The sequence below is a fragment of the Vigna umbellata genome, chromosome 5 (assembly GCF_029865625.1).
Source record: "Vigna umbellata cultivar VRB3 chromosome 5, Vumbellata_1.0, whole genome shotgun sequence".
NCBI lineage: Eukaryota > Viridiplantae > Streptophyta > Magnoliopsida > Fabales > Fabaceae > Vigna > Vigna umbellata.
This window is the reverse complement of record NC_142169.1, coordinates 28,006,031-28,078,119: the sequence shown is the minus strand read 5'-3', so window position 1 is coordinate 28,078,119 and position 72,089 is coordinate 28,006,031. Positions and strand designations below refer to the sequence as shown.

The window sequence follows — 72,089 nt, the reverse complement described above, 5'->3', positions numbered from 1 at the left end:
TGTGATGTGGAGGCAGCATGACCACTGGATACTGCATCAGGAGCTATCTCCAAACCTTAACAAGTGCTTTTAGAGTAGTTAAGGACTTTGGAAATATCTCCAAACCCAATGCTATGCAACATGCTCCTCTGGAACTTTTGTATAAAACCTTTTCATGGTAGATTCTTTAACAGTAAAACCTTAATAAGTGCTAACTAATATGGATATGAAAAATATAATTAAGAGGACAAATTCTATAATTATGTTCTTAACAGAGATTATTGGATATTTTGTACTAAACAAATTTTCAGACATATATCATTGTGTTATAATTTGGAAATTTTCCAAGAGATAAAAAACTATAATTTAGGGTGATAGAGACATTGTTGATTTCAACGGATATATTTGTCATGTGAATGCTCCAATGCAGAGAGAGAAAGAGAGAGATTATTTAGAAAAAATGGAAGTGAAGGAAACTCGTTGCAATAAGATTGTGGGGAGGTGTAGGATATTTTTAGAATAAAAAAGATGGAAAGGTGTTGAGAGCACATGGAGTGGTGGAGGAGCAACACCCAAAAGGATGGTATGTGGATTTGGTGTTTTTTGTTTGGTTGTAAACAATGCAAGTTTTCTAAATGGGCTCACATAAAATTCAGTTCTCATAATTTTTGTATCGGCCTTTTTTGTTTCATTGGTGTATCTGCATTGGACTTTATTCGGCACAATCTTGTACCAGACTCAATAATAGACTTTTTAGGAATTTTAAATGAAACTGATCAAATTGAAAAATGGTATATTTTTCAACAGCAGCGTTTATCTGTTTATAACAGTATATAGTTTCTACACTTCTGTTTCGAATCACCTAAATTTCAGAAGTTTTAATTTAACTGTAAAATTAAGCGTGTATAAATACAATTTACTATTATTTTTCTTATGCTTTTGTGGAATCTTGTAGTTTGCTCGATTAAATTTTGCTTTTATTGGGCTTTCTTTGTTATTTTACATTCAAGAAGATTGTGAAAAAAATGATGTTGTTTGCCGACAAAAAGGTAAAAAGAGCAGAAATTGTTGGGAATATATTGTGAGTGTTGTTGATGATGTAAAAGGAAACAACATTCCTTGATTGACGACATAAGAAAGGTTGAGAGGGAAAAAGAAGGAGAGTGCAGTTAGCGGCAGGAAAGTAAAAAAGGGTGTTTGAAATAGGTCTTCTTTACCACCCACCATTCTCTGACAACTTCTTCCTTCGACTCACACACTCTCCATTATGGAACATTCTCCCTGTCCTCACCATTCCTCCATGCAACACTAACAAATGGGCTTCAGCCAAATTCCACCTCCTTCTCCAAGCCCAGATTCACACAAGAAAAAAAAAATGCTTTAAGTTTTTGTTGAGAAATGTAGGACCGATGAAGGTGATATTTAAGTTGACTAGAAGAAAAAAAATGTAATGATGTGGACACGTAACTTAACTCATTTCATAAAATCAGCTTATTTTTTTATAGGAAAAATATAACAAAGTCTCGTGTTAAACAAAGTCTCGTGTTAGATAAACAAAGTTTGACAGTTGCTGAAGTATAAACAAAGTCTACATTAGGTAAAACAAGAGATGAATATAAGTTTATATTCATATAAGATATTTTCATTGTTAAAAGATTGTTTGAAATAATGTCAAAAATAAATTTGTAATGTTTACACCTATTTACATATAATATATTGAAAAATAGACTTTAAATCTAATTCAGTTTCATAAATTCGATTGAAAATGGATAATTTAGGAGTTAGATGTAGTTGATTTGTAAAGGTAGTATTGAGGTGAGAAGTGGTGTAAAATGATTGTGGCACTTTTCCCCACCCACCTTGAAGATATAGACATGAGATGGTATTAGGCCACATTCCTGTGGTTCAATAATTCAGTTGAGCACATGGCACCTTCTTTTCATTCTCCTTTTTTTCTTTCTTTACCCAATTGGCATACATAGTCCACGCCATGACCCTTAACTTTTCAGCTTTTCAATTCTTGGCCCCGCCAATTAATTCTCAATCCCATCTCACTTTATAACTAACTTGTTCCGATTCACATCTCTGCCTCACAGTATATCCTTCCCCACACCACCAAATTTCAGACACATTTCCGAATAAATACGTTTTATGCTCTCTTTTTTATGGCTAATTACAACAATATCTGCTTTCCTTTTTCTCTTTTCAGCAATTTCATACACAAAATACCCAAATGCTGCTTTTATCATTTTCTTATTTCAGAACAAGAAACAAACATATTACTTACAATGTATTGTTTCTGACAGAGAAAGAAAGATCAAAAAGAAAACTTTCTTATCTTATCCCTTCATGCAGTAACTCCTTATCTACTCTACCAGAAAAATGCCTAACTTCTTTCGTCTCTGACCAACCAAACATGCTATATTTTATGATTCTGATGTAAAAAGAACAGAAAAAAAAATGACCAGGATTTGCCTGATCTGAGATATTGGTGAAACCTAACACGTAAGAATTTGGTAAACAGGCGATTGTTTTGGGTCAAAGCACAGTTCTCCATTTTTCACTTCCCCCAACTAAACTTTAATGCAGTTTTCACATGGTTTGAATCTGTTATGGTTGATTTCGGTTGCCATCAGAAAGTGACTCCGAAACCCAAGTGTGGAGACAAGGGTTTGTGCATCATAAGGATCCTGCAAGGCCGCAACCTTATCAAAAATTTCCCGGTGCTAATAAACACAAAGTACTAGAGTTGTCCATTTGTGCCATCAATTATGTTGTGTGTTTTAAAACATCATTTTCATACGAACCCATGATGAAATATGTATATGTTGAAGGCTGAATTTGATCCTGAGAGATGTGAATCTTAGCCAAATCATGGGTTGTTTGTGGGTGGCACATGTCTACTACCACATTGAAGGGCCACCCTTTGTTTTCTTCATTGAATGATGTAGATAGGTGGCTGGCTAGCTAGTAATGTTACATCTTCCTACCTTTATGTGACCATCTACACTCTTGCTTAAATGCAAGAAAGGAAATGCCACAAACCATGTCATCGTCATTTTCAAGCTACTATGCTATCCTTTATTATGAATCATGCATAAAGTGATTCTATTCAAGTGTATGATCACGACATCACTTCTAAAAGAGATGGAGAATAAATTATATAGGCAACACATTCAAAAGGAACTTCAAACAACATCATATGCTTTCAAACCCTATTTTTTCTAAGTTGATTTCCTGGGATGTAACAGAATGTACAAGAGCTTGTGAGGTAAACTTCTTCACCAATAAATACTAATAATTGACTCCATACAAAATAAAAAATAAACACAATTTTTTTTCTGCCTTTATTTTATGCAACCCTTTTCAAACTTATCGCCTTCACATATTAAGGATTGTGCCTCTAAATATCTCCAATGCGTTATCCCACTGTATAATATATTTCGATTGTGTATAATAATTATATTTAAATTATAAAAATACACGTTTAATAATATTTCAAGACACACATATTTAATGGAATAAAATATTGATTAAAATGTAAAAAATATAATAAATTTAAAAAGTATAAAAATTATTTTAGGTAACGGAACATTATTTTGTGGCTCGCACACTCACACACACAATATATTATATATGCATAGATATTTGTTGTAATGTCCGAATCTAATAATCAACTATTATTTAAACTGAAATTGTTTTTGATTTTCAACTTTTTTTTATAATGCAATGAATAAGAATAATTAGGATGTTACTTCTTCTTTTATAATTGTCCATAAGGTCGAGGTTAACTAACTGTCCAAGGTCTGGTGAGTCGTATAAGGTTTGAAAGTTGTTTTGAAGTCCATATTTTCAGTCTCACAATTCGTCCAAACCGTTTAGAGAGTATCTATAGAAGACTTTTGGGACCAAAATTAGTTTAACGTTAGCACTTGAAAAATTAACGATGTAATAAATGCAAAATCACCTATATTTATAGGTTTTAGGATAGACTTTTAATTATCATTGATCTAATCACGGCCTAATCTTGGGTAATAATATTTTATCTTTAAGTCGATCAACATTAAGATTAATCGATCTGTTCGATGGCTGATCAGTTTGTTTCTTGATCAATCAATCTCCTAAGTAACTCGTTAAATGGGGTCTGAATTAAAATTAACATTTTTGTATATGACTAACGGAATAATCATCCAATACACCAATTCTAATATATGACCATATTTTGGAATTCATATTAATATTTGAATTTCTTTTAAAAAAGTTTAATCTTCTAGTTTTTGAACTATATATTAAAATTAATTCAAACAATAAGTTAAAGAACACAAGAGTTCATGAATCGGTAAGTTACGTTCCTAAAACTCGTCAAAAACACAAAATTCTATCTCAATCCAACTACATCAACAAAATTCCTCATTATAAAAAGCATAACTTTTATACGTTCCATTAATGGTAATTCAAAGAAAGCATTAAAATATCATCATTCGAACTTAAGAATAAACTTTTTCGATAGAAAATAATCTCATAATGTTCACTTATCCATATCCAAAGAACTTCATTCATGTTGGATATTATTGCTTCAAACATCTTTAATGTTGAGACCAACTTTCACAAGTTTTATTTATTTATTTCTAAAAAATAAATAAATTGAAGTAAACATATAATTTACAAAAATTTAAGATGTGAAACAAACTTATACAAATTATTGAATATTTTCCCCAAAGTCTCAATTTATAGATTATTTTTCATTTATATATGTTTTTTACTCAAACACATACTCATAAAAAATAATATTTTACTGATAAAATAAGTTGTTACATTTTAATATGCTTTTAATGTTAAGTGTCTCCCTGATCATGATTTTGTTTTTCTTTTTAATGTTAAGTGTCTCCCTCTAACCATATACTGTATGTTCTAAGTTAAATTTGTTTTAGTAAATTTTCAATTGGTCTACATGGTTAAATAAATACAGGTGTCAAATTAGTTAATGACAACCATTTTTGTAACATTAATTGACATATCATTAATAATAAAAAGATATTTTTAAAATGAAGGTGAATTTTTCAACTACAATTATAAAGGTAGTGTTGTAGAATGTGTATTTTTCTTAGGATAATTATACTAATAATAGTTAATATCTATATATATAAATATATATATATATATATAATTTTTTTTTGTGCTCATTTTTTTAAGTTACCGCTATATTTAAATTTAACTGATTTTTTAAATTTAATTATTTTTCTAAATTTAACCATTTTTCTAAACTAAATAAATCAAAATTATCTAAAAACTAAATAACAATTATTTATAAATTATAAAAATCATTTTTATTTACTTTTGTAGTTATAATTTTATTATATTTTCAGCAAAAACAAAAATAAAAACATATGCACGTAAGACTTGTATTTTCACTAGTGTGTATATACACCGACCGACAATTAAATTGTAAAATGTTATTATAACGTAAAGCTGTTAAAACATGTAATTTGACTCGATCTAGCCCGAGGGTTGGTTACCTAGTGTGTCAGCCTAACTCGGATTACTTAGTGAGTCAACCGCAACCCGGCTCGCTTATTAATGAGTTGAAAAAATTCGAACATGATCCGACCCACTACGGATTGGTGGGTTAAATGGATTGACTCACTCACTCATTTGGTTATAAGTTATTTTTAAAATAAAAAAATTATAATTTTTTTAATTCAAATATAAATAAATGTCTCACTAAAATGATATTAAACTCCAAAGATAATTCAAAATAATGAAAAAAATATCATACAATCCAAGCGTAAGCTAAAAACATGCACAAAAGGTGAATAAATAAGTTTTTAATATTAATAATTTTTCTCTCTTGAAACATCTTACCATCTACCCTATAATATAAAAAATACTAACTAATAATATTGAAACATAAAATAATAAATAACAAAATTAAATTAGGTGGGTTGGTGTGACTCACCGTGTTCACTTATTTTCACATCAACTGTAACGTTATTACGTGTATTTATTATGTTAGTTTATTTTAATAAACATCATTCTATGTCTTTTTTATACAACTTTTGTTGTTTTATTCTCTTCACATTCCTCTTGTGGTATATTTATTTTTTCTTCTTTTTTTCCTCTTTATTCTTATTCTGTATTACCTTATTTACTGGCATATGTGTCATCTGTTATAGTTTTGCTCTTTACGCCATCTTTTATTGTTTATCTCACCAGTGTATTTTTGTGTAGTTATATAATGCATTTGGTTAATTGTAACGTGCCTGTTTAATTTGATTATTGATGAAACAAAACGCAAGTAGGTAGGTTTTATGCAAAACAACTAAAATATTTATGTATTAGAATCTTGAATGAGAAAAATTACTAATAGAGTATAAGAAAAAAAATTGACTTTTTTTTCGTAAAATAAAAATAGGACTAGACAAAAGAATACAAACAAATTTGTCAATGAGTAATAACTAGAAAAAGAATTACTAATAATAGAGTACAAGAAAAAAATTTAAATTCTTGCCAAAAATAAAAATGGGATTGAAAAAATAATATAAACAAAATTATTATTGATCACCAATGACAACGATTAAGGATAATTAAAAAAAAATAGAAAGACACGTATTGTTGTCCAGACCTTAGTGTTTGTTGTATGATTTTATGTAATCATATATAAAATTAATTGAATTGTATTGAATTATTAATTAAGAGTATTATATTATAAAAAAATATAAATTATTTAAATTAAAAATTGAATTGTACATAATTAAGTTTTAAAGAATTAAATCTTTAAAGTTATAATTTAGTAAATTAGTCTGAGATTGTAGTTTAATATGATCATTGCTGGCTTGACCAAATTTTGGTTAGAGCCAATTAAGCCAAATTCAGTAAATTTTTGACAGAAGTCATCGATTGAATTTTTGTTGATACTGACTTAATTGAATTTTGAACGTAAATGTCTCACAAAAATTTGGCTGCGGCCCATTTAATCGAATTTAATTAAATTTTGGTTTAAATTTTAACTTCAAATGACTCATGTCAAACTTAGATCAGGTTGATCCTCGATCTTTGCTCCAACAAAACTCATTTCGACCTTTGACATATTTTGTCCACATCAAAATTGTGTTGTATGTCAAAATAGAAAACAAATTTAGTACAATTTAGTATAGTGCAGTTTAATAGAACAAAAATATAATTCAGTTTAGTTATCTTAACTAATTTTTGTTTATTTCGTTTGAAATCATTTTCAGTTCAATTTATATCTAAATTAATTAAGTTCAGTTCAAACAAATTACATTTTAATTTAGTAGAATTTTTAATAATATAGTTCGTTTTAGTCGCCTAATTTAGTTTAAATGTTAATATGCACAACCAAAATATTAAACACAACAATATCATAATATATCACACTTCTTTATTACTAACAAATAGCAATTGATGCCATGTTATTCTGAACTGTGATTTGTTCACTATTAACACAGAATTTTGTTAGTAAAGCCACTACTACATTCAGGAGGCAAGAAAGAAAATATTTTGTATTTTGATGGAATATTTTATATTAATCATTAATTTGAATTAAGTATTTATGATATTTTTCAAACATGTAATAAAAAAGCTAAGTATTTTATTTGAAGTGCATACAACCAAATGGACACATGAAGACCAAAACCAAGTGGCACTATGAAACAAATAGTTTTTGATGATTAAAACGAACAACAACAGCACACACTATGCCATCTTGGATCACACCCAACTCTTTTCCCTACCTTTTCTCATCTTCAAATTATTTTGTCCCTTTGCCCTCACTTCACCAATCAATGCCACCAATTATATATATACTTTTTAACCTTCTTCAATTCATCTCAATAAGTCTCTTTTTCAACTCCAACTAGCCACCCCTTTCAATATGTCCATCATCTCAACTATCGTACCTCCTTTTTTTATTTTTTTCATTCAAAACTTTACAAGGGAAGATTCTCCTTCCCTCAACCTTTTTTTCCACCAAACATATATAAAGTATATGGGATTTCAAACCAACTCTTTAATTAATTATATTTCCATGCATATATATACTAACTTAATCTGGGTTTTATTTGGTCAACATCTTAAACATCAAAACTTATTCACGTGTCATAAATTTACCTTTTTGCCATGTTGACAGATAAACCGTGAAACTTGCATCTAGCAAAATAGAACTTGTACATTTAGCACCTACAAGTCCAAATTAATTATCATACCATAACTATTCTTTGAAATTAGACAACCTTAAATTAGAAGGACAGACATGTGCAGCAATAAAGCAATTTAAATTTTAAACATCCGTTAAAATCAAACACCTGTACTTGCAGGAATTAAATAAGATACCTGAGGAGCCATGTGGCTTCTCCACTTCTTCTGTCCCAACTCACCTTATGAGAAAAAAAATACACATAAATTAATATGTATATGTATATGTATATGTATATATCGTGGGCAGACCACTTTAGGAAGAATGAAATATCTTAGGTAGGATTTTTCTCAGTATGAGGATACCTGTTACACAAAAAGGAAGACCTTTGTTTGATTCTTAACTATAGGAATCCACAGAAGGGTTTCTGAATTATTTGAAAAAGAGATGAAAAAACCTAATGGGAAGCAAATGATAGAGTGAGATAGAGAACATTATTGTGTTAGCATATGAGGGTATCATAAGCAAGCTGGAAAAATATGTTGTTACAGACACTAAAGGGAAGGTTGAGGTACTTTAAGATGAAGCATTTGCATATGCTGACAAATGGAGGGAATGAGTTGGTAATAATGTTTTTGTAATCAAGTTTCTTTTATCATTGTATCTGCTTTATTGTGTTTTTGGCACCTCTAAGGAATATGTTAGTGAGATGAAGATCTTCAGTTTAAAAATCACTCCTTTTTTCAGTGACCCTTTGCTGGATTTATATCTTTTGATGCAGCTCAGAACAACCTGGAATATTCCTCTGCTTCTTTCATTAATTAATTAATTAATTGTTTCTTGCTTGTGATAGTGAAACCAACTTACATTGCATTACTTTCTTCTTTTTAATACCAAGATTATATTATACATTCATTATTGGTAAAAAATACCTCATTCACCAATGAGTTACTACTACCTTTCTCTTTTTCATCAATATCTACCTTTTCCAATCGGACTAGTTTATGATTTCTGACAGTTCTACTTTTGTATTGTTCGTTTTTTACAACAATATCTTTACGTATTTTTCAAAGGTTCCTTTTATTTTATTATAAATATTTATTTAACTGTAATCTTTGAAAGTCAACGCAATATTAATTATTGATCTATGCACTTACTTTTTACCTAATTTTTAATCAATTTAGGAATATTCAATTATTGTGATATAGAAATTAAAAAAAAAAGCAAAATAAAAAATATTATACACATTTCTTTAAAGGAAAAAAAATTATTATATTTCTTTCTTTCTAAAATGAACCTTATATACGACACTCTAAAAAATATATATAAAGAGAATCCATAATTTCTTTGATTTGGATGAAAAAGCCTATAATAAAAAAGATGAAGTATAAGTAATTAAACGATGAGTTGTTTTTCAAGTAAAAAAATGTAAATAAAATATTTATTTTCACATTAATTAAGAATTCTGTTAAATTTTATATATTTTGTAAGCAATACTTGATCATATTCATTGAAAATAATGCTCAAATTTTAAAATTTTCTTAGAAGGTATTTCACTTTTGTAAGAAATTTAAAGTGCTTAAAGATATTTATATTCTCTCGTATCTCGCATCTATATACCTTCTCTGACATTATATATTTAAAATTAATATAGAGTAGAAATTATATTACCCTGTCCAAATTAAGGCTTTACAATTTAAAACAATTAAATTAATTAATCTAAATAAAGGCGGAAGATATTTCAAATCAATATTTAGTAAAAAAAGAAAATGATAGATGCTTAAAATCTTAGGGAAAACAAAGAAACAAAGATTTTAAAGTTTTTCTTGAAATTGAGCTTTAAAATGACCACTCAACCACTAAGTAAGTGGCCAGAGACAAAGATGTGGACAACCTAGAAGCACTCGTTGAAAGAAAGACTCAAATGTCACCCTATCTCGATTATTTCACCTTCTTAAACACACCAACGTTATATTCTTTAGAAAAGTGTGATCATTCATATGCACGGATCATTTATATCCATACAAGTTTTAAAAATTATCAAGAGAATATTCCAAGTTGTAAAATGACCTCAGTTTCCTACTTGTGTAGCTAGGGAATATATGTACTCATCTTTTTTACAATTATATATATAATATAAGCTATTACAATAAAATATCACTAGTGTATATTTATCACTATCATTAATTTATATAATAAAATTAAGAACAACTAAGATATCAGGTTGTCACAGGGATGTCCATGCATGTCTGTTGGTGGAAATTTTGGCTACAAAATCCAAGTGTTGATGACAAGATTTGGCACTGATAATTGCTGGGATTTTGACATTATTTGCCATTATTAGGTAGCGCTTTAATCAAAGAAAAGGTTGAAAAGGAATTTTAAAGGCAAAAATTGGTTCTGATATGAGAGAAGATATAAATTAGTGAGTAAGTTATCAAAAGGAGGGGTTTCGAAAGTCATGCATGGTTGTTGAGAGTTTGGACAATTCTGCAGTGAGATGGGCAGGTTGGGAACTTGGGATTTTCAGACACCTCTATGCTTGTCAACTCTCGAGAAAATCTTTCATGTCTCTTTGCCAAATTTCAATTCGAACAACAACACATGAGAGGACACCACAAAAAATATTACACCACAAACGAGGTTATTGTCTCGTCTCACTTCAAAATCATAAACAATGTTCTATGGTGGGAACACATTCTTATTAAACACGAATCATCAACCCTCTGTAACCAAATTCGCATTCCTAGGCAGAGAAAAATTATCAGAATTTGGACGATAAACAAAAGCAAATATGTATGTACATATCAGAATTTTGACTTGGTTGCCTGAGTCTATACTCCAATTATATATTAAAATAATAAGTGCCAATTATGGGATGAGTTTTACAATATCTCACACCTTATAATTTATACGTTTTTATAATTTAAATTATAAGATATTTATGTATTTATATCATTTAAAGAATATTATAAATCATATATTTTAGTAATGATAAATAAAAAAGTTTAACTTACCACTTCATTAGTGGGGAAAACCCATATATGTTATACTTCGTTATAAGGAATTGCCAAATTTTATGAAGAAACTTCATTGAAAGAAATGGAACCTCCAAAGCACTAGTTGATAAATATGTTTTCATTTTAACTGTGAATATAAATGTTAAATTTGTAATTTTAAAGATTAAACGGGAAACTTTTTATATGTATATATTTTATTTTCGTTTTAATTGTAACTTCAATGGAGCTGTTACTCAGGAAAAAAAAATATAACATTCCTTTCAACTGGAATTTCAATGGAGTAGTTACGAGAAAAGAATAAGGCTCTTACCATTTTCCAACAGTAAACTTATATATATGTATTACTTTCTTTTTTTCTTTCAAGTATATCGGTTGCTTGTTCATAATCTTAAAATATAAAAAGAATAATCATCAACTTCTAACATGTTATTTTCATGATTTTCTTAATTGAGAGACTATATAGAATGAAACAGAAATCACATTTATTTTAAAATTAGTAGAAACAATTTTCATTTCACTATGAATATTTAATTGATTGAGTTGATGGAGCAGTTTCGAAAGAATAATAGAGACTGAAAATAACCTATTCAAAAAGAGGAGTGAGAAGCACTCAAAGACAATAACTCGCTAATTTTAGTAGTAAACATAAGCATTAAATTTATAAATTATATTTTGCCTTTATTTTTTAAAGACAATAAACAAAAGATATCAATTAAACTACGTACAAGTTCAGTATTCTAACTAAGTTAATATAATTAAATTAAACATATGATTTTTCACAATTGATTCTTGATGTCCATCAGTTACCTTTCTCATAACTTTTCTATCTATTACTTTATTTGTTCCATTGTAAAATTAGAATTATATAGTTTATTTTTAAAATTGTTCTTTAAATCTTCATATCAAAGCATATAATTTTTCTAAATCAAACTATATTTTTTTCTCTCAAGATTTTTGACCAACTTGTTCAACATCAGTGTCCAATCCAATTAGAAATATTTGATCCTCAATCTTTTATTTTATTTTTTATGTCATTTCATATTATTAGTATCTTTCATAACTACTTTGTCACGATGAGTAATAAATGACTTTTGATTCATGATAAATGACCTGTAAATGACCAGTTTCACCATGAAATGTTTTCGACAAAGCATTCATTGGTGTAAAATAGATCAATTACATCACGCGATGTATGCTCAACTATAAAGAATTATATGCTTTGAATATTTTCATTGTGATTCTCTCACATTTTGCATATTGTTGTAATTTATGTTTCATGTATATTAAACAAATTACAATTGATATTTTTTTTTTTTGCATTTTAGGTTATGCTTTTAAGCCAAAACTATCTTTTTTAAATTTATGTTAGGTACTATAAGGATTGACGTAAATTTACTTCGAAAATTTTGTCTAACATAATTTAAATCAATACCAAATTAACATACATAAAAAAAACAAAAAATATCATACTTGAAAAACCTGTTCTATGGTAGTGTAAATATTATAAACAATGATTAAGCAAAAATAACTTTTTATGATTTCTGGTTTCATGAATATCAGTCATCATCTTCTCACTTTTTGGTTATTAACATTGAAAGAAAAAACAAAGGCTTCATTAGTCTGTTGATCTCACTTTAATGAGAAAGTTTTAAATTGCTCACGACTTTGATTTTTCGCGTCCTAAAATTTGTTAAAACGCTTTAATCAAATATTTTATGTTAGATTTTCAGAAACAATATTAAGAAAGCAGTGATATGGTAAAATGTAATAGATATGTGAGAAAGTTTTCTATAATCTTCCCATACTTACTGCCATGTGGTCAACTCTTTCTCTCTTCCTTTTATTTCTTCACTATCTCTACAGTGTTCACTCACCCCCACACACCCCTTCATTGTTCACTCCATCAATTACCCAAAAATCACTCATCATCCCACACCTTCATATCCCCTTAACAGATAATAATAAACATAGTGCTCAAAATAAATAAATAAAATTCCAAATTCATAAAGAACTCTCCAATTTCAGATTTTAGCCAAAAAAAAAAAGGCTTTAGTTGAATAGTGAACATTAAGAGACACCACCAGTAACTCCCTCCATGGGTCTTAGAGGAGAATATGAATAATGTGAGAATGACTAAGGTGTTAAAATGGTAATGGTGGGTAGAAGAATAAAGTGTAGGGAGGTTTGACACACATATACACATAAGTCTTTATGGATTTGTTTTTGATACGATTCTAACAGGTCTCTTATCAATGAGGTATTTTATGTGTATATAAACTTATGTCTATCTTTTATTTTATTCGATGTGAGACTTTGTTTGTACCAAAAAAAAATCAAGAAAAAAATCCAAATTTTATTCACATCAAAATAATTATGTATCATGTATCACTTGTCAAATAATTATGCATAATTACATAATCCTTAAATATTTTAAGGACATTAACGGAAAAAGAACTTATTAAAACGTTTAACAAATTTTAAAATGCAATTGAAACAAAAATCAAATCAACATGCTTCATTGCCTAGTTGTAAAGATATAATTAATTTCATTATTAACATTATAACATTAAATTCAACCTAAAATCTTAATATAACGAGTTTGAAAGTCTTTCTCCTCGTATAGTACTCAATTCAATGATCTCTACTCTTAATTTCATGCTAAAAAATTTCACAATTTCTCTTCTAACTTCATACTAAAAGTTTACACAATCTTTCTTTAAATAAAAATAAAAAATTTGGATTACATATAAAACCAAAATACCCATAGATTTGATTATCTTGAAATTTCAAATTAAAAATATACTAATATCATATATAAATTAGGAAATTTTGAATTAAAAGTTGTTAATTTTATCTATAAATTAAACTCATTTTTACTGATGTTATCTTTTTAAGTTTTTTTCTAGATACTCATCACTCTTTATCTTTAAAATTTAATATGTGAATGAGAGTCTAAAATTGAGATTAAATATTTATTAAAAAGAAATAAATGGTATGGATGATGAAATATATAGAAGCATTGAATAGGGGTGTATGGAAATGTTGATAACTCATACCTAAACTGACAAAACATATAATTGCAAACACATATTACCCCTTTTCAGACATTATGTTAATTTGATCATTGATGAGATTCAACGCGTAATCAAGCCTTCAACTCTGCTTTGCACTGCTCAAGAAATTGAAAAGGCTCTGCTAAAGTTGTTGCCTTATGTTATACTCCTCTTGTTTCTCTACTTGGATGTAATTAATATACTATTCATCAAATAAATAATACATATGACCCTTGCAATAATGATTCCTGTAATTCATAAATCTTAAAAATCTTTCCCAATCAAAATTGTTTTTAATTGACAAAAACAAAAATATTTCAAAAGAATATTACAAATACATAGATATCCAAGAGTAGACCGCTAAGTTGAAAATTCGGTGTGGGACCAGGAACTGCTGTCACTAGTTCAGTGGTTAGGATGCACCTTGTGAGAGAAGTTGTGTATGGAAGGCATGGAATGAACATAACTTAATAATTAAGATCACATGATCTATTTGTGATGGTTTAAATATACACAATTTGTGCAGTGCCAGCCACAAGAAAGACAATGGAATGGCATAATTAGTGTCACAAAACACCACTTTTGAGAGAAGTATTTGAGTGGATACTTGAGTATTTGTTGTATTTGGGTTAACTTTAATGGTCTAATCTATGGCACAAGTATGCAAAAATCAATTATGAACATCACCCTTAGGCCTTCCAGCCATCATAGTTTACCTCTCTCTATTACCCCTTTTTGACCTTTTCAATTCAATGTAATTCTCTCTCCCCAAACATGGCTCATTATGAGAGAATAAAATATCATTGTGGTGTGTTAATAAGTTTACTTTTTTTATGGAAGTTTGATCACCGACCCCTTTTTCTTTTCACCTAATCTTTTAACAAACAATGTGGAAATTTATTTGACTTTTTCCTTTATTTTATCTCATTCTCATTGGATGTTGGACTTCTTGTATGAATGGGAGGGCCATACCTCTATCATCAAACCCTATTTTATTTCTTATGTAACGCTCAAGACAAGGAATTGATTGATCAAATTTTTCTCAAAGTGGAATTCTTCACCATAGTATATTAATATATGTTCCCCTTTCTTTTCTGTGTCCTACAAATCCTACCTCTTAAGAATCTCCATCCTCTCTATTAGTGGGGCCAAATCACATAATCCTCAATTTAAACTTCGAACACCTTATAATATCTTCCATTTTCTGATTTTGGGGCAATCGAATCGTATATTTTATGAACCCTATATAGATTTATGGTGATCATTCAAAATGTAAACTAAAGTATTTTATCCAAAGGCAACGGGAAGAGAAAAGTTATTAGAAATAGAGTACTTTTAAAGCATACATCAAATCCATAGTTTTCGATATTTTTCTTTAAGAGCATTAAGAGTTATTGTTGTTCATGACTAAGAACATCATGTTTTATATAATTTGTTTATGTGCGAGATAAAAATGATAGACTCGCGTATAAGAAAGAAAGAAGATCTCCTATACTATAAATTCTAAAATTTCGCATGAAGATTAAATACTAAAGTTACATTTAATTTGTATATATTATTTTAATTTATCAATGCATCCACATAAAAAAAAGTATTTATAGATAAAATTCCATTCAACCTAAAATTTCAATGCATTATGTTATGATTCTCTCTCACTTTAAGCCATGTATTGATTAATTTCAAAATAAACTACTGAGCTAACTAACTTTCATTCTTCTTTATGATTACCATAATTCGTAGTCAAAACAGAGAACGAGCTATAAAAATGTGGGAGAAAATGGCAGGTGAATCTTATTTAAAACATTGAAGTGTCTGTTTGAAAATTTTCAATCTCATGATTGAGTAAAATATGGAATTGATTATTTGTTATGATCTAAAGCTGTTAAAATTTATTTTGGGAATTGAGGTTACCAACTCAGTGCATAGTACTCTTCCATTCATGAAAGTAAGTATACCATCCAACATCATCCAATTATTAAATTCATTACTTAATTCAATCCAACAGATTGAATTAAATTAAAAGAGAAAATTCAAGTAATTTTGAACTATTAGTTTAAAAGAGGAAGTAAATAAGTTATGCATGCAGTGCATGACGTTGGGAAGAAGTTAAAGAGAGAAAAAAATGCAAAGCAGAAATTCACTTTTTCAGCTTGCATTTTACGACTTTCCGGTTTCTGTTGCAGTCTTCCACATTCCATTTATATACACATAAGCTGTTACATCTACATCTCTCTGTACGTATTCCTACTCCCATTCATACACTTTTTTCAACTCTCACTCTATCACTGTGTCGTTGCCATCTTATCTCAACCGTTCACATTATTTTTTTCTTTTTCATTCTTGTTAAACTGTTAAAACTTATACGTCAATTAATAATAAAGTCCGTTTAAAATATATAATAAATATAAATTTCATTTTATAAATCAATTTTTAAAATTCAATTAAATCTAAAATTTATTTTTTAACGTAATATCAAAATATGAGTTAGAATATATCTTAATTTAAAATTCAATTAACAGATAGATTTATTAAATATATTTAATATTTCAATTCATATAAAAAATTAATATCCAAAATAATAAATTTATTATTTTTTTATTTTATAAAATATTCAACTGTTTTATTATGTCTAATATAGAAGTTACACTAATATTTACATTTGAATGAATTTGGAAGATATTGATAAAATGAATTTGAAAGTAAATTTAACAAATTAAAAATATCATGATGTGAAATTTAATAAAATACTTCAAAAAATTTAATAATAATAATTTATTATTCTCAAGTCTAGTAAATGTCACTATATGTGAATAGATTTAATTATCCATTTAAAAGGTTAAATATCATGTTAGCATATGACTTTTAAAACAATTATTACAAAAGTGAATAAATTTAGTATATTTAAGATCGAATCATAATGTAAAACTCACAATTTGAGTGGGAACTAGTTTTCTCACTACCTTTTAAACTCTTTTTTTTTTAATTCTTTTATATTCTGTCAGTTTTATATTTTAGTCTTTGATTATAAGATTTTTCTCGTACATTAACATAAACTTTAAGTTTGGAAACTTAATTTTATGAATATTTTATTACCGAATAATAGTGTATGATTTTCAATATTATTAATAGTCTTATCTTATGCTTGGGTTTGGTGGGTGTGTGACAAAGAAATATAAAAAATATCATGAAAAAATATATTATATTAATAATATCTAAACTAAAGGTTGACCTTTTTTTTCCTTATTGTTTATTATATTAAATTAAATTTTGTAACGATATTAAGCATCAAAGTAATTTAACCTCTGACTTTTTTTAAATCAATTTCATTTTATATTTTCTGTGTAGTGTAAATTGACATATGACAACGTTATCAGTTACAACTTTTTTGGTGAATTTTAAAAGTGTTAGTAATTAACTTCCCCAATTTACTTAAATTTTAACACAAAATAATTACATATATTTTAAAATGAGAGACAGAATTGAACTATTTATTAATAATTGTCCGAAAGTAAAAAGGCAATAAAGTGTGAAATAAATGTTATTGTTTTATTTGATTAACTGTGAATGTTTTTTCATTACAAAATCTGAATTAAACAAGTGAGATTAATAAATGAGAAGCTTTTCATTAGTACAACCAAAATTAATCGCATAATGCATTAACTACAGAATTGCAGTATAGTATAGTAAACATGCAAACACAAGGGAAAAGGAATTACCATTAATATTTTGTAGAAGGAACTGCAATGGTGAGATGATGCTCTTTACAATTCCTCACTCCTTTTCTGGTTCCACCACAAACATCGCTGTACGGTAAGCGTGAAAAAGAAGAAAACAGAGAAATCCAACGTACCCCTTTCTATTTTTTTCTCTTTTCTTTACAATAATACTAATATGTTCAGCCATTCTTCCTTACTGGTTTGGTTTCCTTCGGTTTCACGTCAATCTTAAAAAAATAGAAAAGAAAATATGTTATTGTGTATATTAATATTATATTGGTTTAATTATTGCCTTGCCAAAATGTCATGTCACTAATTGCAAATGGGAAAAAAAGGAAAAGAGTCTCAAAAGCTAAAAGGAATTTAACAGTGTCAGAAGTTCAGACACGTTATTGTTTTTAAGCTAAAAAGAGGAGCTGACCCTGCTGTTGCTGTTCTAGCTGATCTTAATCAAACTCAGAGCGTGATGTAATTGTAAGATGCTGCTTTACTTTATAGTCTCTGATGGAGTAGACGTTAATTTTGCTATTTGAAGATTCAAAATGTGAAAAATAATAATAATAATAATAATAATAATAATAATAATAATAATAATAATAATGATGATGGTTCTAAATTCCTAATATTTTAATTAAACTATACTAGAAGATATAGTTCCACTTAAAAAATCATTATTTGCTGTCTTTTTCACTATACAATTCTGAAAAATTGGAGGAATCCCCAGATACGTTGAGGATTGCCTGACGAATGTGGTGCAAGTACTTGGCTTTCTTCATCTTCAGTACATAAGATTCCTAAAATGTTTCATGGTTTTAATGTTACTGGAAATATGGGTTTCCACGTTTAGCTTTGCAGCCTAAGAACAAACACGTTTCTGGGTTAACCATTTTAATTATTTTTTGCACATAGATTTCAAAACCGCAACACCCTTTTAAAATTATTTATCTGGGTAGAAAGCATAAAAATAATTGGTGGTAGATCATGTGCATGAATGCTTTATTCTTGAAAAAAAAATGGCTGTTCTTTTATGTGACGTGCTTTCTTTTCTTCTTTTTTTAGGTTTTGTGGGTTGGAATAGAGAAAAGTGGCACACAAAGAGGAAGAGATGTGACAAAGGTGCAAAGCAGAGTCCTGGGTTCTGATTGGGACAAGTAGCTAAAATTTCCCTGTGCCATTTTTTTAGTTTTAATTTTTGTAAATTATTAACTTCAAGAATAAATTCGGCATCCTGCTAATTATTTTTTTTTACCAAGAAATTATTCCATTAAGAAAAGGAACCATGTTAAAGAAAACTACTTTTAAATTAAAAGATATAAACTGTAATGCAGTTTAAAATAGTTAAAAATTAATTGTGGCAGTTTTATTAACTCTAAGCATCAGAGAAATATAAAAGATGATAACATTTTAAATTTACAGATCCAATAAAAAGATTTAAACGGTGAGGGACTTTTTAACGTGTGAAACCTATTGTTATTCTAAAAGTGAAAATGTGAAAAATACGTACAAGAATAATACTATAATCCTGTTCTGTATTGCATATGATAGAGTCAAAAATTGATCTCGAAGTTTAGTGAGAACAGTGTTGTTTGTCGGGTGGAAATTCAAAACTCTCTCTCTCTCTATCTCATCATCTCAATGAATGTCTCCAAACTTTTCTCTGTCTAGGTTCTCACCATGTGTCACTTTCGGTATTTTTTACAGGAAAACTCCACGTTAACCCACTTAACTTAACACTCACTAAACTCAACTCAACTCAAGAAGAAGATAATCTAGGAAGGACGGAATGTGCCCATAACTCCCTGGACGAACAACGAGAAGAATGAAGAATAAAAGGAGTGAAATTAAGAAGCTTTAGCCAGATCAAAATAGTTCCACCGATAATAATAAATAATAGAGAAAGAGATATTACGAGAGACCAGAAGAGTTGGTTAGCAGTACTAGCATGAGTTAGGAGTGGTAGAGTGAGACAATAAAGTAGAGAGGGGAGGGTGGGAAGTGTGCATAAACAATTCTGCAAATGTCAAAAGATTCTGAGGAGATAAAAACCATAGAGCAGTGGAAATGGTCAGAAATGCAAGGCCTTGAGCTTGTTCCTGATGCTGCAACTTCACAACAACAACAAGACCAAGTTCCAAGGGAAATGGAGACTGCTCGTGAACAACCCAACAAAGATGCTGCTGCTGCTGCGGTTACTGTGAACGGTGGTTCCATTGGTGGGGAGAAGGCAGAGAGTGTTCCCTCTGTTGGGTTCGGAGAGCTTTTCAGATTCGCTGATGGGTTGGATTATGTTCTCATGGGAATTGGAACGGTTGGAGCAGTTGTGCACGGCTGTTCACTGCCTATATTTCTTCGCTTCTTTGCGGATCTTGTCAATTCCTTTGGCTCCAATGCTAATGATGTGGACAAGATGACTCAGGAAGTGGTTAAGGTAACAATTAAACATAACAACCATCACAAACGAAACTCGGGAGTATTGTTAGAGATGGGTGTTTTTTCTTGTTGTTGGAGTTGATGTGAATGAGTTGTGTTGTGTGATATTTTTGCAGTATGCATTTTACTTCCTGGTGGTGGGGGCTGCAATATGGGCATCATCCTGGGCAGGTGAGTGAGTTGAATTGAATTGCGTCTCTATGCTTTGTTTCTGGTTTTTGGCTTTGAATTTTCATTGATGGGTTTGGAGTTGTTGCAGAGATTTCGTGTTGGATGTGGAGTGGGGAGCGTCAATCCACCAAGATGAGAATCAAGTATCTGGAGACTGCGTTGAACCAGGACATTCAGTTCTTCGACACCGATGTGCGGACTTCCGATGTTGTTTTCGCCATCAACAGCGATGCTGTCATGGTCCAGGATGCCATTAGTGAGAAGGTGCGGTAACAAGTTGAAGATTTCTTTTACTTTGTTTGGCTTTGCCATTAGATTTGAACTAGTTTTTTTTTTTCTTTTTTTGATGGTTGGTGGTTGATGTGCAGTTGGGGAATTTCATCCACTACATGGCTACGTTTGTTTCTGGCTTTGTTGTGGGTTTCACTGCTGTGTGGCAATTGGCTCTGGTCACTCTTGCTGTTGTTCCTATGATAGCTGTGATTGGAGGCATTCACACCACCACCTTGGCCAAGCTCTCTGGCAAGAGCCAGGAAGCTCTCGCTCAAGCTGGCAACATTGTGGAACAGGTAAGACTCAAGAGGAGAACAAAGTTGAGAAACTCTGTTTATTGAATTTGATTTGAATCAGCATTACATTACTTCTCTCATTGTTTTTGCATTGCAGACGGTTGCACAAATCCGAGTGGTGCTGGCCTTCGTTGGGGAGTCCAGAGCATTACAGGCCTATTCATCAGCCTTGAGGGTTGCACAGAAGCTTGGTTACAAAACTGGGTTTGCGAAGGGAATGGGATTGGGGGCCACCTACTTTGTTGTTTTCTGCTGTTATGCGCTTCTGCTATGGTATGGAGGTTATCTTGTTAGGCACCATGCCACCAATGGAGGACTTGCCATTGCAACCATGTTTGCTGTCATGATCGGTGGATTGTGAGTCCTAGTACTCTGCATTTTCGTGTTATGGCCATTGAAGAACCATTCATTTTTAAGGTTTATGATAGTAACATGTTTAAGGATTTGATTGTTGTACACACAGGGGTTTGGGGCAATCTGCACCAAGCATGGCTGCATTTACGAAGGCCAGAGTAGCTGCTGCAAAGATTTTCCGTATAATTGATCACAAGCCGAGTATTGATAGAAATAGCGAATCTGGCATTGAACTAGAGACTGTTACTGGACTTGTGGAACTGAAAAATGTAGACTTTTCTTACCCATCTAGGCCAGAGGTTCGGATCCTCAATGATTTCTCCTTGAATGTGCCTGCTGGCAAAACCATAGCTCTCGTGGGTAGCAGCGGCTCTGGTAAGAGCACTGTTGTCTCCCTCATTGAGAGATTCTATGACCCAACTTCAGGTAAACTTTCAAAATTAGAGTTTCAGTGTGCTGTGCAAAGTTTGACTAGTTTGTTTGAACTTTTTGAGATTGAAGTTTTAATATTGAGAAAAAAAAATGTGTGCAGGACAAGTTCTATTAGATGGGCATGACATTAAAACTTTGAAGCTTAGATGGTTGAGGCAGCAGATAGGATTAGTGAGCCAAGAGCCAGCTTTGTTTGCAACCACAATACGAGAAAATATACTGTTGGGTAGGCCTGATGCAAACCAGGTTGAGATTGAAGAAGCTGCTAGGGTTGCTAATGCGCATTCCTTCATCATTAAACTTCCTGAAGGCTATGAAACCCAGGTTAGCCATCTGTGTTTTATGAAAATGGCTTCAGTAATTGCATGTGCAGTGATGATTGACGATGGCCCTTTTTAGCCAGTCCACATCATTGGATTTTTGAATCTTTGGTGTGGAACTACAGAAGAAGCATTTGATTGTTTCCACGGTTGTCTCACTTATCAGTCACTTTCTATTATAAATTGTATAAAATAAAATATATGTTGCAAAATAGAAAAAGTGGATGATAAAATATAAATGTATTTACCTCCAGAATTGTTACAATTGGTAATTAGCACCACACAAATAGAGTATTGTCTGGACTATTTACATTTATTTGGTCAACAAACAGACCTCATCTTCATTTAAAAATATATAAAAATGAGATTTGTTCAGAAGTCAAAGCCAGGAAGTGCATGTTCATGCGTTGCATCTCAAAAAGGCAAAGAGGTTAACATGCTTCTGTCAACGTGCATGTTCATTCTTAAATAAGGACATGACAACCGACCAACCTGGAAATACTCGGGATATAACAAAAAATGAAGACCATGAAAATTCTTCTCAATTAGACTCCACAAGAGTATATATAACTTATGGATAGGACTCTTAATAAACTAATTATCGTTGACTGAAAGAAGGAATCATATAATATAACTTAAAGATGATGAGACAGAAAGAGGTAGTATATTCACAATTTTAGTCCTGGACTTTTTCATTGAGAGTAACCTTATTTCCCTCCAAGGAACAAGAGTCTTAACCTCTGTGTGCAAAAAGATGAGTGGAGTAGGATGAAAGTTTAACTGAATTGAATAAAAATACAATTCCATTGCTTGATTATTTTATGATAGATAGATAGATCCAGGTAAAGTTTTCCTTCACTTGTTCTGGAAGTGGATGAAATGGTAAGAGAATCATGGAGTTGTTGTTTCCGTCCAATGGCTGGGAATTTGTGTAAGAAATATGAATAGATATTGTATGAAATGAATTAGAATACATTTTAGTAGATTCCATTCCATTTCATCTGTCTTAAACATGCCAAACATTGTTAAATAATGTCGTTTCATTTTATTTTATTTCACTCCACCTCTTTTTATCAATCTGAACATAGGCTTTGAAAATGAAAAATTGTTAGACTGATGTCTGATGAAGTTAAAATGTATTGTGTTGGCAGGTCGGAGAAAGAGGGCTGCAACTTTCTGGAGGGCAAAAACAGAGAATAGCAATAGCAAGGGCAATGCTGAAAAACCCTGCAATTCTTCTCCTAGATGAAGCAACAAGTGCATTGGACTCAGAGTCAGAAAAACTGGTGCAAGAAGCCCTTGACCGGTTCATGATTGGCAGAACAACTCTTGTCATTGCCCATCGCCTCTCCACAATTCGCAAAGCTGATCTTGTTGCTGTTCTTCAGCAAGGAAGTGTTTCTGAAATTGGAACTCATGATGAGCTGTTCTCAAAAGGTGAAAATGGAGTCTATGCCAAGCTTATAAAGATGCAGGAGATGGCTCATGAAACTGCCATGAGTAATGCCAGAAAGAGCAGTGCAAGGTAGCTTTCACTAATATTCAACATTGGCATTCTTTGAAAAAACTGAATGAAGTTAATTTTCTTAGTTTATGAAAGATTATTCATCATTTGGCCACTAAATTTTCATTTGCAGGCCTTCAAGTGCCAGAAACTCTGTCAGCTCACCAATAATTGCTAGGAATTCTTCTTACGGACGGTCACCATACTCGCGTAGGCTGTCTGATTTCTCTACATCTGATTTTAGTCTCTCCCTAGATGCATCACATTCAAATTACAGGCTTGAAAAGCTGGCTTTCAAGGAGCAAGCTAGTTCCTTCTGGAGACTTGCAAAAATGAACTCTCCCGAATGGCTTTATGCTTTGATTGGCTCCATAGGATCTGTTATTTGTGGATCTCTCAGTGCCTTCTTTGCTTATGTTCTTAGTGCTGTCCTCAGTGTGTACTACAATCCAGACCACAGATACATGATCCGTGAAATAGAAAAGTACTGTTACTTGTTGATTGGACTTTCATCAACCGCACTTCTCTTCAACACACTGCAACATTTCTTCTGGGACATTGTTGGGGAAAATCTTACCAAACGTGTGAGGGAGAAAATGCTTACGGCGGTGCTAAAAAATGAAATGGCGTGGTTTGATCAGGAGGAAAATGAGAGTGCCAGGATTGCCGCAAGGCTGGCTCTTGATGCCAACAATGTCAGATCAGCCATTGGAGATCGAATTTCAGTAATTGTGCAGAACACTGCACTTATGCTAGTTGCCTGTACTGCAGGCTTTGTGTTGCAGTGGCGCCTTGCCCTTGTCCTCGTAGCTGTCTTCCCTATTGTTGTTGCAGCCACTGTTTTGCAGGTTTGTTTTTTTGTACATTTCTTTGTTGAAACTCTTTGTGATTCAATTCTGTGTTTTCATTTGTATTCTTTTGTGTGTTGTACAGAAAATGTTTATGACTGGTTTCTCTGGTGACCTGGAAGCTGCTCATGCGAAGGCTACACAACTAGCAGGAGAAGCTATAGCCAATGTAAGGACTGTTGCAGCCTTCAATTCAGAAAGAAAAATTGTGGGTCTTTTCACCTCCAATCTCCAGGCTCCACTAAAGCGTTGCTTTTGGAAGGGACAAATTTCTGGAAGTGGATATGGTGTAGCTCAGTTTGCACTTTATGCTTCCTATGCACTTGGTCTTTGGTATGCTTCTTGGCTAGTGAAGCATGGCATCTCTGACTTCTCTAAAACAATCCGAGTTTTTATGGTCCTAATGGTTTCTGCAAACGGTGCTGCTGAAACTTTAACACTTGCTCCTGACTTTATCAAAGGAGGCCGAGCCATGAAGTCAGTCTTTGAACTCCTTGACCGTAGGACTGAAATTGAACCCGATGATCAAGATGCCACTCCTTTTCCTGATCGTCTCCGTGGTGAAGTTGAACTTAAGCATGTAGATTTCTTCTATCCAACTCGCCCTGACATGCCAGTTTTTCGAGACCTCAGTCTTCGTGCAAGGGCTGGCAAAACTCTTGCCCTTGTAGGACCTAGTGGCTGTGGTAAGAGCTCAGTTATTGCACTTATACAGAGATTCTATGATCCAACATCTGGTCGGGTCATGATTGATGGCAAGGACATAAGGAAATACAATCTGAAGTCCTTAAGAAGGCACATTTCAGTGGTACCTCAGGAGCCATGCTTGTTTGCTACTACAATTTATGAAAACATTGCTTATGGGCATGAGTCAGCCAGTGAAGCTGAGATAATTGAAGCTGCAACTCTTGCCAATGCACACAAGTTCATATCTGCTTTGCCTGATGGATACAAAACATTTGTTGGGGAGAGAGGTGTTCAGCTATCAGGAGGACAAAAGCAAAGAATAGCAGTAGCTCGAGCTTTTGTGAGGAAAGCTGAGCTTATGCTTCTTGATGAGGCCACAAGTGCACTTGATGCTGAATCTGAGAGGTCGGTTCAGGAGGCTCTAGACCGTGCCTCCTCTGGAAAAACAACCATCATCGTTGCACACAGGCTATCAACTATAAGGAATGCCAATCTGATTGCTGTGATTGATGATGGCAAAGTGGCTGAGCAAGGCTCCCATTCACAGTTGTTGAAAAATCACCCCGATGGGATTTATGCACGCATGATTCAGTTGCAAAGGTTCACACACACCCAAGTCATTGGAATGGCCTCAGGTTCAAGTTCTTCAACAAGACCAAAAGATGATGAAAGAGAAGGCTAGCCATTCAAATGATATTACCAGCTACAGGATTATTAGCCATATACCCATTATAATTATTGGCATTTTTGCTTTGACCATAGTATAGTTTGTGTATCATCCCTACCCCCTCTTTCCTTTCCAATTCAAGAATGTATCTTCTTGTCTTTATGAATGTTACTAAGGAAAATGACAGACAAATACAGGAACGATATTGAAATGGATGAACCTATGCTCATCCTTTTTAATTTATTCAAGGCAACTTTTCCTCCAAAGAATCAACAACAATGCATGCCAATGCTCACACCTCCTAACGTAGCAGTACATTTAAGCAACTACCAAAAAAAAAACATTGCTATCAGGCTGAAACTGAACCTCTTTGAATCAAGATATATTGCCTTGAGGTCACGCAAGTAAACAAGAGTTAGCTTTACTCAAGCAGTTTTCTAGGTGCAAAATGGGATATTATTAACAATAAAAGAAAAAAGTATTTTTCTGAGGGCAACAAATGGTCCTGTTAAAATTCTATCACTTTCCAACACTGATGGCACAGCGGTGGCGGTGGCATGAATCTTGTAGCACTTTAACCTCTTTGACCATCTGAGACACATCACAATCAGGCACTCAACATGATGCAGCATCCCTTTCATGGAAATCCTAAATATTGATCGGTTATGATCCCGATGGTGGAATGGCAAAGGCATAGGAAGGGGACAAACATTTATTGAGCTAAGATCACATGATGGTGGCACAAACGTGCATGGCATTGAAGTAGACAGCAGGTGAGAATCGGAGAAGGATCTAAATGTGGGATGAGTTTGTGGACAAGTGAGGCACAAAAATCAAGTACAGCACAGGAAAATGACAGAAAAGAGGAGTGTGCATGGTGCTCAAGTGCTTGCTATCCGTAATGGGGACCAAACCTTGGTCCCTTTAATTTGTTAAAACTATAAAGTAAGAAATGTGAGTGTAGCAGCATAATGGGTTGGATTGAAAATGGCTTTGTGAAGATGACATATTCCATGGTACGTTAACAACGCTCATGATAGTGAGTTGGGTAACCATTTTACTTAACGACAAATTTTCAGACAACAACACATGCTGTGACTCATACGGTTTCATAATCATCATATTATATGTTCCATTCACCCAACAATCTAGACAACTTGTTATCACCCCAATCAAACCTTTCATTATACAATATCTACTTCTAAGATTTCCTACATCACTGGCTACTGACATTAGGCACGTTCCAAGCCTTCTTCAGGAACATTAAGGATGTTTAGGCTCCCTTACGTCCCAACCCAGTTCAACTTTCTCTTTCACATTTTCAAAACTTTTATCAGATTACGTCTTCTGTAATGTAATGTTCAAATTTTCTCTTCTCTTATTTTCAACCAGTCTTCAGAAGAAGTAAAGTATCAGTTAAAATGTAATTCATCTACTGCTAGATATCTTTCTACTCCCACTGTGAACCAAACCTTAAAAGATTCCATACATTAACTGCTCAAACTCATTCACCTTGTTGGTTGATTTCAACGTGACATGTTGTTCTCCTTCAAAAGCAAACGAACATGGCATGGCATGCAGTTTTTGTATTTTCTAAAGTTTTTGTCTTTTTAAACAATTGGCATGTTTCTGCACGAATATTTATTGGCATTTCAATGCTAATAAAAAAATTAAACTAAACTTGTTACAAAGCAACCTTAAACGTAGCTTGGATGCCTAGTTTATAATTTTTTTATATTAATGAAATTTTATTAAATTATTATTTAGTTCTATAATTTTAGTATTTAATAAACATGTAAATACTATATAATTTATTAAAATATGTGTCTAACATTCATCACCAGCAATTTAAAGAAATGAATGATTTACAAGTTGTTAATTTGAACTTACCAGCTTTGGACGAACGTTTTTAAGTCATTGTCAACTTAGTTTGATTAATAATCAATTAAATAAACAAGTTTGACTAAATATTTAAAGAATAAAATTCAAATAGTTCATAAACAACTGAACTCATTTACATCTCCAATAACAATTTTCCCGTTCAATTTGGAACTACTAAGACATCGACCATGTTGTACATGTTTAAAAACCTTTGTCCAGATTTGTCATTTACATGATCTCTTTGCTCTTTGCACCACCCGTTATTTTTCTTAACCCAAATATCATTCACATAACATCTTTGTTTGGGCTTAATGGGTTTAACATTAGGCTGCACCTATCAATTTTCTTTCTGCACTCAATCAAAACTTTCGGAAAATTTTATCCAGAATAGGAATGGGTGAGTATCTTCCAAAAAACTCATCTACACCCTCTTTTTGACATTTTGAAAACGTATTTTAGGATGTAAAAAAAGGGGTGTAGCATAAGTTTTTTTAGGGTGTATGAAGAAATTATCAACTTGCTGGGCTGGACATTAAAACCAGACTCTAATGCAAATAAAAACATATTGAAGGCTATTTTTTTAGAAATATTGAAGACTGAATGGAGATTCAGTAAAAATATTATTTGTAGTCATGGTTGGACAAGCTAACTAGTAATTTAGAGTAATAGTATTTAAAAATTGAAAAATATCATATAGATTTTATTCGTAGTTGTACATGAATATGCAATTGTCGTATAATTAATTACCAATGCAACGTGGAGATGTTTGAAAACATCATTTTAAAATATTATCATGACTTTTATAAAAAATACTTTAGATCAAATTTTGAAAGCAACTGATACAAAATATCATCTTGAGCAATCCATGTTTGTTTTAACCTCCAACAGCTGAAGAGAAAAGACTTTAGCACACTTGGATCCATCAAAAAGGCAAAATTTCTGTAAAATCATATAGAACAAAACCATAATTACTCGGAGAACTTTGTTTATTTGATTTTATGATTAGTTTTTCAGAAAAAGATTTATGAAGAATGCTAAGGATTCTGTAGTGAACCATAAAGTACGTAAAATCTTCCCCCAACCTTTTCCATACAAATTAATCACTGAAAACTAAGAAAAGAAGTTTAGATTAACAAACTCCTGCTCCAAAAAATAACAAAAGTGGCCTATTTAAAAAACTCGAGAGTGAAAACTAATAAAAAAAAACTATAGTTCTGCTTAGTAAAATTAATTAAAAATAAGTTGAAAAGGTAGCTAAAAGTATAATGTTAAAAAAGTTAAGACAACAAAGCTTAAAAATTAGGCTAAATGTGTTTAGTAAAGTAAATTTCTTAATAATAAATAAGGACATGATTAATTATTGAATCAAATCTTAATATTAGATAATTGCAAGTTCACAAAAAATAATAATTTAAATTTTAATTAATTTAAAAAATTTATAATCAAATTTTTTATATAAATTAAATTTCAAATAGTATTTACGTAAATATTTCTAATTTGCTACAATTTAAAATAGAAATAATTTCTTAATGAAATAAATAGATATCTCATTAAAAAATAAAAAGGGCGATGTTAAATCAATAATCCAAATCCATGTACTTCCACGAAAATGTATTGGCATACCCGCAATAGAAATGCCCGAAGATGAAAATTAAACAAATAGTTACATTTGAAATTTAAAGTGAAAATTCCAGAAGATTATTGGAAAAGGCTTTTTAATACAAAATGGAATAAGAATAAATATTAATTTATCATTACTATGAAACATATCTATGCGCATATATATATTCCTTTTCTTACAATAAAAAAAATAAATATTAATTTTATTACAATGATTAAAATAAAATATTATTTTTTAAAAAATATATATTTATAAAAATTAATTATAAAATGAACGGTTTTTGTAATTTTATTACATTTTTTTTAATTGAAGAAAGCTGAGTTTATAAAATATTTACAAAACTTAAAAAATGAAATATATACTGTTATTAAAATAAAATATTTACGAAACTTAAAAAATGAAATATATAAATAAAGGGTAAAATTGGGAAAGGATTGTATACACTAAAACAGTTGTTATACTGTATTTAAAATGAATCCTCGTTATTAATAGCTATCGGCCGATACTATAAAATAAAGTGACTCTTGTGTATTTCAGCGCCTGTTATCACCAAATCAGTCTTCTGTTTCCTTTTCAACAGTCCAGAAATCGGTCATGTCCTTGCAGGTGCACACGGATTAAAAATGGGGAGGGGATCATTGAATGTGGGTGAACAGCCTAATTGGATGAATAATATAAACAGAACAGACACTTTTGGTCATGAATAATCAATCACATATCCATATACGGATGTAGGTGAGTAATCACACACATGTAAAACAAGTATTCAAGGTCTGTGTGAATAAATAAAGGTAAATTAAATACCAATAATAAAGAGAAAATACATAAACCAGGAAAAAAATCTGATTTATTTGAGATCATCAAGTTTAACCTCGTACTGTTCAGCAGTAGAGAGAATTTTGACACCAACTACGCCTCTTTGCCATTCTGAATTCCCCACTAATACAAGCCGCTCCGCATTTACTCGGGCTGCTCGTTTAAAAACCCTAGAAGAGAATAAACATTATGGTTTATGTACACCATATCAGAAGACCTACAATTCAAGTATGCTTTAAGAAAAGGAACTAAAATAATGAAAAAAGAACCATACCATTTTAGTTGTTTGCTTTCCAAAACCAACTCAACACTATGCCCCTTTTCTCGGAGAATGTTAGCAACCATAGCAGCACGTCCTTGAAGATCTTCATCCAATGCGCACACAATGTCATCTACGTTCAAGTTAAGCTCTGGTAACAAACCCTTCTCTTTGAGCAACTGTCACAAAAAACAGACATAAAGCACAATTGACAAAGTTGGAGACACACTAGTCTAAGCAAAAGTGCTCCGGAGCATAATTATTATAATAGAGATTTACAAAATAGACATTCCTTTCTATTATGAGCAACCGTTACAAGAAAAGAAAGACATCAAGCAAAATCGGCAAAGGAGAAGAAACACGAGCCTAAGCAAAAGTGCTGTGCAGCATAACTGTAATAATGGAGATTTACAAGAAACAGACCTTTCTCTTTGAGCAACTGTTATAAAAAAACAGACATAAGAAGCAACGGACTGAATACTGTTAGTCTGAGTACACACGGATATGATGATAAGTTTATACATATAGATTCAATACATTTATTATGTATGAATAGAAAGTATTTTGCCTGACTAATGCTGCGGTGAACCACTCGTGTGGTTGGTCTACGGTGCACCATATTTATCCACAGTAAGACTAATCTAGTCTTTGCCATGATATCATACATCCACGTCTACCACACTAGTTTCCCATCTCTAATTGACCCCTAACCTCCAAATCTGACGTCAAAAGTGACTTTCCCTCATATGGAACCTTAGTAAATAACTCTTGAAATGTTTGTGTTGATTTTTATTTTTTGCTTATGGATATGCTTTCATGTAGGGGGGTGGAATTGCACTACAATCTTCAAAATAGATGATTGGCAGCGGTGCAGTGAGATTGTTAGCTGCTTCACGTGATTGGGTGTTGTCGAGAATGCTGTTGACTCCAATTAGTCCCCTCTCTTCTCTTTCTTTATCTACTGTTATAAGAAGCAGATGTCAAATGTAAGTCTCAGTGACCTTTACAATATCCGGAGCTACCACTCAAGCATGCTTCAACACAGATTTCCTTCTTACCATACATGCTCAATCGGGACATTTTGGTTTTCCTAAACTTTAGAAAAAGCATGGTGTTGTGTTTTCTTGGGCAAGGCTCCTTTCCATCATCTAAGAACTAAGTCATGTAACTGATTTTTCAAGGAAGTCAATCTATAAATTACACTTGTCTTTGGTCTGGCCAAAGCATTTACAATAGGTTTGTTGAGGACTCCCAGCACACTCACTTACAACCCCCACGACCTCGTACTCAACAATATGCAAAAATTAGAAACAAAAACAAAAGATTCTAGACAAATTTGAGATACATTAACCCAGAACAGTCAAAGCTATGGAGGTGTACAAGGTGAGTGATGAGGCTCTATCGAAGGAATATCAACTGCAACAAGAATCTGACTACAGCAAGGTTATCAATAGCAGATGACAAAACATGGCAGAAGACCCAAATTTTGCCATACAAACAAATCATCGTGGCCTATGGCGCTAACATAAAAGGTCTCCCTGCACGCAGTGCCTATGACAAAGATGTAAATATTGCCATGTTATGGAACTATGGTAGTGCTAGAACGGTCGAAAAATTGGACTACAAACAGACTTATAACTCTAGTAACGGCAACGAAGGACACTGGTCATGTGGCAGCCATTTCTCAAGCTCCTTCTCTGGAACCAAACCCGAATTCTATGTCACTCATCACCACTACAGTTAATCCCTAATTTATTCCTTATTGATTCCCCAATAATTTCTCTATAATATTACCTGCTAATTTACTAGTTTTATTTCATTAATTCACAATTTTGAATGGCTGTAAATTAGTCACGTATTGGGCAAAGTTTCCTTGTATAACATTAAATATCTTATTAAAGGGAATTCTCTCATGATGAGAGTCATTCGGTTAAATTTGATAAGGTATCAGAGCTTCAGCTCTAAAACCCTAAGTCTCTCGTTATGCTCTAGGAGCACTTGCATCTTGTTTGCACGTCCCAATCCAATTTTTTCTTGGGTTCTTCGTGTTCAAATTCTTGAAATCTTGTTTGGTGGGCATGTGCTCCTCTTATGTCTAGATAAAATTCTATTGTTTTGATTCAATGGGAAAAATGATTTCAATTAGGAATTTCAATTCAAAACATTTGTGAAAGGGAAGGAATTGTGGGTCATGTTGATGGGACTAGTCCAACTTCCAAAGCCAACCAGGAACTTTGAACATGGGATGCTGAAGATGCACGTATCCTATCTTGGATATTAGGTTCAATTGAACCACATACAGTGGGCAATCTAGGGTCATTCTCTACAGAAAAAGAAATATGGAAATTTTTTAAATTGATATATAATGAGAACAACAGTGTACGTCATTTCCAATTGGAATTGGAGGTAGGAAATTTGTCATTGAGCACTACTATTCAGGTTTCCGGATTTTGTTGAGTGAATATTCTGATATTAACAATGCAAAAGTACCCAAAGGGGCACTGTCAAACAGTTCAAGAGGAGAACAAATGTGATCAGTTCCGGATTACTAAGACCAGAATTCTAGACTTGCATAGATTGAACTTTTAAATCGAAATGCAACCCCTTCTATGGATATTTGTGCTGATATGTTGATATGTTGCTGTGAGACAAAACAGTACTGCTGCCAAGGCACAAAAGAAAATCTTTCTAACAAACTATTGGTATAGCTAAGCAATAACAGTATTGAATTCAATAGTTTTTCACATTCTGCTTCACTGTATAAACTGCCTAGTCCTAAACTTGAAGAGACGTAATAGATTAAGGCAGAAAGAATTTACGAGAATGATTTAATATAGATAACATTGTGGCTTTCAATTTCTCTTATAGACTTACTTCCACTATAACTGCATCACCAAACCCAAAACCACAAGCAGCAATATCATCAGCACCAAAAGTTGAGAATAAATGATCATATCGACCACCACCACAAATTGCTCGCAGCTTTCCTTCTCGGTCAAAACCCTACTGAAAACATTTTAATCAGTTGAAAGAAAGCAATACAACACCAAATATATACAATTGAAACATGTTAAAACAAATGGAAAGCAAACTTGGACACACTAAAATATAGCCAGTAAAACTTTGATATATCTCTCTCTGTAAGCATTAGTAGTTTAGTTACCTATAAAGTGCATGCTCTTTCTTTTTCCTTGATCAAATAAAAGAATTAATCAAGAACAAACATGTAGTGGAATGATAGGAAATGTATGCATCTAATCCTCTTGCAGATCATGGAATAATTTTATCACCCAGGATCTGACACGTCAGGTAATTTGAATGTATCAAACTCTGCCCCCATGTTACATAAGTATGTAAAGACTTCACAATGTCTTATGAAGGACTACAAAATATTATTTTTAAATCATCAAGCAAATGAAAAATTGCATTAAATCATCAAGCAAATGAAAAAATGCATTAAATCAAGATTATGGTTTTCATCGAGCCCTCTTGATAAATGTTTTGTATGCCTACATGTCTTCGTATCTATCTTACACTTTCTTTACCTAGATCTTCATTTAAATCACTTTTATGCTTATCTAATCATTAAATGCGTAGGTTTATTGTTTTAATCCTTTAGAACTTGCGTTAGATTGTGCTGTTTCATTGCAGAAAAAGAATAAATGAGAAACAGGAAGAGCCTTTGAAGATTGCACCTAATCCATTTTGAAATGAGTAGAATTATTGTTTTAATTCGGTAGAACTTGTATGAGATTGTGATGTTTCATTTCATAGAAAGAAGAAATGAGAAACAGGAAGAGCCTTTGAAGATTGCACCAAATCCATTTTGAAGGCCCCTTTAATGCTAAAAAGCCAAAATTTCCCTCCGTGTTTGCTGTCAATTTGAGGCTGAGCTTGGGAACTTCTGAGGATGAGCTTGGTAATTTTGAAGCTGAGCCTGAGAATGTCAGAAAGGTGCCTTTGGTGTTGTCAGCATGGGAAGGAAACCTGAGGATGACCATGAGAAAGCTGAGGCTGAGCATGGGAGTGCTGACATGCCTTAAATGAAACAGCAATTAATTGAATATCAATCGAAAAGAGGAGAATTTCCAGACACACATTCACAGAACCTTTGTAGACAGAATGTGATAGCTGAGAGCTCCCCTTGGATCTTTTATGGTTGTTCAACTAGTTTTTCTCATTTTTACAGCCTTTTTCCTTCTTTCATCTGAGTAGCTAAATCCTTCGTTGCTGGGGTTTGACGTAACTGGGACTCTTCCTCACGTATCTACTGCAATAACTAAACTATGTTTATTGTTCTTTATTAGTCTCTTTTATGGTTGTTCAACTAGTTTTTTCTCATTTTTACAGCATTTTTCCTTCTTTCATCTGAGTAGCTAAATCCTTCGTTACTGGGGTTTGACGTAGCTGGACTCTTCCTCACGTATCTACTGCAATAACTAAACTATGTTTATTGTTCTTTATTAGTCTCTTTTCTCCGTGCTAAGTACTTGTAATGGGTTTATCTTCCCTACAAGATTTATAGTTTGAATGCCGTTGGAAAATGATTTTGAACCTTGACTCAGTAAAGAGAACCTCGTGGATTTTGTATCTAAGAATAGAGCAAAGCTCATTAGTCATCCTTAAAAACCCCATGTTCTTAAAGCAAGTTGCTTGGTTACGCTACTCAAGGGATTGATAGTTGAACAAGTGAACTTAGACTCTCTCAGTAAAGGATTAGGTTTTGATCTATCTTTTGTGTTGACGATGATAAATAAACATTAATCTTAATTTCGAGCTGGGTTTCTACATGCATGAAAAGAGTTTGGGAAAATCACATCCTTCAATCCTCGATTAATCTGCATTTTGCTACACTCCACATGTTTGATAAAATGAAACTCCTCTAGCTTAATTATAGATGTTGTTTGTAATTTTCTGTTTATGTAAAATATTGTTTCTTATATTATTTCAAATCAATTGAAATCATATTTCACAACGATAGTGAATGTTTATATCTCAAATATGGTATGGGTCCCTATGGAAAGGATCTCTTACTCATACTATTGCACCAATGGCTATGCTTGCCATTAATAAAACAGACTTGAACCTTTATTTGTCAAAGTCAATTATCACAAATGTTGTTACAAAAGCCATTAATCATAAATTATTTTTCAGTGAGATTAAGCATGACGGGTTTTAAATTTGAAAGCAAATAGCCCCAAGAAACATCTCAATATTTGAATGAACCTTTATACGCTTGTCATAGAATACGTTCAACTAGAGAAGTATATAATTATGCAACACAGGTAATCCACAAGCCAGATTTTAGTCAAAATCGGCCCTAACTCATTATTTTAATTGATATAAACTATAACATCTATTTGGTATTAACCATGAAATTCTAACCTCAAATACAATACCAGTGTAGTAAGCAAGACCTCGGACAACTGACGCATCAAATTGAAGCCATTTCGCGAAACCAATTTTTTCAGCAAGAGAGAATAGCTGTTTCAGATCAGCAATTGCTTCCCCACTGCTCCCAAGTCTCTCTGAATACAACCAAATTTATACTTTTTGTAAGTTGTATGACTTGATTTTACAAACTAATAGATAGTACATCGCAGCCTTCAAGTATGTAGAAGTAAATATCCCAACAAAAACAGGAGTATTATATTTTTCTCTTTATTTACAAGAAAAAGAAACAAAGTAAAGATGTTGACCAAGAAAAAGAATGAACTTTTCATCATTTACAAGCCATAACATAAGGAAATGATACATATGGCACAAAGCTACAACAGACTTGAATAATGTGAGAGAATAAAGAATACATTATTGATATTAATCATACTAATTACATTCTCAACTCCTCTGTTTTGTAACAATCACATTCTCTTAAAAACTAAAATAAAATCTTCTGGAATGAAAGGGAATATTCTAAGGATATTTTATTCAAATTACTATTTGGGTAGCTTTATCCTCATAATCCTCTATTTAAAACAAACAGGCTATTTTATAATGTTTCTAGTATTCCCTACAAGACTTAAGATTTCAGGAAAGTTGTAGAGGGTTAACCTTCTAACTCTTCCAATGACTTCACCGAAAGGACTTGCAATAGCTTCTGGACAGCCTCTTGTGATAGACCAACAGCTTTCAACTCTTTCTTTATTTCGTCAACTGGAATTTTCTCAATCTGTACAAAATTAACAATTCTTCTATTAAAAATACTCGCTTTGATATTATGATCAGGCCTTTATCAACAGTAGACAAGAGACAAAGACAAGAATATAAAATTTCAATCATACATAGACATGAACTAAAAATGGGAAAAAATTGTATTGGTCCAAAACAAATAGAAAGGAGGATACCCACACAATATGACATACAATAAATAAAATTATGATTGACAAGTCCACATATAAAGGTTCATTTTGTGACAATAAAGGTTTGTAATATTGCTTATTATTTGCTTTGTTGGCCCAGGTGAATGTTATAAATATAAAGACATATCACTGACATCTATTAAAGTTAATTTCTTGCGGATTTTACCTTAAAATGACCATGATTGGTTGGTTAATACAGCTCCTTAGAAAATATTTCATTATGTTATTGTTCAATAATTATGAAAAGTCATCTACACAAGTGTCAATCAATAGGGGATTCAAAAGGTTTGCCTGGTCTGGCTGCCTGTCTTTTTAGGGGCCACAATCTCAAGTTATGGATGTTTCTCCAAATTCCTTGACCAATTTCTATTTTACTTCATCATAGTTTTCTATGATTATATTGTTCTTCTCTGTGCATACTGTCTGTATGAGCTCGATCATCTTTTACTTGACTAATCAAGACTTGGTTGACATTAGAAAATGCTTTTCAACCTAGAATTTTGGAGCCAATTAAAATTAATACTGGGAATACGCCAATTTTAATTAGGCATCTTTCAACTCTTAATCTATAATGCTGATTAATTGATTGTAATTCTCAAGGGATTAATTAATCAATTCCTTTAGGTTCACCTGCTAAAAGGATTAAGATTTGAAGTTGATGATATAGTTGGAAATAAATAGCTATAATGGTTTGCATGAGGGGTAGTTTAGTGAAACTCAACCCTGACATCTCAATATCTATAACATTCGTTCAATCTGCTTGCCAACTATTCAACTACTTACCCCAAGTTTTATTTCTTTTACTTTACTATTTTTTCTACATTGCAATAGAATACATGCATTTACAATTACAACCTTTACTTAATAAACAAACATCCTTTTACTTGAGTATTACACTAGTCCTTTGGGATTCAAAATTTGGACTCGAAATATCCAACTTCCTACTTGTGGACTTGGAATACTTGTAAAAGTCTTAACATCAGTCAAGGATGTCTAATGACCACAAACAACAACGATACACCAAAGAAGGTGTGGAGGCACTGACAAAGGATTTGCATGAGCTGCAGCCTAGTCATATATCTTCTTGTAAATTGGGCATATTATATTCTTGTATTATGTTAATTAGGGTTATTTGCATATTCTTGAAGTTATTTGTAATTATTCTTGTACACCTAGTATGAATATTTCCTTCACTGTGTAATTCACACAGACTTAACCACGTGCCTCTTGTAAAAGTATTAACATCAGTCAAGGATGTCTAATGACCACAAACAACAACGATACACCAAAGGTGTGGAGGCACTAACAAAGATTTGCATGAGCTGCAGCCTAGTCATATATCTTCTTGTAAATTGGGCAGATTATATTCTTGTATTATGTTAATTAGGTTAATTAGGGTTATTTGCATATTCTTGTAGTTATTTGTAATTATTCTTGTACACCTAGCATGAATATTTCCTTCATTGTGTAATTCACACAGACTTAATCACATGTCTCTTGTTTCTCTTTCATTTAAGAAATATAGCAAAAGTATATTCTGTACGAAGACTGAATTTTGTATATATTTTTAGCATTATGTTGGGTGGTGTGAAATGTCATTTATCGAATAAACATGAACTAGCCATAGTTCATAGAAATTTAATATCATTTGATCTTAGCTTCAGCCTTTTGGTTGTACTTGTACATGCTCTTGGTCATTAACAAGCCACACAAACTAATTGAACTTATCATGATCCCTTATCATATTTTTTTTCATGGGCATATAAGGATCAAGAATGCTACAGCAGCATCAACAATTAGAAAAATAACCTAAAAGAGCAACATTACGTATCACTCACTTTATCAATAATGATGCAGACCTTGCCAAATAAATGTTCTGGTACTGAATAACAATTTAATACTTCCTGTAGAACCTGTACAGCGAGAAGATATCCAACAGAGTAAGACCATGATAAACCAAAGCAATAAAAGAACCATATTAATTAATATGTTAGAACTAAAGTTGTATGCAGACTCCAATTACCTACAAAGTCAAAACAAACTATATGCATCAACCCAATGAAGATGTACTTGACAAAATATTATCAATTAATTGTCACAATAAATGAAGATGGAACAATCATGCAAAACAGGCATGTGACCAAAAAGAGTCATAACAAGGCAAGGTCTTAGATTGTAATATTGTGCCAAAATATAGGACATATCTATATCTATCATACTCCTCGGTACTACTAAACCAAAATATGTCAATTTTAACCAAGATTTAACAGCACACTACGTTAGAAATCATCCCCAACCTACTTTTCTTGCCCATAGCAACATCCCTTATACCAACATTTGAATGACTTTTCAACCACAAATGCGGAGCATATGGCTAAAAGAATTTGATAAATTCAATCTATCATACATCTTGACCAGTTAAATAGAAATAAATACAAACCCCAAAGAAGTGATATATGTCCTGTGTTTACATGAGTATTATTTATTATTGCGTATTACAGTACAGCAGAATCACTTATAAATACATAAGCATAAATCAAATCACTAAAATTGTGATAATTGCACCACAAATTTCTAGTAAAAGCTATTTAAATATTCACCATGTGTTGTTATATAGGCTATCATACATCTTGACCAGTTAAATAGAAATAAATACAAACCCCAAAGAAGTGAGATATGTTCTGTGTTTACATGAGTATTATTTATTATTGCGTATTACAGTACAGCAGAATCACTTATAAATACATAAGCATAAATCAAATCACTAAAATTGTGATAATTGCACCACAAATTTCTAGTAAAAGCTATTTAAATATTCACCATGTGTTGTTATATAGGCTATCTCACACATACAATGAAAATGAAATCTCCACCTTTCGACTGGAAACCTTAAATCCAACATCTGATTCTGTAATTCCTATTCGCTTAAACAAAGTGACAATAGAAGATAAAAGCTCTGCTTCGGCCTACAACATCAAAAGAAGCATGGTAAAAAAATAGATAATAGTCCAATACACTTAACAATATTAAAATTACCATCATTCAAGATTTTAAAATGAGGTACATAATGCAAACTAACCATTAAAACTTACCCAAAAGAATGCCAGAAACAAAATACAAAACAAAAAACAACACATGTTATTTCTTAATAACAAAGAACGTTCAGAAATTTTCATTATTTTCAGACTCGACTACAAATAGAAAGCACAGGTTTCTGTATTGTTATAAGAGAAGGGAGGATGAATAAAATAGAGTAATCAATCACTGCTCAAAGGATATCTTATCATAACAGCCTAAGTGCTACACAAAAATAAGTATAATGGCACAACTACTAATTGATGACACCTTAGTGCCTAGCTTTCTGGATCAATCACGAAACATTTGACCAGAAAGAGGACAATCCATAACAAAAAAGTGTGTATATCAGGCAGCACATACCATAACCCCAGGAACACCAATAATATCCATGTTCCACTGGTAGTGCTCACGACGACGGCCTCTAGTCATTCTCTCATACCGCCAACATTGTCCAACAGTGAACCACTTAATTGGTAATGGTACCGACTTCCTAGAAATTAAAGAACAAACATGGAAAAGAGAAGTTGGCCTTCATATACAAGATATTCAAGCTTAATTTTTCCGTAATAGATTAACATCCAAACTGCAAATATAGGAAAACTTAAAATATGCATAAGAATTAACCTTACCCTTTCTGTATCACCAGCCTTGCCAAAGAAGGAGTAAGTTCAGGCCTCAATGCAACACGTCGATTTCCCCGATCTTCAAAACAATAAAGCTGCAAATTCAAATGTACATACTTCAATATTTTGTCAAAATTCCTTAATGTATTTGCATTATCCACTCTTTTAATAAAAAATGTTTTTCATCAAAATATATTTTAGTAAAATGCTAATATTTTAAGCACACCACCATCATGTTGTATGTGTGACACAAAAACTGTATCACACACTCAACCATGCATACATGTCTAGCTCTAACATACCTAATTACAGTTGTGCTATTAGGAAAATCAAAAGCACAGCCACTGTATACCTTACAGCCATACCATGGCTCTATTCTAGCAATCTTAATGGAATAAAGTCAATGAATAGAATTATGCCAACAAGACTCACTACACGTAGCATATTGTCTGATTTTCACTGTATCAATTGTCTATGTGTAGTGTGCAGAATAATAGAGAAGAAGCCTCAACTTCCGAAACAGGGAACACCAAGATCATTTTAAGAAAATTATAACAGGAAAGCACCAAGATCACTTTAAAAGAAATATAACTTATTTGCATTGGCGTTTAGAATGTAAGACCCGGATCTGAAAAACTGAAAGTTACTCAAAGTACCTTCAGCTTGTAGGTATATCATGAATCATTGTTTAACTTTGTCATACACTAAAACAGCATGCACTTAATCAAACATAAATGAATTTCTTCTCGATACGATTTATGAAACAGTAAATAATCAGTTAACTCAATGCTGATAATAAGTATTTGCAGTTTTAATGCTTATCTACAGGACTACAACTAAAACAACAAGACAAGGAGGAAGAATGTCTATCAGAGACTCGTAACAATAAACATAGAATGACATATTACCACCTTAGACATTATCCACCATAGAAAATACTAAACCAAGTAACTCGTCAATATAATCACCAGAGCTAAACAGAGAAACACAGAGTTGATCATTGTCGCAAGTATAATGCAACTATGAAGAGCAGAAAACTTTCAGATAAAGTAATTTGCACCAGTTACAAGGCACAAATTACATCATCAGAGAATGTCTTACTCAAGTCAGATATTGATACTCCCGATATTACGAAATACATATTGGAAGAGAATTTTTTATTTTAATTCTTTTTTTGAGATACTTCTGGCATAAATTTGAAATCCTTAGGTTTTCGTATTTGAAAAGTATCCAAAAAGCATGGCTTAAAGATTCTTGAACAGCTATATTTTTCCAATCTTTTATAATTTGATTTTTTAACCTTTTTTCTAGGATATAACTCAGATACATTCAAATAATATCTAAAAAGATTGACCTAAAGATTCTTGAGCAGCTATATTCTTCCTCGTGATACGAGAGGAATTGAAGTACATATTCATTCTTTCAAGAGAAACAAAAATGGATCCAAAATGGACAGAACATTTGGTTTATGAGCATTACCGTCAATTTAATGCCTGGAAAGGATTAAAGATGTTACTGAATAAAAAGGAGAGACAGGATAGTGGGACATCATTGGTGGAGATATATTACACTAGAGGTCTCTCTTGATGGTGTTAAGCTTCTTGAATTGGCAGAGTTCTCTCCCGATGTTCCACACTTAAAAGCTATATGATGGTAACGGAGGATAGGAGGATGATAATTAGCATTAGACAGGAATTTCACAAAGATGCTTGTGAATTGTCTGTTATTGTATGGAAAAGCAAAACTTGTTTTGAGTTATACCAAAGTTGTTTTTGTTGATAGTTACTCAGGACTGGTTATAATAATATATACAGAAACTATTTCTTTTTTTTTTGTTATGATCACAAATGTCTTTTTGTAAATTGTGATAATCGCAGTTGTGAATTAATAAGAAAGAAACATTTTCTCTTTCTTTATCAATATTTTGCATCTATATAAATATTATATACATTTTGCTACAGTTGGAACCTTAAACAAAAAAACTGTCTAGTACCCGTATCCATGTCTTGTTGTTGGACTAGTTATTCAAGCGCCATTGATACACACTCAACATGTCATTGATAATGCGGAAGAGATACCTGGTCCTTAATCTCTTCTCCTGCTTTCCTAGTGAACAATGCCTCCGACTCAAGCACCGGATAATCAACCTCTTCGAATCCATACAACCGCGAAACCTGATCCTCGCAGTGAAAGACAAAATTGTAAAAAAAAAAAACAATAATCGAGGGGAAGCAGTCATATGCACGAAACGGAAATTAGTAATTCGAATCCAAAACCACAGACACCTCTTTGAAATGGTTGAAGAGCCAGTTCCGCAAGCGCATGTCTTCAGGCGGGAAGTCGCGCGTCCCCTTGGGAGGATTCACGTCGATTTTCTGAACATCGGCCCCAACGGAGGGGGCGGGAGTTAACGCTCCAGACCTGCCGCCGGTCGGAGAATCAGTTTCCGCCGGTCGCGAAAGCGAAGAGCGGAGTCTAATGCTGGAGAAGTGCGCATTGAACGGGAGAGGTGAAGAGAGTTGGAAGCTGAGTGAACGGAAAATAGGGTTAACATATGAATTGAAGCGTGGTTGCAGGGTGAGGAACGAACACGAGAATGACGTTGGAGGCATGGCAGTGAAGCTTAGCTTAGCTTCTTTTTTTTTTTTTTTTTGTGTCAGGTGTTCCTCACGGTTGTACTGTGTGGAGTTAGCTTGCCGGATGGAAATGCAAGATAGATGGACAGGAACGGCTCGGATAGAATATTATTGGGCCCTTCATGTTAGGCCTGAAACTGTTGGCCCAAGTTTCAAACTATCTACGTACGGACAATAAAGGCAAAAACATAATATAACTGTCCATGTAACTTTTAGTTAAAGATTTCTATCAATTTTATATTTTTTATTCTTTTATGTGTACTGTATTTATATATTTATATATATAATATATATAACATCATTAAATTTCATCTTATAGTAATTAATTACATATTTTCTTTTAAATTAACTCTTATTTTTACATTATACCGATGTATCTTTCTTATGTGTAGAGTTGGCTTTAAAACTTTTTACTAAATAAAATAAAAAAGTTTTAGATAAATTTAATTTTTGGAGAAGGATTTTAAAATTTCTAAAATATTCAAATATATTGAATTTAAATGTGTAACAAGTTTGTTTTTAACCTATGAAATGTTATATCAAGTTTTGCTAAAATAAGATAGCATCAGGTTATACTCATGTAAGGTCGAGTCAAGTCATACTAGAATTAAGTCAAGTCGATTCGAGTTGGGTTAAGTTAGCCTAAGCCAAAGTTGAAATGAGTTGACCTAGGTTTAAATTGAATCAAGTTAGTATATGTCTGAATTAAGTTAAGTCAACTCAAACCCAAGTCAAGTTGGGTCAAATCATATTCAAGTTGGTCTAACCCAAGTTGAAATGAATTGGTGAATTCCACATTCAATCGAGTTACGACGGCTTTACATTCATCTAAGTTGGAGCCGACCCATGTTCAACCAAATTTGGTCAGGCTAAGATCAATCGTAGTCCGATTAAGATCATATTTGACCTAATCTAATTAATACAAAATCAAGTTGGGTTGAGTTGAGTTTGTCTAAGTCCCAGTTGAGTCGAATCCCCCAAGATAGTTGAGTTAAGCCTAGTCAACGAGGTATATGTCAAATAAAGTTGGTATAAGCCTAGTCAAATTGAGGTGGGTGGATCCACGTTCAGTTAAATTAGGCTACATTAAGATGGATCATAGTGTTATTAAGATCAGGTTAAACATAGTCCGATCAATACCAGGTCAAATTGAACATAAATTGAGACAATTTAGGTCAAAGTAAATCTAAATAGGATGGGATTATGTTTAGCCGAATTGGATAAAATCCATGTCAAATCATATTTGGTCCAGTCAAACTCGACCCAATTCCTAATTGAGTTAGTTTAGACAACACAAAAACAAAACGGGTTATATTTGACAAAGTTTAATTCAATAAAAACATAAAAAAATAGTTATGTCAAACTAAAATGAATTCATTCCACATAAGGTTAGCTATTGAAATCCAAGTTAAATTAAATCAATCTCAATTCTCATAAACTCAAATTAAGAAAATAAAAATACAAATTCAAAACCATGAAAATTTTCAAATTCCCACTTTCCAAATAGAATTTGAAAACTTTTGAAGTACAAATTTTTTAAATATAATTTTAAATAATTAAATTACTTCAATGAAATTTTATAATTTTAATTTTCTTTTAATTACATTATTTAAACAACTCGTTTTATTAAAAAAGAAAAATTAAATTCATCAGATAAATGCTCTCTTAGACTGTCACATCTAAACACACTATAAAATATAAATTCTTATCAACTATAAAAATATAATACATTTTAGGTTATAGATATAATAAATAAACATTTTTGCATGATTAATTAATTGTGTAGTTTATTTTAAAATAACTTGAGTGACTGTATTTATATTCTTCTTGGAGAGGAAGGAGAAGCTTTTTTTTCTAGTGAATTTAAAAGATTTTCTTACAAGAAAATAGACACTGTAATAGTCTGAATTATTTTTGTAATGTTCAAATTGTCGTTCTTGCATGTGAACATCACCTTTGCGAGGCTAATGAGTGGAAGTTTCATTTGAAGGTTGCATTTGAAAAACAAGCACATACTTTATTTTCATGTCCATCACAAATGTATATAATTGAGGCTTTTGCGATGATATTCTGAGAAATTGACACTCCGCGTTTTGTGTTTGGAACGAGACTTCTTAGTATTTGATGGATCATTTTCCATTCTTCTTTAACCCACCAATCGGGCAACAAGGGAAGAAAAGGTAGGAAAGTTTAAAATAGATTTTTGACCCTTGAAAAAATGAAAAAGAAGTAAAAAATCATTAAAAAAACAGTAATGAGTATTTCGTTTGATATTTTAAATTCGAATAATCATGTATTTGTGAGTTGTACACGACATACAATATTGTATGAATAATTGTATACGACATTAATGATAACGAAATGAAAACAAGCTCATACAAGGCCATGTGTTTCTGTCATTTCTCACTCCTACTGTTAAATTTATCAATATGAATGAAGATTCTCGCAATAAATTAAATTGAAAATAGTTATTTTCAAAAGTTTTATTTTGAAAAATCTACCATTATTTTTAAAAATAGGCTGAATTAAATATCGACATTACTGGTCCGAAAAAGAAATATAATAGTCGAAAGATTTGTATATGAAATGATAACGACAAATCATCTCTTCCATATATATTCTCCATTGAATCATTTTTCACCTGTTATCCAAATGTCATATTCATTTACCATATTCGCAGACACTTTAAGATGGGTTGTTGCTTATTAGGCTCAGTGCTGGCAAAAATCTGCGCACATATCTAATAAATATTTATTTATTTTAAGCCAGAAAAATGCATTTTTTAAGAAAATATAGCAATAATATTTAAATTAAGAAAACAGTGCAGAAACAATGGACTTAAATATAAAATATCTAACTTATATTATATATATGGACCTGCGTTTGACCTTATCTTCTTTCGGCTGATAAGAATGAGAAAGACTTTATCCCAACAATGTTAACATTTTATTATTTTGTCAGTAAATAATTAATGATATTTTGAAAAAGAAACTTTATGCACTTGCCAATCATGTAAAAAAGTCTCGTGAAAACAACATATATTTTGTTATGAAAGATGATTTATAATCAGAGACGAGGTAGTATGTCTGAATTGGAATTAATAGAAATAAATTATATTAATTTAGTAGTGTGAAATTAATTCTGTTTACTTGTATTTTTATTTAAGGAATTATACTGAAGAAAATATTAACCTAACATATTTTACACGTAACGTGATTATTTCCTTTATTAAAATATATATAGTAATTTAGTCAGAAACTATTATGCGAAACCAGTACGTTAGTTTTACCATAATTATTAAATTAAAATATTATACAAAAGATGATTTCTTAACGGTGGACGTCTGAGTTTTTTCCAGTAAGAGTGGATAATCATTAAACCGATTTACCTTTTCTTCAAGGGATTGAACTCGTTTACTATTTTATAAAAAATAATATCAAACAAAATATTGTTCAATATATCCTGTTCAGAGGCTTAAAAGCATAACAAATATTTAAAATTTTCTCCATTAGTGTAATAAATAAGGAATTTGACTGTATCTTCTATAATGGTCTTATTCATATAAAAAATATTATTGTATTTTGAAAAATATTAATACGTTCAGAATATTGTCAAGGCATTTCGAGAATTGTAGAGGCCATGTGTGCCTGAATATTCTCTGAACAATGATATTTACACAATGGAAAATGATACTTGAACAACCATTTTTAACAACATTTAGATACACTCAGATTTTGACACGTGTGCGCGTGTCTAAATGTTGTCAAAAATAGTTGTTCAAGTCATTTTCCTTACACAATACACCAAGACTGACGTGCAAACCCGGAATAAATTAAGGTGGAAAAGAGAAAGGCGGGAGAAAAATATATATAAAAAAAGTGAAACTTACTTTAAAAACAGATTTATTATACTTTTTATATTTATTAATTAATATATTTCCTTTTTCACCATGTATATAAAAATGAAGCATCGTTTGGGTAATTTGGAAAGAGACGGAACTGGGAAAAGTGTGATCCTTTATTGGGGGAAAGCCCACGGGCCTGACCTTTATTAATTGGGTGCTCTGCTCCACACACCTCACCGTGTACCTCTCTGTTTTCAAAATCTGTGTTCTGTGTCAAACCCAACGGTTATTTTTCACATTCATTGGTTTCTTTCTACGGCTTGGCTTCTCAAAAGGTTACACGCTTTTTCCTGCCAGGGTAAATCAGTCACTTTCCCATCAAGTCAGCGTCCGGTCAAATTTTCAATTTTCTCCAAAACTACACGCGCCAACATCGGATTTTAAATAAAGTTTTTCTCTCCACGTGGCATATTTTCATATCCCTTCAAAACACCAACAAGTAAATAAATACACAAAAACAAGAAATTAATATATCATTCCATTGTCATGTTAATATCATGGTTCGCATACATACATACATACGACATCATGCAACTCCATTCATAAGTGTGACTCATTCTCAGTCTCTTGACTCTTCTTTTCTTTATAAGCACAAGAGCATTCCTTCTATATTTTTTCCTCAAAGGCACATTTCACTCGACAATAGACTCTGTTCCTTAAAACACACACATGGGAGAGGTTAGTTCTAATTTCTTCCTCCTAATTTCTCGAATCTCGTTCACTGCTTCAGTTGTCGCTGATTTTTTTTTTTTGTGCGTGGCAGAAAAAAGAGAAGGCGAAGAATGAGGCCGGTAATACGCCTGACTCGGGAGGAAAGCAAAACGACGTACTCGCCCCTGTCGTTTTGAGACTCGAAATGCATTGCGAGGGATGCGTAAAAAAGATCAAACGCGCCGTTCGCAATTTCGACGGTATTACTCCCATTATTCAGATCTTGATCGAGCGTTTTCCCTTTTCCGTTTATCCATTGAATTAACTAATAATGAGATTAAAACACTAACATTCACAGTCTGTTGCGGATGCAGGTGTGGAAGACGTTAAGGCTGATCTACAAGGTAACAAGTTAACGGTTTTTGGGAAGATCGACTCTGCCGTAGTGCGAGATAAACTAGCGGACAAGACTAGGAAGAAGATAGAAATTATTTCTCCTCAACCGAAGAAAGATTCCGGCGCCGCCAGTAAACCACCGGAGAAAAAGGTGGAAGAGAAAAAAGCCGAAGAGAAGAAACCGGCAGATAAGAAAACCGAAGAAAAAACCCCGAAACAGGTGCGTTGTTTCCATTCTTTTTTTCTCGCCTTCAGCAATACGGTTAGCGAAGCGTTGACGAAACCGAAAGTTAATTTCATTGCAATTGAATCATTATTTTACTATTCAGCCGTTTGGTTTAGAGATTATTTCATTAATTAGCGTGAGTTGTTCAATTGTGGGTGGTATTCATTGTTTTCTATTGGTCCAGAGCACGGTGGTGTTGAAGGTCCGATTGCACTGTGACGGTTGCATTCAGAAAATTCGAAAGATTATTCTCAAGATCAAAGGTTAGGCGTGCGAATATTTTGGCCGACATTTATAATTAACGAAATTATTATGAGTTATATTGGTATTGTATATTAGGATGACGAATGACGAAACCGGATCCCACAATATAAAATTATAACGTACGTGGTATATTTATTTTTTAATAACCGGCATTATGAACAGTTAATAAATAAGGCGACGTGGTTTGTGCAGGGGTTGAATCGGTTAAAATAGAGGGAGGGAAAGACTTGGTGACGGTAAGTGGCACAGTGGAGTTGAAGGAATTGGTAGCGTATCTGAACGAGAAGCTGAAGCGGAACGTAGAGGTGGTCCCGCTGAAGAAAGAGGGTGAAAAGAAAGAGAAGGAGAAGGAGAAGGAGAAGGGGAAGGAGAAGGAGAAGGGGAAGGAGAAGGAGAAGAAAGAAGGTGGCGGTGGTGCTAAGAAAGATAGTGGAGAAAAAGAAGAGGGTGTACCGAAGGTTGAGGTTAACAAAATGGAGCACTACGGGCACGTTTACCCACCTCCTCCTATGTACTGGTACGACGGATATGCACCAGGTCAAAGTAGTACTAGTGGTGGTGGTGGCGGCGGCGGCGGCGGCGGCTACACGGTGGGGGTTCATTCAGGGTATGATGGTAATTACGGGAATTACCATGACCAATACCATAATGGGTATGGGAACCAAGGGTACATGGTACAGCAACCACCCCCACCCCCGTTCTACTTGAACCCTTATCATCCTCCACCGCAGATGTTCAGTGATGAGAACCCCAATGCTTGTTTCGTGATGTGAGCCGTTGTTTATCAGTATTTTATGATGTATAGACTATAAAACTACGTGCAGGCTGTAAATAATACAATTTTATATACAAATTCAAAATGAGGTTTGTGTTATCTTTTGATAAGATTACATCATCATGATGAATAGTGTGATGTAGCGATTTGGTACGGCCGGCTAACTGGAGAATCCGGTCAGATAATTTTGTTTAAAAGTTTGAGTTCTAGATAGGCTGAGTAGTTCTTGTTTGTTCTGCTTTTTTTTTTTAAAAAAAAAAATTATTATGCGAACTAATGTACAAATCAATTCCAGCAACTTTTGAAGTTATCGATGATACATTTTAGATTTTGTCAAAGCTGGTATTTCTGGTAAGTATATGGTTTGGCTCCATATGTTTGTGTCTAGGTGGAAATACGTCATTGTATATGTGTTGGAGGGAATCTTTATTTGTTGGATTGTTACCTAATTTTGCGGTTAGTTCGTAATTCTGTCATGTTATGATTACAAAGTCTAAGATCGAATCTAATCGTTGTGCCTCGTTCTTCTACTACATTTCTATCCTTTCGTCAATTAATGCGTTTATGTGGTGATGTCACGTTCTAAATGGTTAATTTCGTTGACCATAGGTATTCATATATTTTATTTAGAAATTTCATTTCTTATTTTGATTTATACAATATTTTAAAGGTAAAAATATTACTGTGAACAAAATTTATTTGAGATAATGTACATAGATATCGTGCAATATGTTTCTAAAATTATTAAATGTTGAAAGATAAAAATTACAAAAGTGGCAAGACTATAAAATCACAATTTGACTGCACTACCCCTTTTTCCGTTACGAAGAGAAATAAATGTATTAAAATAGAAAATAAGTAATTTAAGAAAAATATATAAGATATTAAGCCGAATATTTAGTTGTTTGATAATATAAAAATAAAATATTTTTTAAATCATGTAATTAGATCAATTTAATAGAAATTATTTAGACAGATATATAAATAAAAATAGACAGAAAGATAGTCTGTCATTTTTTCTTCTGTAGATATACACAATATTAATTATTTTCCGTTCCACTCTCTCCAGGGTTTTGGAAAATCTCTTTTAAATAATTTTTTAAGATTTTAATGGGGTTGAATAACTTGTACATTTTATTCAAATAGGTGAACTACGACACAACATCAACATTACATTAGTTTTTGTCATTTTTTGTCACATAAATGAAAGAGTTATATAGATAGTTTCTTGCACGAAAAATATTACATTGAATCCATATTTGTTGAGTAAGATTAACAATTGATTCGTGATTTATGTGAAAACAATGTCAACCAAGCAAATTCCTTTTCTGCGCATCTATCTAACTCCTATCTTGAGCATTATAACTTACGATTAGATTTTTCAAAATAATAACTCCTTTCTTATTGTTTCAAACAATAACTCTTTCAATTTTTTCATGATCTATTAACCACCCAAAACACGCACTGACATTTTGTTACTTTAACCTTGTAAAGCAGTCACCACCAACCATCCACGTACTACGTTAGAAAGAATCACAGTGACTGTATCAACCATTATTTCAAACCTGGACATATTTGAGTGCCAGGATTAGGTTTTTGTCTATTTCTCTTATCACAGCGTAAACATTCTCTTTGGAAAAAGGGGTGGTTAGTGTGAAGGTTCCACGAAGTTGCATCTTGTCACCACCACCACCGTGCAACCATGGCGTTTCTCCCCGACAGTACAACACGTAAGTTTTCATCTCTCACTTCACCTTTCACGTTTTCAAATTAAAATAAATTAAATTACAATTCATAACGTCCAATTCCACCGACGGTGACTCATGCCAACGAAGAACCAGTGAATCGGTTGCGTTCCTTTTTTTAGTGGCAAAATGAGCTAAGAGATTAAGACTATAGAAGTTGATTAATTATGTTTGTGATGGTAATTAAGCCACATAGGAGTCTCTGCTGGATACTGTTCGACATGACCTAATCCATTAGGTCAATATAATTGCACATAAAACATTTTATATACGGTGAAGAAAAGATTTAATGTGCAATTACATATCAAGAGTTTGAGTCGGATTGAATTTGAAAAAAATGTAATTTTTTTTAATGTGGACTAGTTTTCAATTCAGCTCATTTAGAATCCGACTCATCCAAGTTAAATCCGTGGTGAGCGGCTCACCAACACAGCTAATTTAATTTAATTATTAATATTATTAGTTAGCATTTTTTTATTATACTGTAGACGGAGATAAAAAAAATGTTTCAAGTAAGAAAGATATTATAGATTTATCTGTTCAAGACTTTCATAATATAAATGGACAAGTGATATGATCAATGTTAAAACCTTATCTGTTCGCCTTTGCTTGGTTTTGGATTATACTTGGATTGTATGATACTTTTTTTTAATTGTCTTTAAAGTTTAACATAATTTTAGAGTGAAATTTATTTAGATTTGAATTTAAAAAATTATAATTTTTTATTTAAAAAAAACTTATAATTAAACCCGTTTAACCGGAGGCAGCAGTGGGGAATTTTCCGCAATGGGCGAAAGTCTGACAGAGCAATGCCGCGTGAAGGTAGAAGGCATACGGGTCATGAACTTCTTTTCCAGGAGAAGAAGCAATGATGGTATCTGGGGAATAAGCATCGGCTAACTTTGTGCCAGCAGCCGCGGTAAGACAGAGGATGCAAGTGTTATTCGAAAATACGTCGTCTAGGATATTTACCAGGACTTACTACTAAAAGGCCAATAGTAAAAAACGAATTTAGAAATCAATCGCGCTTCAGTAAAAAAATCTCATTATCGTATTCGTTTAGAAGAAAAACAAAAATTGCGTTTTCATTATGGTCTTACAGAACGACAATTGCTAAAATACGTTCGTATCTCCGAAAAAGCCAAAGGATCATTTGAAGAAAACTTTTTTCAAACAAATTGAATAAATTCAAAATTTTTAAATAGGAATAAACCGATTTGTAAAAGAAAGACGCTATAAAGATTCCCCAAAAAGTGAGACTCACACAAAAAGTTGCGTTTGTTAAAAATTCATAATAATAAAAAAAAATTGAATCTTTATGTAACAGGTCTATAAACGGAATTAACAATTTTGATAAAATATCCAAATGTATTCCTTCTTGGATGAAAGAGATTCCAAATCCTTTCTATTTTGAATTTTCAAAAGGATTACTAATCCTTAACTTTTCGAGGAATCCTTCATCAGTGGTTATGAATGATCTATTTTTCTCAATCTCTATGACTTGTTCCTACGGAACCAAGATCGAAAACATTAAGAATAAGAAATAGAACCATCTGATTTGATTCGTTCTCAATAGCCACGAGATTCATCCTGGTCATGGATAAATCGCCCAAGTTCGGGTCCATAAGCAGTGACAATTGCCCTATGAAGACTCGCTTTCGCTACGGCTCCGGTGGTTTCCTTTAACCAAGCCACTGCCTATGAGTCGCCGACTCATTCTTCAACAGGCACGCGGTCAGAGTACCGGACTGAGCCTAGCCTCCTCCCACTGCTTGGGAGCTTATGGTTTCATGTTCTATTTCACTCCCCGATGGGGACCCCTTAAGGTTGTAACCAAGGAGCACGCAAATCCCAAAAACACATAGTTACTCGTTTATATAAATATAATTTTTTTATTTAAAAAAAAACTTATAATTAAGTGAAAAAGTGAGCCAACTCGTTTAACCCACTAACCCGTGGTGGGTCGAGTCGAGTTCGAATTTTTTTCAGTTCGCTAATAACTGAGTCGGATTGGGTTAGTTCACTAAGTGACCAACACGTGATGGGCCGAACGGAATCGAACTGGATTACCCATTTTGACAGCTGTAATTTCAGATATCAAATCTTTCGTCCACCTGACTTCAATTAATTTATATAGTTTCATTATTAACCATCGATATTTATTTATAATTTTAAATCTATTTTCTTCTTAATTATGTTTAATAATATTTTTTCGTAGAAAATATGTAATTTAAAAAATATTATTTAATATCTCTAATAATATATACATATATTTATATATATTCTAGCCAAATAAAAATAATTAATCTGGTTCTTATAATCTGATAACATATATTAATAATTAAATAAATCGTGGAACTTTCAGTCAATTTGATGTTTAGTCTAAGTAAAACACTTCATATAAACATAAAATTACTCATTTAGTAACGAACCATATTCATTCAATTTATATTACTTCAAATTTATAAGTTTATATAAATATAATCATATTCGAGATAATTTTAATAAAAACAAAAAATTGCAATTTATTTATTTTTTCAACATAATATAACTTAGGCTTAAATGCTTACTTCGTCCTCGTGTTAAGAGGTGAATTTCTGTTTAGTATCCGGTTTTAAAAATGAAGACATTGGGCCCCTATGTTATGAAAAGTGTATGAATGAGGTCATCTCCGTTAAGTTGACAGCAACGACGTTAAGTCCATGCTGATGTGGCCGTACTTTTTCTCTTCTATCTTCTGTTGTCTAGCTTTTTCTTCTTTGTTCAACTTTTTCTTTGATGATTTGTTAAACTTGTTTTTTCTTTGTGGACCTTCTTCATGTACTTAACATAGGGACCCAATGTCTTCATTTTTAAAATCGGATACTAAAGAGAAATTCACCTCTTAATATACGGACGAAGTAAGCATTTAAGCGTATAACTTAATGAATCCAAATCAAACGTCTATATGTTATCAAGAAATATTAATTGTCAAATTACATTTTTTTCTTTATCACAAATAAAATAATCAAAGCTATGATAATTTGTACACAAAAGTATATATTAGACTAACTTTAAATTCATAAATACATGTATAATAGAAAAACAAAGTCTCAACTTCTAAACTTGTTAACTTTTAGAATATACATAATTTCATAATATCTATTTGAAAATAAAATACTAATTTACCATTGCACATAAATTTTCATTTGGAATATACATTAACATTATTATGTTGCATTGTATGTAAAATATATAATAAAATGCGATCCATAAAATAAAATATTATACTCTACATTTGTGTATAATAAACTAAATATAATCAACTTTTTCCCAAATTCTATAATTTGTAATTACCTTTATACATGAATTATTTTCATAATATTTTTAATAAAACTACAAACATCAAATCAACTAACAATAACTATACAACAATAACTATACAAAATTCATATTATTATTTAAATTGAACAAAACAAAACAACCATTAAAACAATGTCATAACAACATACAAATGCATATATATTTTTTATCTTTAGCGAATAAGCATACACATAAATAAAGAAAACAACAATAACATTTTTTAAATCATTTTAACTCCTAAACAAATAATAAGCTTTATCTAATCAAAACACAAATATATAATATAATCTAAATGAAACTACTAAAAAAATATGTCATAAGAAAAATAACATATTTTTACCACAAGTTCTTGAATAAAAAACATCATAGGTAAAACTTAAATCTAATACCTACCCTCCAATAGAAAACTTTTAATTATGCATGAACACAAGCTATATATTGGATTCTAAAGTCCATGTTTTTCTTTTATCCACAAATGTTACTTTAGTTTTGTTAGTGAAAAGTTGAATCTACAAATTCTTTCAATGTCTCTCTTAAACACTTCAAACCATTCTTAAATCTCTTAAATATTAGTAGAAAAAGTTATTGATCATTTCAACTTTTACCACTAGGTTAATCTTATAGCTTCCTATGATGTTTTTTTTATTCAGTCAAAAACACTTTAAATTTGTATATGATTTTTGTTATACTTTTGTAGTAGAGTGTAGTGAGTTTTGAGTTAAATTTTCGCTTTGGAGAGTAAGAATGTGTTTAAAGTAGAGCTGTCAAAATGCGTCACAACTTGCGGGTCAACCCGGCCGACCACAAGTTTGAGCTGGGTTGGGTTTGAAAAAATTATATTTTTTTTATTCGGGTCAGATTTCAATTCGGCTCATTTAAACCCGGCTCATGCGGATTGAATCCGTGGTGGGCCGGGTTGGCCCACCAACCCACCTACCTAATTTTATTTTATTAAAATTTAAATTTAATTTTATAAAAAAATATTTATTATTCTGTTTTTGCTTGAAAAATTTATTTAAGTTCCTTATTTTCAAAATTAATTAAACACTCATGTTGGGAGTAAGATTTGAGAGTGAAATTTGTTTAGATTTGAATTATAGAAAGATTGTAATTTTTTTTTATTTAGAAAAAATTGTAATTAAGTGAGCCAACCCGTTTATCCACCAACCCGTGGTGGGTCGGGCCACGTTTGAATTTTTCTGGCTTGCTAATAAATGAGTCGGGTTGGATTGACTATCTAAGTGACCAACTCGTGGTGGGTCGGATCGGATCGGACCGAGTGATCCGTTTTGACAGCTCTAGGTTAAAGTAAAAAAAACATGAAAATAATATATTTGTTTGTATAAATTTACATTATGTAATTATTGTCATACAATGGTCATGATTTTTCTCTAATTTTTTAGATTTTCATGTTATAATGATAATGTATCTTATTTATTTCTCATTTTATTGGGGATTTTTTTGGAGTAAAAAGTGTAAATTGACAGCGTTTTTTCTAATAGCATTATATTTTAAAAATCACACAAAAATAAATTAACTGAATATATGATGTCAACGTTTTTAAATCATGTAAAATCAGCTTTGTCGGTCCTAGATATATTTCCAAACACACTATAAGAAAATAAATTCTGAAGATAATGTAATTCTGACCAGTCATAATACTTATTTTCTTCGAGGGAAAAGAAAATAAAACGTAGTACAAGTACTTTTCTTATGTTATGCATACGTAAGTACATACGAATATTATAGCATATTCTTTTCAACGATATTACATTTTAATGCCTCGTTGTGTGTTCTTGTTAATAATTTATCGTATCCACCCAAAAGAATAATAAGAACCTTTCCTTTTCCGTTTTATATAATAATGTATGAGAATTCTAATAACATTACAGAGGTTATAACATGTTTAAAGCATAAAATATTTTGTATCTATCCACATACATGCAAATTTCTTATACACTGTTGATGACTTTTTTATTTTCTGGATGATTGTTTTGTAAAATTGCATCAGGAATTTTTAGGTGAAGTGGCTCACTATTTGTTTCATTGATCTGAATTCCTAACATTTTAAGAAAGAAAGGATGGTGGATTAGGTGATGAAGACACATCATAGACATTCATTGTACAGAATACGAGGCAAGGTTGTTGCTGAAAAGGTGACACGTGGATTTGTACAACTTGTCCGGTTTCGAGGATGAACTAGTTTACGATAAGTGAAGACACTGTTAAAGGAGATTTTGGCAACAACATTTTGGTGAAATACAAGATACGAAATGAGACCGTGTTGAGAAGTGAGAATGAAGAGGAAGGTGAGTCACGAGTGAGGTCCCAATTATGACTCACTCTTGATTGTGACACCAAGGACTATGTCGGTTATGATCATGTTACTCGTTTCAAATGTTGACACAAACATCCATACATTATAGATCATGTCTGTCATTCCTATGATTATTACAATAATACTGGGAATTTCAGATTTTAAAGGGGTTTGGAATGTTCTGGATGAATAGGTCAAGAGTTTAGAAGCTGAAGGTTTTAGTTAATTTATTATTTGATTATTTATCTTAATTTAGTTAAGCCTGGCCATCATGGGACAAGATTTGGATTTGGTGGGTCCATTCCAAGTCATCGACACGTGTCGCAGTGCTGGAGTTTGAATCTGCACGCCATGGTGGGTTTCCTCTCTTGCACGTCTCTTATCCATGCCTTCTGATTTTCATCGTATGTAATTTTTTAAAATATTTTAAATTATGATGGTTGGTTAAAAATTTAATAATGGAGACGGATAAGAAATGAATTTTAAATTAATTAAATCTTATAAAATTGATTTATTGTAAATCGAGATTTATTATTAGTTAATGTGGATTTTCAATATATTAGTTTTATATTTTTTAAGGCAACACATTTTTCCAAAACACCCAAAAGTCTGAATTCTTAAAATACACTTACATTGATTCAGTTTAAAATCATTCGACCTAACTTTGGTCGCAATTTGATGTTACAGTAAATTTTGCCCAACTTGTGGGCACGGCTTTGTTTTTGAGGTGAAAATACGAACTTTTGAGATGAAAAAGTAGAATGGATTATTTCAAATTTTGACTTTTAGAGGTTGATGAGAATACGAATTGAAATCCCTAACTTTTTTATTTTCATTTCCCACTGTCTGAATTTTAAACTATTTTTGTCGAAGCAAGAATTGTATATTGGGTACATAATGGGTAGTGCACTAAGAATGACTATATGAATACGTAGACGTAGAAGAAGGGGAAGAGGAAAACCTTCTAGATTTTAGAAATATGAGAAATATAATAAAATCCCTTTTAAATAGTTAAAAAAATCAAATAAAATAAAACTCTCTCTACATTAGTCAAATATATATGTTGAAGAGGCACCTGCATAGTCATTCATCCTGTATCTTTCCATGCAATCAATCTTGTATTGTATCCAACATACAGAAAACTCATTATGCCTTTTTGAATGCACATTATGCAATAATGGCAAAAAGTGTTTCCCAATTTCCGAACAAGACATTTTAAAAAACATTTCAGATAAGGTATTTACGGCAAAAATATTAGAAAGTGTTATTCTAATAATATTTCGCCATTCTAGATATATTAAATGAAAGAAAAGAGCTGAATTTGGATAACAAATAAGTGGGTAATAGGTATTTTCAAGTAATATCAAACATATTATAATAGATTACGCATTTATCTTTCAAAATAACTATTCCAAATAATGATAAAAAATATCTTGAAATGTACATTCTAATAAATACCATTTACCTAATTCTAGAAACATATTCCTAAAACAATATATTTCCAAATTTGTAAACTGAATCCTAGACACTTCAAGAAAGAGAAGGCACAATTGAAAATTTGAAAAGTATGGAGGTGCAGGAAGTAAAGTTTGGGTGGAGAAAGAAGAAGCCTTTATTTTTATATTAAGCTCCTTTTGATGCAATTTCACATTTATAGTACTGGGCTACAGAATTGGTTTTGTTGACTATTTGCACCTTGTCAATAGTGGCCAATAAGATATGACACAGATACCACAGTTGAAAGCCCAATGCAAGTTGGGCGAGGATGAGATTGTTTATTTTCAGGTCATTTCTTCCCCTACTTCTATAATTTCAGCATGTATCCCAATAAATTTGTGTTTCGGATATATAATTTAACCTAATCTTATTATGATACCAAACAGGCCTAGTAATAAAAAAAATAAAATACTAACCTATATAAGTTTTTTTTTTTTCTGGAGTCTCATTCTAAACGTAGCATATGATTTTTTTATTCAAATTCATTATATAACTTACTATTTACACGAAGCTTACGACTACTACTTGAAACATAGAGTTTGTATTTTGAATTTTGAATAATAATGCAATCCATTCCATTACAGTTCTGGCCTGTCCCATAACCTTGCAAAAACCTATAAAAAGTGTAACATTTATATGGCTGTAATATAAATACAGGATAGGAAAGTACTGTTTTGAACAAATTTTTCTATACACTTTACATTTATTATTTTATTCTTTAATTTCTTTTTGTATATTTATCTAATAATTTGTTTTTAATACTAGATGTACTACTTTATAATCTATTTTTAGGAGTCTAGGAGTTTTTAAGTATTAAAAAAATTAACTAAAAAATTGTAAAGTGTGTAAAAATTTGTGAAGTTAGAAAATAATATTACCTGTATGATTACAAATAAAAAGTAAAAAACTGGAAGGATAAGAGTATTATTTTTCACCAGATAATTGGAATGAAGGTTTGACATCCCTGCAACTTCCAACCACCAGTACAGTAGGTTTGACATCCCTACAACTCTGCAATTGAATTCAACAAAATTAATAACATGATCTGTAATTAAATATTACGCAACTATGTTGGTGGTGTGGGCAGACTCTCCGATTTCCATAATCATCACACTCCTTCTCTTCTTCCTCTTGCGATTTGCTATTTTTTTTCCTCTTTCTGCTACTGCTCTTCTTTCTCTGCGCCAAACTTGTTCACCTCATATTCCACTAATTCTCATTCAAAATGGTGAGTTCAATCTTCTTAATTTATTGTTTTGGTTCTTTCATAAAGCTACACTGCATAGGTCACCTGTACGTACCCTCTTGTACCACATACCATCAAAATACTTTTGCCCCCCTCATGTACGGCTACATATGTACCTGAGATCGTGTTTTGCCACGTGCCCTGTCCACTTCTATTTATACACACCCATACAATTTCCACATCTCTCACCTTCTCGATGCGGGGCTCTGAAATAACTTAAGTCGTTACCTCTTCCTTTGCAATTATTATTTTTCCTGTTCTGTGTTCGGGTGGGGGATGTTGGTGGTAGGTTAAGGTTACTATCACGCAGGTGTTAGTTAAGAAACAAAATTAATTATCCAGCACGTTCCATCACTTCTTCTATGAAAGGTTATTTTTACTTGTCTCTCTCTTTTGTCTCCTTAATTTGGGGTAAAATTAACTCCAGGAGTTAAGTTTTGAGTTTAATGCATACCATCTTTCTGGTTAGAGAGATTGGATTCCTGTTTTGGTGTCTATTACTTTAGAAACTGTTTCTGATCAGAGAGATGTTTTAACACAACTACAGGAATTTCTAGTAGCTAGCAGCAGGAGGCACATTTCCCATTACTCGTGATGATGATGGAGGACTTCAGGGGCCTTCTTTTAATGGACAGTAAGGGTTGAAATTTTCTGTTGAAATAAACAATGTCTGGCCTTTCCTAAACACGCTTTGGTGCAAGTTAAAAGTGTGTTTTGGAACTTCTTTAGAAATACTCTTAACTTTGTATCCAAACTGATTAAATATTAGATTTGCCAAGAATTCTTTGTTCTGCTTCCAAATGTGCTCAGGTTGAGATGAATCATACAGTAGTACATGTTGATGTATTGAAACAAACACTATTCACAACATAATTTGAATAGAACTTTTTCTTTTCTGTTGATTTAATTCTTCAAAGCTTTTAGGCTGTTACTTGTAGGGTCCTCCGGGTAAAATAAAAAAGGGGATTACTTTGTAATACAATTCAAATGCTAGTTTGTCTGCATATGTTTGTAAAATAAATTTTCCGAAGAATTTACTACACTGAAATTCTCCTTGGACTGCTTACCCAAAGAGCCATATACATGTGCATGTGATCGATGCATAAGAAAGTATATGTGAGTGAAAAAGATGAAATGGTGTCCATATAAAATACACATTAACTTATAGGTAGCGATAATTTTCAACTTACTCTTTCCTATAGTCGAGGACATTCTTGCCCAAGGTAAAGAATAAAAGTAATGCGTAATGCAAGGCAAGAAACACGTTTTTCTCTACCCCATATTAATAATTGCTCTCTTCATTTAAGCATGCAATGAAAATGTGCTCGGTCACGTCCTTGGTCAATGCTGAGTTTCAACTCTTTATAGTACGAGAATAAATCATATGCATTCAAGTTGCAGTTTCCTGCATATGGTTGTAGTTGTACTTAAAAACAACGAGTTCTACGATATCCAAAACTACTTTTGAAATTCAAAATCAATGATTTATAATAAATACGTTACGATGTTTGTTTTGACTCATCCCATTGGCGGTATCCACCAAAAGCTATATATATATATATACTCTTGTTTCCACTTAAAATCGAGATTTTTGAACCTTGATTACGTGTGTATGGAGCGTGCGTCCAAACATGCAGTATCTATGACCAAAGTTTTTATAGTGATAATGGTTCTTGTGAGAGTTTTAAAGATGGTGTTAGGTTCCTTCGTGTGTGAAGTGAGAGGCCCCCTAAACCCTTACTGAATGAAGGGAAGTTGAAATGGTATTGTACCTTTTGCCCAGTCTTCCTTGCGTATGTTTTTTTTCTTGTTTGCGTGTAGTGAGTTGAAAGAAGATGCATCTGAGGATGGGGCTAACTCGGTATCCAAAATGAGGGGAGCAGTGACATTAATTAACCTCCAACGAAAGCTCACATGTCATTGTCCCCACCCCAATGCAATTATGAACTCCAATTCCATTGTCACCTGACACACTCATCTTTTGGCCACACATGCGACTATATATATTCCTGCGTTGCATGTAAGAACTTCCAAAAAAACTTGTTCTGGTTATTACTATTTGTTCCTGTCTGGGCATGGGTAAAACATGTACAACTTGTTCTTGGGGACTGTGGATGGGAGGGGTTGGAGTACTGGTGCATGTGATGAGGAAACTACAAACCTCTTTCTCACGTTCAAAAGGGGTGAAGCAGGGCCATTTTGTGGTGATTGCAACTCGAGGGTGGAAGCCTGAGAGATTCTTCATTGAATTGGGGTATTTAGATCACCCTGACTTTGTGAAGTTGTTAGAGCAAGCTGAAGAAGAGTTTGGGTTCTCTCAGGTGGGAGCACTTGCAATCCCTTGCCAACCTGATGAACTCAAGAGAATCATTGGAAGGGAAAATAATAGGAACAAGGGCATTACCTGTTGGGTTAAAGGGATTACACTTGCATGAGATCACACTCACTTCCCTTGTAATTTTCTGTTCCTGTCGTTATCACTTTCCTTGTAATAATGTTGTCGCCATATATATATATATATATATATATATATATATATATATATATATATATATGAAATGCAGTTTGAAGTTTGCTAAATGAAAACACATTCTCATGCACAAATCTCAAACAAATATTTTATCTCATTGAGTTAAATTTTAGTTACGTTTAAAGTAACTTTTATTCAAAAACATTCTTAATATAATAATAGGATTACTTTTGTTTTTATCTTCCGTTTCACTTTTAATTTATAAAACGAACAGTTTCTCTTTAATTTCTTTTCTGCTGTTAAAATTATGCTATAAAAAATAAAAAATGTTGAAAGTTCGTCGACTAAAAAATAGACTAATTTATAAAATTTGAACGGAGTAAACCTTTTAATATAAACTATTTTTTGTAAAGTTAAATCAAATTTATGGATATATTATTTCACCTATCGAACCGATATCAAACCGTCCATTTACATGACTAAAAATAATATCAGTACAAACGAATTTTATTATAAGTTGAATTGAAGTAAAGTTCACTCCTTATAAAACATTTTTCATGCTTATGTTTGTCAGGTAGAAGACCTAAGAACATTACTCAGATTTATGTTTGGCAGGTAGAAGAAGGCCATATTACCGTCTGGTTATCTTATTAGTGTTGTGTCGTTGGGAATGGACATTTTTTTTTTCAATAAAGCAAGACATTCTGAGCATGGAGTACCTACTGAATCACATGTATATTTCACAAACGAGTTCTTATGTGATATACAAGGAAGGACATTAATCTTGAAAAAGAAAAAGAAAAAGAAAAACTTGGGCAGATTGGCATGGGGAGCGGATCTTCTTGAAATTGTGAAGATGCTGCCATCCCTCCAAAAACTTTTTAAATTCTGTGAGAATGTATAAGAATGAAATTAGATAAAATTTTAAATTTTTTTATAAAAAAACGTTATTCGATGTTAATAAATAATAAAACATAAAATTAAATATAACAAATAATAAAAAAATTGTTAAGATTTTTTTCTCTATTGATTTACTTATTTTCTTATGTTTACTTTTTATTCTTATCTTCTTTTTGTTTCTAAATAAATAAATAAAAAGATAAACATAGACTTATTATTCTGTTATCACTTTTTACGTTTTATTCCATTACGAAGAACAAAAGTAATTTTTTTTCCACTTTATACTAAAATGTTAGTTTGATATTTTCATTTTCTCATGAGTCTTTTATATATAATAAATTTTTATAAACATAAAATAAAAAAATAATTACTATATGTTTTTTTATAATTTGATTTAAATTATGGCTTGATTTTGATAGTTTATTTTTTATTTTCAAATATGTTTTCTAATAAGTATATTTATGCAAAATAAAAAAAATTATTTTTTAAAATTAATAAAAGAAAAACTACTTATGAAAATGAAAAAAAAATACACAAATTCAATTTTTTATCCATTATTAAGGATGATGTTAATGATCTAACTATTTTTCTATTAATAATAATGATAATTAAATATATAAATTTTGAGTACATTATTCGTTTTCAACATTATTGTTCAATATCCGCTGATCGATATTTTCCCCTAAATGAATCGTTATAACATTTTTAAATCTAGCCTTAACTTTTACTAACTTCTACTTATGACTTCATTTAAAATACAGATTAAACTAATATGGTCTTTACAACCAAAAGATTACCCGCTACAAATAGCTATTTCCAAACTTGCTTGTATTTCCTCTCTTTTATAAGAACTGTTGTAAATTTTGTGAATACTTAAGGCCTTGTGAATAAGTGTGTGTGTGTGTGTGTGTGTATATATATATATATATATATATATATATATATAGTTGTGAAGTTACAAACACCATTTTTTCCCATGGAGTTACGTACTGAGAAGGAGAAAGCAAAATTCATGGCATGATGAAGATGATCGAGGCTGGTTCTTGGATATACAATACGGAAAGAAGGTATGCTATATATCTTGTTTTCTGATACAAATTCATTTGATCCCTTTTGAATCTAGAGATCTTTTTCTTACAAAATAGTATTATTTTTGTTCATTTTGTTTAGTAATATTGCATATCCATACACATGTTGAAATGGGGAGGCTTTTCAACCTTTTTCTTTCTTAACAGAGGGACAAGACAATGATCCTTTTTCCTTGTAGATCTTTGTTCTCTGGTTGAAAAGATCCACACATCAAATATTATAAATCTTATTATAACCAGCTCTTATAAATCTCTCACTTAAGCTTTGTCGGTGACTTAATTTTGTTTGTTGAAGAGTCCAAAGATCAGGTATGTGTTATGAAACAAACATCCAAGACTTTTGTGAGAGTTCTTCATCCAAAATCATCGCTGATAAAATAAATATGAAGTGACAAATTAGAGAGACATTTCCTCTAACATTGGCTACCAATGCATCGTGGATTTGGAGAAACACCTTTGGGTTTCCATCTACCATGAAAGCTTAATAAAAACACCTTCATTGCCATAATGTAAAAGATTAACCAAAGACTTGATAAATAGTAAGTTATATCTATGGCTAGCGGAGTTACTCTCATGAAATATGTTCTCCAGCTTGCACGATGCAAACTATGTTATTCCACCTCTGTGTACAATGCTATTGACCAGAAGTGTTAATCCCTTGTTTGGAGAGACAAAGCTGAAGCTAGAAAAGTGCACATGATCTCCTCCAGGTAGATAAAGATTGCTACCATCTTTATCTTTCAATCATGAGAACCCTTCCCGTCAACACCGGTACTGCACCTTCGATTATTCTTCCATTCCCAGCCGTTTCCAATTTCTGAATTAAAAACTTTACTATTATAAACCTCTAATAAAAATTATATTTGTTCAGTGTCCCATTAATTAAATAGTCAACAAAACACACACACACACCCATTCTTGTCAATATTTTATTTTTAAATTATACTATAAAGTATTTTCTATGCACATAAAGTAGATAATTGATAAAATATATTAGATCACATTAACATTATTATCATCCTAATCTGTCGTTGCATTGACTGACCGAAGATTCTTGATGTTTAAAGTTGAAATGGTTAATCTGTAGCGCAAGTTTACTCTGTCATCTACCATGAAAATATTATATTTCACACATAGTATACCATCCTCTCAAAATTTATATTTGAATAGTTGAGAAATATAACATTTAATTGACATCTTACAGCACAGGATTACGAGTAACAATGTTCATTAAATATTATTATTAACTTTAGAAAGTTCCACTTTGAAATTTACTTCAAACCTATGTTATTTATACACCAGCTTACCACCAGTCGAGCACCCACATGCATGGAGCCCCACACTGCATACATTAACACCAAAACGGAACATCAACATTTTCTTTTGTTCCATCCTTGTTCAATACTATTTCATTTTCAATTCTTTAATTAACTATATTGTTGCTGAAGATAAGTGAGATTTGTATAATATATATATATATATATATATTGAAGTATGACGTATGGAAAAGACGCTTATTCTTAATAAATCAATATGAAAATGATAAATAAAAGAATTAAGTATATTTACAAATGAACATATAATGGAGACAAAAACCTGATTTTGGTAATGGTTATGGATTGAGTGTGACCTAATAATTAATATATCTGTAAGTATGGCACCTCATAAGAGTAACATGTCTATATATGTTAGCAAAATAAGCTTTTGGTGAATAAACTTATTCACGTTTCTCTCATTCACGTGAATAAAACATTAATTCTATTTTGAGTTTTCATCCTCAAACCTTAAACTTTATTATTTATTTCGATTTAAGGGATCAATGTTAGTTCACTTTTCTATACTTGATTATTTACTTTTGATATTATTTTAAAAAATTTAAATAAAAATATCTTATGTATATATAAATTCATGTTGATGTATTATTTAATTTACATTGTTTAATTTACATAAGATTCGTACATGTATCGATTTCATTAGAATAATATCTTTTAAAAATCACTCTTAAATTCCAATTTAAAGAGATGAAACACATAAAAGCTCAATTCAATCATTGTGTTTCGAAAATATGAAACCCAGTTTCTCTTACTGCATCATCAAATTCAATCATTCTATAGGCCATGTGAATGAGATGAAACACAAAAAAAGTTGAATTTGGAAGCGTGTTTGAAGAGAGAAACCTAGTTTGTCTTATTGCATCTGAACTTCAATCATGCAGACTCTGCTATAACCCATGTGAATGCGAAGTTGATCATGCAAGCTTTTAAGTTTTTCTGCGTGCCAGTGCAGATTCCAGTCTCTATCCCCAGGGTATGGAGCAGGGAAGAACATGGGAACAGTTACAGGTGATTTGGACCTAAACTACTCCACCTTCCAATTAAAGAATGGGACAACCGACATCCTATTTTTCCATTAGATAGGTACCCTCTCCAACAAGACACACAGTGCATGATTGTGTGTTTTACATTTACAAACTAGACCATATCATAGTTTTAATCAATCATAATTAACAATGTTAACAAAACACAATCATAGTTTCTAATAGCTTCATCTTATAATGGGTGTGTGATTGATACCTACTTTACATCTGATAACGACATCGTAGTTCAATTCATAATGGCTTATCTATGTGTTAAAGAATGGATTAAAAATGTTACAAGTTATAAATGATAAATATTTACCTACATTTAATACATATTACAAAATTAAAATAATTATAAAAATATATATTTAAAAAATTAAAATTAAAATAATATCAAATAAATGTAAAAAAAAAATCATGTGTCAATTATCGTTTAAAAAAAACCGTTAGTATCATACAATCATATAAGGAGCAATGGTACCATCTGAAATTTTAGGTTTATTTACTATACCATGTACTGTGTTCTAGATGGTATATATCATTGACTTTTCCTTAAAACTATAAATTACTGTTAATATGTAATAAATGGTTTCAATACGTCCTATAATTAATCTCTTAGCATCTACTAGGTCTTGGATTGAAAAGGTCCGATAACTAGATGATTTTGTTATAAAATATATTCATGTAATTTTCATTAGTCAAATTGTGATAAAATATACGTCCTATAATATTGTTTAGTATTTATTACAAATTTTTTTGTTATCGTTTTTCTTTGTATAATAACGGTGAATTTAGTTGAGCTAATTCTTAACCTATATTTTAATACCTATTTATAATTCTAAAAGGTTGAATCTAAAACATAAACCGGTAGTAAAGAAGTATGTGTAGAAAAACAAATATTGAAATAATCTGGTAGAAAATTTTATGGTGTTATCTGTTAGAAAATTTAGAACATCGTGAAAACTAATCGGAAATAACTATAATAACGAAAACAAGATTATTCTATGAAATAAAACATTAACGAATATTGAGACTATACTTTTGAGTATATTTGAAGTGAGTATGATTTTTATAATTTCAACACTCAAAATCTCATGTTAATATAAAAAAAAATGTCACATGTATTATATGATTGTCTAGTCAACATTAGATAAGATGATCTCAACAATCAATCATGTTACAAACATGATTACACAATATTTTTGAGATAGTGTGATTGTTACCAACAAACTAAATCAATTTATAAAAAAATTACTTCTAACACTAATCCATTTAAGATAAAGTATATATGATTATTATCAATTAGATCGTCGTTAGACATCATAATCCAAAACTCATTCTGAAATTTATAAATACATATTTGAGGTAAAGAGATAGGTGATGATATTTAATACACATAAATAGTTTGAGTTATCGAATATTTACTGATTTTAGCATCGGAATACCTTGTACATGTAATCTTCAAGAATAATTGACGGACGAACGGTAGTATAAGAACGAATATTTGCACCGCTAACAACTCATACGATAATAAATTGTTGACCTCAACGCTACATTTGAAACACCTCCTAAAAAAAGTTATCCAAAATTTATAAATAGGCATTATTTTTTTACTTTTCACAATTCAATTTAATGAGTTCCAATTTCTGAAAATCAGTAAACTTACTCTCCTTTAAAAGCCATATACACATCCATGCACGTTAAGATGTTATTAGATTAATTAATTTTATCCATTTTTAATTTATAAAATAAACTGTCTCTTATTTTTATATTTTTATATCTCATATGCTTTAAAACTTTAAGGATTGAGTTTGAGATGTAAAACAGGAACAGAAGGATGCGACTGAATGTGTTTGGATCTTGAGATAGTGAATAAAAAATGATGACTAAAGTTTTGAGAGGAAGACATCCAAACCACCAAAGAGATAAGATATAAAAAAATAAAAAAATAATTAAGAATGAGTTTTTGTTGTTTTTTCAAATATATGTTTATTAGAATATTAAAGAAAGTTAACGGGAGAAACGAAAAAAGAACTAGAAATTTGGACATGTGTTACACATGTATCTGAATTGAGGATGAAATATTTTTTATATGTTTATATATATTTCTAAAGAAGTATTTCACAGTATCTATTATTTTTACAATAAAACACTTCATTTTCTCAACCAATCAGTTTCTCATTAAAAAAGTTCAAAACACCTTGATAATAAAAGGAATAAATGATGATGAAAACGCTTCTTCTATTATATTATTGTAGACAATAATATGTTAATTAGATATGAGTTTATTAATTAGCAGTTTTCATCTTTTATTAATTAGAAACCCAGATCAGAAACAGATTTTTGCTAAAAATCAAAATCAAAAACCATTTCAAAATGATGTTTTTGTAAACTTGTGCATTTGATTTTTTTTTTATCAACATTGATTTACTGTTTTGGAATTGGCTATCAAAATATTTTTCCAAAAGAAGTTTGTAATATGATTAAATAGAGCTTAAGCAATAAAATAGAGGGTGCAACACCATCCTATATTTCCTCCACATCCCCACATTATTTTAAATACAATTATATCCTTAAGTTAAAAAAATTTTTATTTTTACCCTATTTTAAATAATTTGAAACCCTAATTTTACTTTTCCAGCACCCACCCACGGAACTCTCTTCCCCTTTCCCCATTTTTCTTTCACCTCCCCACCTCCCGCACTTCCATTTCTTTTTCTTCCCAGTTTTTTTTTGTTTGAAAGCTTCCATTGCCGCCGTGGTGTGAAGTAGCGTCGCCGCCGTGGTGTGAAGGAGCGTCGCCGCCGCGGTGTGGAGGAACATCGAGGAGCGTCCAGAGCATCAACTAACGTGAGAAAGTATACATCAACGGAGGTGACGTCCTCCCTAATAAAACAAACTCTAAAATAAAAAACTTAACCTTTAAACGGAGGTGACATCTTCAACGGATGTCAACATCCGTTCGTTTTACCTTAAACGGATGTTGACATCCGTTGAAGGATGTTGACATCCGTTAAAGGATGTTGACATCCGTTAAAGGATGTTGACATCCGTTGAAGGATGTCACCTCCGTTTACGTTTTTTATTTTAGGGTTTTATTTCAAGGTTTATTCGAATACAAGGAAGCACGACACACACTGCACCACTCCACGCACTACACCACGAGAGCGACACTGCACCACGAGAAGAAGACTGCTTGATAATTCTTACACCACGAGAGCGACACTGCACCACGAGAGGAAGACTGCTTGATAATTCTTTCCACCACCACCAACCTTTGTAACTTGTAGTATCTCACAACGATGAAAGAAAGAGAGGAAAAAACATAATGTTAAAATAAAAGAAAAGTATTTTACTCATGTACGAAACTAAAATAGGTTATTAGTGAAATAGGTTGTAAATGAGTAAAATTAAAAAATAATAGGTGAGGGAGAAATGTGTAGTGGTGAAGGAAGGAACACCCTAAAATAGATTATTTGTCCATCGCTATTGGGCTCTGAGATCCACAGACCAACCACGAGACTTTTTTTTTTGTCGTTTAAAATCTCTCATCCCCTTTTTGTTCAATGTTTTCATCTTTGTTTTACGTTTTTATTTTTATTTAATATTGACATTAATGAAAACAAATAAAAATGATAATAGATATAAATATAAATGAGAATATTAATAAAAAGTTAATATTTATAAATAATAATTTGAAAATTAAATCATCCTTAATTATATTATTCTTCTCCACCAAAAACTTCTACATTCATTCTATCTCTTATTTTTTTTTAGCGGAACAATATTGCATCTAATTTCTCACTTATTTATCTTTATTTTTCTCCAATAAAAAATTATTTTCATGTTTTTTTCTATTTCTCTATTTATTAGACAGAACAATAGGAAAAAGAAAACTTAAGAGTATTGAGACAGGGATGCTAATTTAATTAAAAGTATAGTAGTATTAAAAAATTGAGATTGATTGGAGGCACATGTCCCCATATGGTTGAATATGTGGTTGAACTATGTATATATAATAATAACATTAAAAATAAATTTGTATATATATAGAAAGAAATGTCTCATTACTTGCAATACAATGCATGGTCAAAGAAACATACACACCAAAGTAGTTGAAACCCAAACCCAAAAGAGTTTTCAGTCAAAGAGAATAAACACATGCATAAAAAAGAGTCCAAAATATTTAGCTTTCTTACATAACAAAATAATTATAAATTCAATTTTTTAATCACAACATACATACAATTTTCTTTGGATTGTGCTCAAAATATAAATTGTTTGTAAATGTTTTTTTTTTAATTTCCTTTTTACTATCATAACTTAAATTTTTTTTCTTATTTTAGCGTGAAATAAAAGCTCATACCACAGTCTAGTACACTAGTTATTTAAGTCGCAGTTTTTAAAAAAAGTCACATTCACTTTCAATAACACTTTTTGAATTCTTTTCATGTTTCAATCTTGGTTATCTATAATAATATATAAGCATTTTTGGAAAATGCTATTATTTTGGCGGAAGGAAAATGCAACTTAATTACCATGAAAATCATGACGAAAAAGTACATGAATTATTTTTTATTTTAAATATTCAAGCTATTTAATTTGTTAATTAGCTATTATGAAAATCCTCCACTTTGATTTCAATCAAATTCATGGGAAATAAGGGACTGTTCCAATTCATTCTACTCAATTCCTTTATGATTCGTTAAGATTAAGTGTGAAATAGAAAAAGGGAAAGAAATGAAAAAGAAAGATAGAAATAGATTAGAAAATTTTGTGTTATCTAGATTAATGGAAACAAGAAAATATATGATAAATTTCTATTACCTTAAAAGCAGACATGGATGTATAGGCAGACGTAGATCATCGTCGTCCTCTTTTTAGAAAAAATACAAATTATATACTTATATATTTTATATTATATATATTAAAATAAAAGTTAAAATTTGGTTGAGAAGTTAAATACAATTATATATATATATATATATATATATATATATATATATATATATATATAAAAACTCATTGTGTCCGTCACACTTTCAAGTGATTTAAAAGTTCCAACTTTTCATCTTCTGTTCAACTTTCATATTTTATTTGACAGATTTTCTTAAATAATATACTACAGGTAAACAAATTCTATTATTGTCTTATTGATAATTCTCTCTTTAATTTTCAATTCATGAATGTTTGGTTTATTCTTTCAATGTATTTTTATCACTGATATATAAACTGAGGACATATTTATTATTATGGAAAAATCATCTACAATTGATGTATATTTAAAAAAAAGTTATTAAAAGATCTTTTTCAACTATAAAAATTATGAAAAACAGACTTAGATTTAACTTATTGTTTGATTACCTATATAGAGGATGATTGCTAAAAAGTTTGATACAGATTCTATCAAATTTTATGAGACATAAACAACTTAAATAAGATATAACATATTTTTATTAAACTTTGTTTCCTTTAAACCTCCCTTTTTTTTTAATTTCTAGACCTGTCCTTAAAAAAATGAGTAAAAGGAAAAAATAATTTATGTGAATATTTTTATACTAATTAAAAAAATAATAGTTTTAAATATTAAATAATGAACAATAAATTATTTACTATTTGTAATAAATATTTTAAAATTTATTTAACCTTTTCACATTTAAATTATACTAACTATTATGTTAATCTATTGGACAATAATTTCTTAACATATAAACCATCATCCTAATTCCGTTAA

General features: G+C 31.5%; 4 protein-coding genes and 1 long non-coding RNA gene across 6 annotated transcripts; 4 read left to right on the top strand and 1 right to left on the bottom strand.

The window, feature by feature from the left end:
- Positions 1 to 19,544: 19,544 nt before the first annotated feature.
- Positions 19,545 to 26,150, top strand: LOC124825060 (ABC transporter B family member 1). Its single transcript, XM_047297600.2, has 10 exons — positions 19,545 to 20,348; positions 20,467 to 20,521; positions 20,610 to 20,785; positions 20,890 to 21,090; positions 21,188 to 21,447; positions 21,554 to 21,870; positions 21,977 to 22,200; positions 23,348 to 23,721; positions 23,834 to 24,548; positions 24,634 to 26,150. Exons 1-10 carry the CDS (start codon positions 19,938 to 19,940, stop codon positions 25,915 to 25,917), a joined length of 4,017 nt encoding a protein of 1,338 aa, XP_047153556.1. The 5' UTR covers positions 19,545 to 19,937; the 3' UTR covers positions 25,918 to 26,150.
- A 3,903-nt stretch (positions 26,151 to 30,053) lies between these two features.
- Positions 30,054 to 43,254, bottom strand: LOC124825058 (Class II aaRS and biotin synthetases superfamily protein). 2 transcript variants are annotated; one of them, XM_047297599.2, is made up of 11 exons: positions 42,825 to 43,247; positions 42,618 to 42,713; positions 40,546 to 40,634; positions 40,277 to 40,406; positions 39,712 to 39,804; positions 38,677 to 38,751; positions 36,531 to 36,648; positions 35,865 to 36,007; positions 33,354 to 33,482; positions 30,495 to 30,658; positions 30,054 to 30,390 (listed from the first exon to the last, which is right to left on the bottom strand). In XM_047297599.2, the coding sequence occupies exons 1-11, from the start codon at positions 43,149 to 43,151 to the stop codon at positions 30,252 to 30,254; spliced, it is 1,503 nt and encodes a 500-aa protein (XP_047153555.1). In that variant the 5' UTR covers positions 43,152 to 43,247; the 3' UTR covers positions 30,054 to 30,251. The 2 variants fall into 2 exon arrangements, with proteins under 2 accessions (XP_047153555.1, XP_087972294.1); XM_088116168.1 differs by lacking the exons at positions 30,054 to 30,390; positions 30,495 to 30,658 and adding an exon at positions 30,713 to 30,918 and having other exon boundaries at positions 42,825 to 43,254.
- Positions 43,255 to 47,603: 4,349 nt separating this feature from the next.
- On the top strand, positions 47,604 to 49,537 carry LOC124825057 (heavy metal-associated isoprenylated plant protein 5-like). The gene is made up of 5 exons (XM_047297598.2): positions 47,604 to 47,757; positions 47,843 to 47,990; positions 48,105 to 48,346; positions 48,537 to 48,615; positions 48,809 to 49,537. The coding sequence occupies exons 1-5, from the start codon at positions 47,749 to 47,751 to the stop codon at positions 49,387 to 49,389; spliced, it is 1,059 nt and encodes a 352-aa protein (XP_047153554.1). The 5' UTR covers positions 47,604 to 47,748; the 3' UTR covers positions 49,390 to 49,537.
- A 9,677-nt stretch (positions 49,538 to 59,214) lies between these two features.
- LOC148198046 (uncharacterized) lies at positions 59,215 to 60,438 on the top strand. Its single transcript, XR_015786532.1, has 2 exons — positions 59,215 to 59,520; positions 60,086 to 60,438. It is a non-coding gene; the product is annotated as an uncharacterized LOC148198046 (long non-coding RNA).
- A 1,175-nt stretch (positions 60,439 to 61,613) lies between these two features.
- LOC124825052 (auxin-induced protein X10A-like) lies at positions 61,614 to 61,973 on the top strand. The gene has a single exon (XM_047297592.2). It carries the CDS (start codon positions 61,614 to 61,616, stop codon positions 61,971 to 61,973), a length of 360 nt encoding a protein of 119 aa, XP_047153548.1.
- Positions 61,974 to 72,089: the final 10,116 nt, after the last annotated feature.

Bases quoted from the DNA above. Each gene is read 5' to 3' on its own strand.
- LOC124825057 (XM_047297598.2), top strand. The intron at 47,991-48,104 runs GTATTACTCCCA...TTGCGGATGCAG, and splicing joins CGCCGTTCGCAATTTCGACG to GTGTGGAAGACGTTAAGGCT. The intron at 48,616-48,808 runs GTTAGGCGTGCG...TGGTTTGTGCAG, and splicing joins GATTATTCTCAAGATCAAAG to GGGTTGAATCGGTTAAAATA.
- LOC124825060 (XM_047297600.2), top strand. From the start codon at position 19,938: ATGTCAAAAGATTCTGAGGAGATAAAAACCATAGAGCAGTGGAAATGG. The intron at 20,522-20,609 runs GTGAGTGAGTTG...GAGTTGTTGCAG, and splicing joins ATGGGCATCATCCTGGGCAG to AGATTTCGTGTTGGATGTGG. The intron at 22,201-23,347 runs GTTAGCCATCTG...TTGTGTTGGCAG, and splicing joins CTGAAGGCTATGAAACCCAG to GTCGGAGAAAGAGGGCTGCA.
- LOC124825052 (XM_047297592.2), top strand. From the start codon at position 61,614: ATGGGTAAAACATGTACAACTTGTTCTTGGGGACTGTGGATGGGAGGG.
- LOC124825058 (XM_047297599.2), bottom strand. From the start codon at position 43,151: ATGCCTCCAACGTCATTCTCGTGTTCGTTCCTCACCCTGCAACCACGC. The intron at 40,407-40,545 runs GTAAGGTTAATT...TTTAATTTCTAG, and splicing joins AGGCTGGTGATACAGAAAGG to GAAGTCGGTACCATTACCAA. The intron at 30,659-33,353 runs GTAAGTCTATAA...TTTTTGTGACAG, and splicing joins GTGATGCAGTTATAGTGGAA to TTGCTCAAAGAGAAGGGTTT.